Raw genomic sequence first — 72,089 nt, forward strand, 5'->3', positions numbered from 1 at the left:
CAACAAAATCATAAAGATTTTCTACTCTTTTGGCTCTGCAAAACCAAGGTGGGTGCACCTGAGGGAGAAACATATTTAAAACTTGATACTATTTCCACATTTCATTCATCCAATAACATTCTATTACAATACTCATCCCCTACATCAGATTGGTCATAATTCTTCTTAGATTTATAAGTAATTATGAGTAACAACAACTAACTATAACTCAAAGATTAAATGTAAATAAGTATAGACCAGCTATGATGTACTTCATACATTTAAAGTAAAAATTTATTTAAAGATTTTGCTTGATGCTGATCTATGTTCTCTTCACATGCAAATTGAAATTATTGTTCAGTGCCTTATCCATTGGGATTCAGAGTCTATCCAACTTCTTAACCTAATTGACTCTATTACAATCAATATCATCAACAATTTTCCCTAAAACCCATTCTTATGCATATCCTTATTACTGCCTAGAAATATCATCACATTCACTAAAGCATTTACTTAATCCATTGAATTAAAAGAAATACTGATATGATATACAACCTATCCTAGTTGCATTAAATTGAACAAGCTTTGCCCATGCAATCTCAAAATAACTAGTCAATAACAATGGAGACAAGATTCAAAGAGAAAAGATATGGTGACAGTTCATCTTTGTATTAATTCTCTTTGAAAATTATGTAACATTGAAATAGAACTCAAAAAAAATAAAGGCAAGACATAATGTTCTTGGAAAATTAATGTATTCTCAGATTTTTAGAGAAAATACATCACAAAACTTGTATCAAGGACTTGGAGTATCCTCCACCCTTTTTACAATTAAATTTCCAATCAAATTGGTATCATCAAGCTGAGAGGAGCTAGCTCTGGATCCTTTCCTCATTGACTAGATGACTAAGGCAACATGATCTTCACTAAATTTAGCACCTTTCAGCTCCTTTTTCATCTTTTCATTTGCATTCAGTTTCTTAGTAATAGAGTTAAAAATCATTGCATCAACAATGTCCTAGTTTGGGAGAATCAAGACCGCATATGATTTTATCATTTTCCTCCCCTTCTTAGGGGTCAAGCTCTTAAATTCTTGCATTATTTCCTCTTTTATTTGGTTATTTATGGAAGCCTCTTCCATCTCAGGATGCTCTATTTTCACCTTATTACATCTCTCTTCAAATAATCCAATATTTGACCTCCATGAAAACTAGTAGAAAGCCCTATATTTGACAAAGTTATCATCAAAATGAAACTTAGGACTGGCTTGTTGTACCATAGGGTCCAACTCCCTTCATCTATAGTCAGAAAAAATTAACTCAAGGCTTGACATGGGAGGTTCTTGAGGATTCCCCTCTTCTAATTCCACAGTAGTAATAAAGACTCCCCCTTGGGATTCCAATTGCTCCATTTGCTCCTTAGTGAGCCGTTCATCTCCTGTATGCAATGGGGACTAAGTGGGTGAGTACTCTTCTACTTGAGGCACTTGTTTCTCTTCTATCTTTTTCCTTTTGGGCATGGGCTCATCAGGTATCTCCTCCAAAACAACACTAGTTGACCCAATTATTTATTTTCTCTTGTCAATTGTAGGACTTTTATTATAAGTAACATTGTAGCTAGGTCTCCTTTGAATGACCAGTTTCCTTGATCCTACTGCAAGGGTAAAAGACAATATTCTCATGACCTCTTGGGCCTTATTAGGATAAGAATTAATAAAGAATAGTTTCTTTTCATTCATAGCCTCCATAATTTCAAGAAAAGTGATCATTAATTAATTTATTTTATTTGCCTCTATCTTTGCATCTTCTAGAGACTTATAATCCTTATGAAAACAATTAATAAATTCCAAAACCCTGAAGTAAACTCTCCATTTCTCCTTCTTCATCTCTTGTTCTTGAAGAGAAAATTCATTTCTCATTATATCCTCGAGGAAGTAGGGTTGATGCTTCTTGGCACCTATTTTGACCCTTTGTTTGAATATATCAAAGAATCCCTCACTATCATTGAAACAAACATGAGAAATAACCATTTTTTATTGATCTAAAAATTTATACAAAAATAACCAACCACCCTTGGTGATTATGAACTGGTAAGAAACTGTGCAAGATTGGAAAATTGAGCCTCTAGACTGACTAGTCAATTGTACTTCCTCTACCCCACCTATCTACCATAGCATTTCAGCTATTCCTACCTTCAAAGGCACTTGGTAAGGAAGTACACGGGGAGTCCCTTGGAATCCATACACTCTAAAAATTGTATACATAGGGTAGGGTATGATATCTGTCCAATTGTAGGACACCTTGAAACCAACAAGGTTGTCCATAAGCATGATAAAATCCAATAGTGCTTTAAGAATTCTGGGATTATCCCTTAATATCAGTTTTCTTAATCTGGATGTGAAGTACCTATCAAATCTCACAAAGCTAGCTTCTTCTGCATCCCAAGTCATATCTGCACTCCATAATTGGACTTACAGAGCTTCTCCCTCATATTGTCTGTTTAATACCATCTCTTTTTCAAAGTAAGTAACCCCTTTAAACAAGAACATATGCATCAATAAAGAATAATGGCCAAATGTTTTCTCAACTTTGCTCTTTGCAATTCCAATCAGACCTATGTGAATTTCCTTTGCTAAATAAGATGCAAAATCAAAGATGATATTCACACCAAAAGAAGAGATCTGTGTCATCATATACATGAACTTTATTGGGATAAAAATCTTGTTTATCTTTGCCAAAAACCCTACATAAAGTCATGTAAATGTCTATGGCCATAGTATTAAAAAATTGCTTCTTGAAAGGCTCTTTAGTTGATGCTATAACAAAGGTCAAATTGTTAATTGTAGCCAAGTGTCCTCTCAATGCACCTTGTCTGACTTGATCCTTTCTAGATAAATACTACTTGTCCAGTCCTTGAAAGTCAATGATCTTATGGTAATCTGTGATTGAATCCAACCCAAAAACCTCTCGAATCTCTTTTGGAGTAATTTTTATCAGACACTCCCCATACTCTCCTCACCATCTTGGTTACTTAGTCGTAATATAAGGCTATAGCTATGAGAAGGTTTTAATCCATGAAAATTCTAGGGACTACTAGCTTTCATAAATCAAAGTTCCAAATATTTTCATGGGGGGCAAAGAATTTCCTCTCTAAGAACCATTTCTTGAACAACTGGAGCCCTATTTTAGAGGTTATGGCATCTCTAGTCCAATTACCCTTGTTATACAAACCATATGCAATTCGGAGCCTAGGGTTTACATGACCTATCTTCTTAATCTGGCTAACTCATTTGTGGATTCACTTAATTGTTCAAAGAAATCATCATGGATATTCCTACTAACATATTCTATTTTCCCCAAGAAATCTTTCTTTGGAGGCATGTTTGATAAAAAAGAAGAATACCTAAATGCTTTGAATTAGTACACAGACTGAGATACTTACTTGGTTCTCTATTTTCTTCTTTTTGAATTCTATAGTAAATTGATGGTACAACAAATTCTTCATGATTTAATCCAGGTGGAAAATAGCTCTTCAATAGGTTCTTAGTTCTTAGAAAATTATAAATGCGTTTGCATGAAGAAAATCTTTGAATCTTGCACTATATCCCTAGTTTCACTTTGCATAGGGAGCATTAATTCTCATAAATAGATCATAGAGAAAATAGGGTGGAACCACCTTTCAATTTTGAAAACAAGCAGTCAATTTTTGAAAAATTTGATGATTGAGGGATAAAACCTTTAATAACTCAACTTCAACCCTCCAAGTTAGTGGTCAATCCAATTGAAACCTTCCATATAAGCCTTTTCTTTCATTGCTTGTGACTTACATTGAACCCACTTGTATCTTTGGACATGTGTCATTCTCTCACTATGTCGCCAAGGGTAAAAGTCAAGCAACTTTTGTTGGTGACATAGTGACCATCGTTGATGGTCCTCACATCAGACAGTAGAACTTTTATAATTATTTCATTGTACTCGATGTGGGCCCGTGACATTTCCTCTTGGTCACTATGTTTCCTAGGATAAAGTTCATGTAACTTCCCATAGTGACAAAGCGACCACCGTTGATCTTGAGGAGATCTGACAGTGTGGATCAAAATTATACTTCCTTCAGTACGAATCCTCCATGGCATCTAACATCTAGTCATCCTGACATGTTGATAAGGCTATTAATTACATGGAAATTACAACACCATCTTTGGGGGTTGGTCCTATAGTATTTTCTTTTGTAGGCGGTCATTATATTGCTAAGGGTAAAAACCTTATGATTTCCCATGGTGATAAAGCGACCACTGTTGATCATAGGAAGGTCTGACGGTGTGGGCCATTCACTTTAAAGCATTGTTCCTTTATTAACTAGGTACCACAGGTGAACATTACTTGGTCACTATGTTGTTAGGAATAAAAGCACGTGATTTCCTATAGCTATAAAGGAACCACCGTTGATCTTGAGGATATCTGATGGTGTGACATTTCCTTGATTTTTTAAAGTAGAAACATAAACTCATGAAAAAATAAAGATAAAAGCTTGGATTTTAAAAATTATATCGGGAACTTTAGAAATATTTAAACAATGCGAACAACCTTTTAAAAGGTTCCCATAAATAGAAAGGGGAAATTTAAAATGATTTCTCCTATGCATTTTAATTTGAAAAGGTATACAACCCAAAAGCTTTCTAGATTGACAATCAATGAAGCACAAATTAGGGTTATTCTAGGGTTAACAAAATTAAAAGTACCAAACCCTAATTCTCACAAAAGGAACTTGGAACACTCACTTAGAGATATATTCAGATAAACCTAAAGTGAAAACATGACCAACACAAGGTATGTAGTTTGCCAATTTAATTCCTTACATAACCAATTCTAGAAATTCTTAGAAAAGGGACATTCATAAAGTAAGCATTCTTAATTTTTAGATTCTTTTTTGAAAAGTGGGTATCTAGACGAGCCTTCAAAACCCATCTTGGTGAACCTATCTATTGTTAGAATTCTCTTTTGAAGAGACACCCAAAGGAAGATACCTTCTTTTAGAAGACATGCTAGATCCCAACATAGATTTAGAGGGATGTCAAACTTATCCCATTATTGAGAATTTATTATCTTTTTATACCCTAGTTTGAATTTATAATTTTCCTCTTTTTAGGCTCCCCAAATTAATTTATCTTTCCTATCATTATGATTTGTCTACCTACTTTTTAAAAATTAATTAAAATTTACTTCTCTTGTGATGAAAGTGGAGTTTTACCTAGGGATTTCTATTGCCATCCTACATACTAATTATTGTTAATTTTAATTTTATAATCACTTGCATTCTTATGCCATAGAGATGAAAGAGTATTTTTAATGTTTATAGGTAAATTTACACTATCTGGAGATGGGAGCCCATCCCATGAATCTTTCCAAAATAAACAATCCTGCCCTAAACTAATATCCCAAGTTAAGTTATTAGCTATTAATGGGTGACAATTCAACATAAAATTCCAAATTGGTGAACCTTTTGGAGAATTTTTAGTTTTGAACAAAGATAGAGGATTACTATTGTTTAAATATTTATGATATAAAATTTTATTTATAGATATCTAGCTTCATTAACATACATGATTCTTTATTAATTTGTACATAATGAGTTAATTCTTGGATTATGATAATACCATCTAGAATTGATCTATTAGGAACAAAACCTGTCCGTTCCTTTGAAATGAGCTTTGGAAGTACCTTTTTAAGTATGTTGGTTAGTGCTTTTGAAATAATTTTGTAGATTGTATTACATAAGGCTATGGGTCTAAAATCTCTTGGATCTATATGTTTTATTTTCTCTGGAATTAAAGCTAAGAATGTATTATTAATTTTGGTTAGAAGGGATCCAAAATTCCTATTCACCTTAATAACTTTCGAAAGGCCGTCTTCTAGGATATCCCAACATTAAAAAAAAAAAAAGGCTTGAAAGCCATCAAGGCCTAGAGATTTATCATTCATTTGAAAGAGGGGATGTTTAATTTCTTCTTTGGTAAATTTCCTATTTATTTTTTTATTATCTTTTATAGTTATTATTTTTGAAATAGAAACTAACATTTTGTTCTGAGCTTTTAAGTTTGATGATTCAAAATTATTAAGGAGATCTATATAATATACCACAAAGGTTTCTGCTATCTCATTTGGATTTTAAATAACCCAACCTGAATTATCCTTGATTTTTTTAATTCTATTAATATTTCTCCTATTAATAGTACTATTGTAAAAAAACTTTGTATTTCTATCTTCTTCTAACAATCGTGATTCTCTTGATTTTTGTTTCCAGAATATTTCTTATTTTGCTGGAATATTTTCCTATTTAGCTAGAAGTTATTTTTCTTTGATATAACTTACATTATCCATTCCTACCCTAATGATTTATTCATTTAAGTTTTCCAATTCTTTTTCATTCTCTATTTTTCTTTAAATATGTTATTAAAATGATCTTTTATTCCATTTATTTAATTTTTAGTTTTAATAACTTCAATTTGGCTATGAAAAAAAACAACCTTGATCCTTCAAATTTCTCTTCGTTCCACCATTGATATATATTATTTAGAAATTATTTATCTAGAAACCACACTATTTAACACTTAAATATTGGATTTCTTCATGGTTTTTGTGATTCACCTATTTCTAGTCTAACTAGATAGTGATCAGATCCCGCATTAGAGAGAAAGACTTTATTGAAAGGATGATTAAAAAATATTAAATTTCCTTTAAATATAAATTTGTCCAATATTTTTTCTATATTATAGAAGCCAACTCATCTATTATTCCATGTGAAGACTCTATTGTTGGAAATATTCAAGATAAGGTAGGTTACTGAGAGGGGAGGGGTGAAACAGTAACTTATAAAACTTTTATCCTATTCAACATTTTAACCATTCACCATTCATTCATCTGAACTACTGCATAATTAAAGGAACAAACATTCATTACACATGTACACAGAGATTTGGTGACCCAAAAACCTTCCAAATAGAAAGTAAAATTGGGGTGGGGATGATACCCAAAAAACTTCAATACTTTAGTATAAAGTTGGCTGGTTAAGGCTTACAATGATCACTTTTGGTGATCTACCCTGTTAGGAGCAAGTAGGACTGCTAGATCCACCTTGTTAGAGGATTTACAAACATACAATGAAGTATGCACTCTGTTAGGAGATTTACAAAAAGACTATTAGGTCCACCCTGTTAAAGGATTTATGAACTGATTCACCTATTAGGATGAAGCAGTGGATCTGCTTACAACTGTTTGCTGATAAGATCCTTTTTGCATTGATCACCTGATGTGATAGATATACCTTTTTTGCTTCTATGTTGACCTTGCTGTGTTTCTTTTATTCTGCTGCTGATTCGCTTTCACTTTTCTCAAAACATATCAAAATAACTTCTTCATATGCGAACATCACTCTTTTTTATACACACCATACCATTCTACAAATGATATCATATATTAAATATATACCATTCCAATATTTACAACTACAAGGTCGGCCAAAACACAAATGAACAAAACATTACTGAGTCAGCTAGATAGTAGAAAACTCTTCCTCAAGCTGACTCAGTGACCTTGTGATACTTGACATCCACTACATTACTCGGCATCGTCATGCACTTGATAGAAGTAGAGGTCCGGTTCATACTAGCCACATAACACTACTTGGAACTCAATAACCATTGGTGACTTAGTAGATATAGTGTTACTTGGTAGAAGCTAACTTCTTCGTTTACCTTACTGTGCTTGGTGAACACTGAGCCCTTTATTTACCTTCCTGTGTTCGGTGAACACTGAGTCCTTTATTTGCCTTCCTTTTCTTGGTGAACACTGAGTTCTTCATTTATGTTGCTTTGCTCAGTGAACACTGAGTTCTTCATTTACCTTGCTTTGCTCGATGAACACTGAGTTCTTCATTTACGTTGCTTTGCTCGGTGAACACTGAGTTCTTCATTTACCTTGCTTTGCTCAGTAAACACTGAGTTCTTCATTTACCTTGCTTTGCTTGGTGAACACTGTAGACTAAGTGATGAGCTCAGTAAGCATTCAGAACCAAATAAGTGTTTGCACTAATGAAAAATATATCATAATTCCAACAATCTCCCCCTTTGGCATTAGTGACAAAAACACTTATGAGCCAAAAATTATGTGCAAAATTTGACGTACTAATTTACATATATCTCCCCCATACAATATGCACATAGTATTTACAAGTATCTCTATCTTTACACAAGACTTCCTTTACTTACATATATATCTTTTCTCTTCTTTGGTACTCTATCTCCCCCTTTTTGACAATAATGCCAAAGTAAACAATATGTATTTACACAGAAACACCAAAATGAGAGATAAACTCAGAATGTACCTTGAGAATAAGAGCCAAAGTCTTATCCCAATTTTCTTGCAAAATTTTGCAGGTGGAGAGTGCTATCTGAACTTGAGCTGAAAGTTCAATCACATGATCTGCAACTGAAAAAATGTTGTCATGGATCAATGTTTTGGAGTAGGCAATGTGTTTCTGCATTGTGTCCATAATAGGAAGATTCATATTCTGAATGTCAATCAATGTAGATCTGATCCTTGCTTCCTCTCTCAACAATTCTGCCTACTTTTCTGAAAAAAATATGATTCTAAGATGATGGGATGAACTTGAATTGGGGTCAAGTTGCAGCATTTGGGCGCTGACCTTCATATCCTTATCAATTTTATTCAATTTTTCTTTGATCTCCTTGGTGTACTCGATAACATCACAAAGTTTGGAAAAAGGTGAAGTTACATTATTAAAATAATTTTCAAAATTGACCAAAATTGTGGACAATTCTACCTGTTTTACTGCAATGTGCTAAACAATGTGCTCAAGCACCTTATTATCAAATTTTCTTTCAGCCTTTTCAATCAATTTTTCTTGGCTAGAGGTATCCTCATTGAATTTATTTACAACCTCTTCTAACTAAATCAAAATGTGTTAAGTAGAATCTACTTCAACACCTATAGCTTCTGTAATTATATTCCTAGCATTCTCAATTATTCTGTACTCCTTATCCCTTTTAGACCTTAACTACTTCTGTGTAGCCTTCATCTCTATTAGTTGACTAGCATACCTCATCTCTTTAATGGTAGCATTTTCATAGTCAATTTTTGGAATCACTATCTCTGTGTCTAAGTCAATATCCTCAGGAATTTCTTTTCCAGTGAGCAGAAGTCTTAATGGTTGCTTTTGTTTGGCTTCTGTGATGACTGGTTTGACCTTGGGAACAAACACAATAGTGGAGATGGAAGAATTAGCAGTGAAAACTGGGATACTTGAGGATTGAGTGCCAATAGGAGTATTTACTAGATCAAAAACTGGAACACTTCTCAAAAATGATGATACACTCGGTAATGCAGTATCTGATCTAACTGGATTTGAAGTAGATGCAGATAATGCAGAAAAAATTGTAGAACAAGCTGGAATATTTATAATGGGAGGAGTAATTGGTGCACAAATTGGTGCTAATGTAGCTAACAAAATTGTGGAACTTACTGCTATACTGACTAAAGATGATGGAGCTGAGGAGGCTGGCTCGATAGCTGAAGGAGAGCGCTACAATTCAGTAGATGAAGTGGTAGATACTTCCATTGATGATACCTGGAGCTATGATGAGGCAAGTGCAGATGATAAATCTGATGTGGATGTTATCAAACCTGCTAAATTTGACTCCAACCTTAATGATGTGACAATTTTAGGTGGAGAGTGAGGAAGGGATGCAATGACTACTATTGTAATTTTTACTGGATCATCTTCCTCCTTATCTTCCTCTTCAGCTTCTTCCTCCTTGTCTTCTCCCATTAATGCATGTAGCTCACCTGGTGAAACTATGATAGATGGAGTGCCATCAATATCCTCACTATCACTGCTGCCATCATCCTTGATTTCCACTGGGTCTTCACTAGGCTTATGTAGATGATAGATATTTTTCCACATGTTTGTAGCATCATTTACAACATGCTCAATGTCTTTGATCAAAATTAAACATGTGTGAAATCTGATCATCATTTTGCCTTCATGGTTTTTCATTTCAGTTTTTACTTCTGCTCCAGTGAGACTTGGTTGAAGATTCTTTAGGGATTGCTCATATATATCTTTTACTATTTGGGTTGCTAACTCCCATCTCAGTTGCAATCTCTCCAATAGTTCCTTTGAGATTTGGGAGGCAAGCTAGTCTGGGGAGTATTTCCATTTACCCATCTTGCTTAGTACCAGTTCCTCCATCTGCATTTTCTCAACATCTGTTCTAGTTTCAAATTTCAATGCTTTGAAATTTGTGATGCCAACTCCTTCTTCCAATTGTTTGAGCCTTTCCTCAAATGTAGGTGCAGGCTTGACCAATATAGGTTCCTGCTTACCTTTTCTAGTCCTTCTAGTAAATACTGCAATAGGCTTCTTTTTAGGTTTGGTTTTTATTACCTTACCTTTCTTCTTCAAAGGTTCTTCTTCAGTTTCTTATTCTTCTTTTTCTTCTTCTCCTCCTTCTTCTTCATCATCTCCTTCATCCTCACCTTTTCCTTCTGTTAGCATAAGAGGGCCAGATGCAGTTTTCAATTTTGCTATCTTCCTCTTGCCTTTGCTTATGGCCTGTGGTAGCTTGATTTCAAGCTCAATTCTGGCTTTTTCTTCATTATAGGTTCCAAAAATTGGTTGCCTTGGGTCCATTGGCTCATTTACCAGTGCTTCTATGATGTCTCTAGCTTCATCAATATTTACCTCATAGGGAAGAGGTTTTACCCATGCAACTCGGGGTCTGATGCAGTTTTCAATTTTGCTATCTTCCTCTTACCTTTGCTTATGGCCTGTGGTAGCTTGATTTCAAGCTCAATTCTGGCTTTTGCTTCATTATAGGTTCCAAAAATTGGTTGCCTTGGGTCCACTAGCTCATTTACCAGTGCTTCTATGATGTCTCTAGCTTCATCAATATTTACCTCATAGGGAAGAGGTTTTACCCATGCAACTCGGGGTCTGATTTCCTGGATGTACACCTTATCATAGTCAACCATGAAGCATACATCATCTTTGTAATCTTCAACTAATTTTGGTGGAATCTAGAACCTTAGAGGGTATTTGTGATTGAGCTCCAATTGGGTCGAGTAATTTTGCAATGGCGGAAACAATCTTGAAATTGGGTGCTTTCCATTCTGTACTCTTTACTAACATCTCTGAACCTCTTTTCGCCTTACTGCTGCTGGTGCTTGCGGATGCCATAGTTGCTTGGTAAATATAAGAAAATCTTGAACAAATTCTTCGCTTGAAATTTGCTTGGAATCACTTGGGATTTACTCTAGATTTATTGGAAATCTTTTAGCTCTGAGTATTCTTAAGTCATGGTGAAAAATGAAATCAAATTCTGCCCTTTGTTGAGATAATGGGTGTTGCACACATTATATAATATTGTTATTTTATTATTTTATTTTATTATGTAATGTTGTACCTAGATGGACGTGCAACATGTAAAGATTCCCATAGAATATTCTTGATGAGTTGTATTGTAACATTGTAGTAATATTTCATGTAATTATTTAATATTGGGAAAAAGAATTAAATGCCCAATTATATTAAATGTGGGGTCAGTGGGTTAGGTAGCACATGGTTTTAGCACATGGTCTATGTAATACCACTTGGTGCTTTTGTGGGACTTGCTACTATATAAGTAGCCACAAGGGTAGTTATTGTAGGAAGAGAGAGTAAGAGTGAGAAAGATAAGAGTCAAGTGGGACAAGGCTTGACAGGTTAGCCAAGGGAGCATTTGTGAAGGTTGGAAGCATGGCATGGGATGTGTGGATTCATGCTTGTTCACATAGTTTGCTTGGTTGTGGCTATGGCCATGAAGGCTTCCATGGTTGTATGACAATGATATTTTTTGCTGAATAATACATGGTGATGGATGCTTTTGGAGGCTGGGTTTTTCCCTTAATGAGGGTTTCTCAGGGTATATCTTGTGTCACATTTTTTGTGGGTATGTTGTCTATTCTCTTGCATGTGGATTTTAATTCCGTATTTATTTTAGATCTATTATGGGTTATATGGAAATGATTATATTCTTTGTTGCCAAGTTTCCTTACAAGTGGTATCAGAACTATGGTTTTATTATTGTAACCCTAGATTGAATCCATGGGAATGCATGAGAGGATAAAGGAAAGGGCAAGATATATGAATGATTTATTGCAGATCTGAGGGTTTTGGATTTTCTATTATGATGGAATGTTAAAAGATTTGGGCATGTAAAATTGTTCGACAAAAAGATTTTTTGGATGTTTCATTTAAATGAGGGTTTTGGGGGGGGGGGGGGGGGGTAGCTTGCAGAAATGACCTCTTGGGTAAAAACAGACCTCACCATTGGATCTGGGTTGACATTTCCATAAATTTTGATATATAATATGCCCTAGTTTGGCCATGTTCAGAGAAAAGGCAAAAGTTTTTTGGTTTCAGCCCATGATGGTCGTCAAATTTAATCCCGTCGAAATTTTCGTCACTGAAAAAATAAAAAATGAAAAATCGTACTGAAAATTGTAAAAACACTATCTTAGTAAAACACCCATAACTTTCTCTCAGAATATCGGATTTCAGAGTTCTTATAGGCATTGGAAAGCTAATTTAGAGCACTACAACATGGTATAGGTTTTGTTCTATGATTTTGAGACGTTGTCAGGTTTTAAGAGCCCTAAAGTCAGATGTTATTTATTTTTAGCATAGATTAGGGCATAACTTGGGCATATGGAGTCAAATTTTGGACTTCGAATAGTCAATGGAAAGCTCTTGGAGAGCTCTACAAATTGGTTTAGATTTGGTGCAAGTTTGGTATGATTTATTTGTTGATATATTTATCTGAACAGTTTATGGTATATTTTGACTATTGTAACATTGTGAGTTTATGGCATTGGAGATTTAAGTTTTGATGTCATTGTATACTCAGTTCATATTTCAGATTGGTCTCATGATGATATGGTTATCAGTGTTTGGTTTGGATATGTATGATGACTTGTTGGATCTACAAGTTGTGCAGTATTGTAAGTGGTCTATACTTATAGGTTGCATTTATAGCTTGGTTATGGGTTGTCTTTGCCCATTGATCTTTCGTTATTGATGCATATTCAGATTGGTGGCTTGGATTTGGGTTGTCTATGCCCTAAGTCACATGATTTGCTAATTTTTCTTCATGTAGAAGGGATGAGATGCTATTACCAGATATAGTCACGGTGGAGGATTGTGGTTGACTATTTTATGCTGACAGATTGGACATATTGAGAGACAGATGCTCGGTTCATGGATGTGATCATGGTGCCATGGATTTTGGCATGACATGATTGGATATACAGGTACATCCTTGATGTTCATTAGCTTGGATTTCTGATTTGGTTATGGTGGTATATCTTCTTGGTTGAGGATCATGGTTATTTGGTTTCTTTTGAGGAGTTCATGATGTGCATTTTGAGTTCTTTGATGGTTTGATGCTTTGGTTGATTCTCATGGTTAGAGGATGGATTTTTCATCATGATGTCATGGATAGCTTGGATACATAGTTTAGTGGGAGCTTGTGATAGTGATGGGGTGACAATGCAGGATTAGTTCCTGGTTTGGTTTAGATCTTCAAGTAGGAGATGGATTTAATGATGCCATGGGAGACTTGGTACCACAGTTGAGTAGGAGTTGTTGGCATTGATATATTTATTGAGTGTTTGCAGATGTTAGAGGTTTGTCTTAGATCCTATTGTTGCAGAAGTATCTTTGACATTTGCATGGTGCACTTGTTATCTTCATGGTGTGTGAAGATGGTTAGATATTGAGGACTCATGGAGTTCTTGTTTTTTCTTCATGGTGTATGGAGATGGTTGCATCTTGAGGACTCACAAGGTTCTTGGTAGAGGTGTGGTTTATGCTTTTTATTTGGCATGTTATCCTTGGTATGAGGATGGTTTCATTATTATGTCATGGTATACTCTTGACACACATTTAGAGTTGTGACATGTTATAGTATGTTCATATGGAGCATGTTATCTCTTTGGTTGAGATGGTTTAGATCATGTTGTCATGTTTATGTTCTTGAGGCCATGGTTGGAACTTTGACATTGATCTTGGTTTAGTTTCTTTTTATTGAGTACACTGTTCATAAGATAGATACTTCATGATATTGCTATGTTGCATTTGGAGTTGGCATGGATTGTTGGTTATAGGTGCTCATGAATACTTAGAGACAGTGGTGATGCTGATTTCTCTTGGGTTAGAGAAGTATTTGTTGGGACGGTTGATGGTTTCAACAGGAAGTCTGAGGGGCAGTCACCTGATATGGACTTGAGAGGAGATTGTTCTTAGATGAGTCTTGGTTGGAGACTTGGGTATCTTGATGAGCATTCTCATTCCCCACTCTTGGTCTACTCAGTGGTTTGCTACTTGAGAGGTATAGCCCATTATTTCTCTCAGTTGCATTATATTTATGCTTGTCTTTCATGGATATGGATCTTGAGCTATGGTACATGAGTTAGTTCTGGAGGGTTCATTTGAGAGATGGTTAAGCATTGGTTATCTCCATGTGCATATGTTGTTATGCTGGTTGGGTTTGGGAGATGGTCTTAGATTGGGCATTTTCCTTGGATTAAGAATGGTTTATTGAGTTTGATCTTCTTGTGAGAGGTGTACATCCATGATTAGCTATATGGTATGGTTTGGGTGTTGTTGAGACTTCTTGTTGGGGTTTTATGGAGGAGATAATACTTGCACAATTTACATCTAGAGGTGTGTGTAGAAGGACATGATACAGGTTATAATTTGCATGATTTCTCTGGTCTTGGTTATCTTCTTGAATGTTCAATTTTGCCTACATTGGATTTGAGATTGGTTAGAGATTGTGATCACTAGTTTGTGCTCATGTTTGTCATGTGAGAAATGACATGGTTATTACTTTATCTCTTTCCTCTGTTGGTTGTGGAGAATTTGGGAGACTATTGGAGACTTGTTATGAGAGTTGTTCTTGCAGGATATTAGTTTATGTATTGTGGATGTCCTTGATACTACATGGATTCACTTCTTTGAGATGTGTTGAGTGGATTGGTTATAGATTTGACATTATCTTTTATAGTGGGAGCTTCTAGGTATATATGTGGTAGGTATTGCTCTTGAGGCTTGTGATTGCAGGTTATAGATTGGATATGTTGGTGATATGAGATTCACTTGTTATACCTTTGAGGTATGGATAGTTGGATGGGTTTGACACTTGTTGTGGGTGCTATTTCAGCTATGGATATTTTGACAACTACAGATACATGTGATTACCTTTGGATCAAGTTTTTTTGTGCTTGGAATTTTAGTTGGTACAGGATTTTATGATCTTCTAGTGCGATAGGTTGGGTGGCTTTATCTTTGGATGGCTTCTATGTATGTCCAATGGAAATGGCATAATAGGAGGTGAAATCATTCATGTTTGAGATGCTGGATACTTTGATTTTGTTGCGGGTACCAAGATGGAGCACTTGGTGTATTTTTGATCCATGATGGTGGATGTGCTAGGAGGGATTGTTCCCTTGTTCATTTATGTGGTTATGGATTGACCCTATGCAATGTATACAACAAGTGGAAGATTGTTGAGATAATGGGTGATGCACACATTGCATATTATTGTTATTTTATTATTTTATTTTATTATCTAATGTTGTACCTAGATGGACATGCAACATGTAAAGATTTCCATGGAATATTCTTGATGAGTTGTATTGTAACATTGTGATAATATTTCATGTAATTATTTAATATTGGGGAAAAGAATTAAATGCCCAATATTAAATGTGGGGTCAGTGGGTTAGGTAGCACATGGTTTTAGCACATGGTTTATGTAATACCACTTGGTGCTTTTGTGGGACTTGCTACTATATAAGCAGCCACAAGGGTAGTTGTTGTAGGAAGAGAGAGTAAGAGTGAGAAAGGCAAGAGTCAAGTGGGAGAAGGCTTGACAGGTTAGCCAAGGGAGCATTTGTGAAGGTTGGAAGCATGGCATGGGATGTGTGGATTCATGCTTGTTCACATAGTTTGCTCGGTTGTGGCTATGACCATGAAGACTTCCATGGTTGTATGGCAATGGTATTTTTTGCTGAATAATACATGGTGATGGATGCTTTTGGAGGCTGGGTTTTTCCCTCCCCAGGGTATATCTTGTGTCACATTTTTTGTGGGTATGTTGTCTATTCTCTTGCATGTGGATTTTAATTTCGTATTTATTTCAGATCTATTATGGGTTATGTGGAAACGGTTATACTAGGCACATACCAGACACTTATGCAGGTCGGGAAGGCACCGAGGAGATTTGAACCCATGACCAAGCCAAAACCAAGCTCTGATACCAATTATTGGGCCCATTTACCATTGTACCAAAATCCATGATTGTTAGTGAACATGGAATGCCACATAATTAACCACTTGTGGGCAGGGGAGCGCGTCGCATCACCCAACACCCTTTTGATGAAAATGCTGTCATTAATGCTCAATACAAAGGTAGATGAGATGACATAGTGCTTGCTAGTCTTTCATTGCTCTACTCAGTAAAAGCTTTGCAACTCGGTGATCAAATAAAATCTTTGATACTCCTGACCTAGCTCGGTAAGGTCTTTAACCAACCTTGCTCGATAAATGCAACACGATGAATGATAACTTTTCTTTGGTCCTTGAACTTGAAATACTGATTTGATCATTTGCACTCTTTCACTTTGGAACTACTTGAGATATGGCTTGATGATGCAGTTCTTGATTCTTCTTAAATCTAATTGGAAATGGTGGAGTCACCCATTTCTTGAGTGACATAACCATCATTTGAACTGTCTTGCTCGGTAGATTTAGGAATCCATTGTTGTCTCATCTGCTTCAGAATGTTATAACTTTAGCTTTCTTTTCATCTTCAATTCTTTCAGTATTCATGCAACTCTTAGCTATATGACCAAGTTCTATACATGTATAACATCTTACCGTTGTGTCTTTTTTCTTCAAGTGATGCCTTGAATAGTCTTTGCCAACATGTCCATATTCTCCACAATAATGACATCTACACCAAGTATTGTAGTCCCATCCAACGATTGACAAGTTGTTTAGCTAGATTGAATGATTTGGATTTACATTCAGATGCCTTGTGACCTTGTTTCTTGCATTTGTGACATTTGCCTTCAAATTTTGGTTTTTCTTTGCATTCATTAGCTTTGTGACCATGCTGATTGCAGTTGAAGCATTTGCCATTGAAGTTTCCTTTTCCATTACTCCAACATTTGTTTGATGTATGACCTATCTTTCCACAATGATTGCAAGTGGGTCTTTGATTCCCTTGGGCACCTTGTTTGGAGGATTCACCTTCTTCCTTATATCCAAGACTGGCTTTACCCTTTTGTCTATGAAGAATTTTCTCATGTTGTTGATTCAATTGGTTCATGTCTATTTGAGATTTCATCATTCTTTCATTGAGTTGCCTTTCAATGATCAAGTCATTTTCCAAACTTTCATTGATTTGTCTCTCAGATCTCAGATCACTTTGTAAGTTTGCATTGATTTGTCTTTCAGTGATTAAATCATTTCTCAAACTTTCATTCTTAGATATTAGATTCAAAATTTCTTCATTTGCATTAGATAGTTGACCTACAAGATCTTCATGTTGAAGGGATTGATTATTTCTTACCTCTAGGTCTTCATTTGCCTTGTTTCTCTGTTCCAAAGCTTTACATAGCCTGATGGATTAGATTTCTTGTTCTCTTTTAAGGTTCCTTACTTCTTCCTATAGAGAACCATTCTTAGCTAGGAGTTCCTTGATTTCTTCATAGCTTCATTTGAACTGCTTGATGGTAAAAGGTCTTCAATCTTTTCTTCAACATACTAATGATCATTCATTTGTCTTGCAAGTTCCTTCCTTCTTTTTAGAGATTGAGAAAGATGCTCCTTTGCTCCCTTGAGTTGAGCCATGGCCATTTCTAGATCTAGATTTCCGTTTTCAATAGATTTGTCAAGTCTGAATATCTCCATTGTCCTTGATCTTTGCTCAAGCTGTCAAACTTTATCTTGAGAACCACAAAGCTCTGATACCAATTGTTGGAAATATTCAAGATAAGGTAGGTTACTGAGAGGGGAGGGGTGAATCAGTAACTTATAAAATTTTTATCCTATTCAAAATTTTAACCATTCACCATTCATTCATCTAAACTACTGCATAACTGAAAGAAAAAACATTCATTGCACATGTACACAGAGATTTGGTGACCCAAAAACCTTCCAAATAGAAAGTAAAACTGGGGTGGGGATGATACCCACAAAACTTCAATACTGTAGTATAAAGTTGGCCAGTTAAGGCTTAAAATGATCACTTCTAGTGATCTGCCCTATTAGGAGCAAGTAGGACTGCTAGATCCACCTTGTTAGAGGATTTACAAACATATAGTGAAGTATGCACTCTATTAGGAGATTTACAAAAAGACTGTTAGGTCCACCCTATTAAAGGATTTATGAACTGATTCACCTATTAGGATGAAGTAGTGGATCTACTTACAACTGTTTGCTGATAAGATCCTTTTTGCATTGATCACTTGATGTGATAGATATACCTTTTCTGCTCCTATGTTGACCTTGCTGTGTTCCTTTTATTCTGCTGTTGATTCGCTTTCACTTTTCTCAAAATATATCAAAATACCTTCTTCATATGTGAACATCACTCGTTTTTATATACACCATACCATTCTACAAATGATATCATATATTACATATATACCATTCCAATATTTACAACTACAAGGTCGGCCAAAACACAAATGAACAAAACATTACTGAGTCAGCCAGATAGTAGAAAACTCGGGTTCCTCAAGCAGACTCGATGACCTTCTGATACTTGGCATCCACTACATTACTCGGCATCATCATGCACTCAGTAGAAGTAGAGGCCCGATTCTTACTAGCCACACAACACTACTTGGAACGCAGTAACCATTGGTGACTTGGTAGATATAGTGTTACTCGTTAGAAGCTAACTTCTTTGTTTACCTTGCTGTGCTTGGTGAACATTGAGTCCTTTATTTACCTTCCTGTGCTCTGTGAATACTGAGTCCTTTATTTACCTTCCTTTTCTCGGTGAACACTGAGTTCTTCATTTACCTTGCTTTGCTCGATGAACACTGAGTTCTTCATACACCTTGCTTTGCTCAGTGAACACTAAATTCTTCATTGTGTTTGCACTAATGAAAAATATATCATAATTCCAACATCTATTAGATGTTGGAATTTCAATAAGGTAATCTTTTGCGAACCATGCTTTGAAATCTAACATAACATGTTTAATGGTTGTGGATCCACTTGATTTTTATCATGTATCTTGAATTGCTTTAAAATCTTCCCCATCGTACACACTTTTTTGTGGATTTAACTCTAAATAATTGCTAATCTCATTTTGAATTTCTTTCTTATTCGTTGTTGGCATTGGCCTATACACATTAATAAGTAGGAATTGAAATTTTCTTTTGAATATTTTTTCTCGCCCCCCAATCCAGTTATCATTGGATATAAGAGGAGTGAAATCTACCCTCGTTGAGTCCCATATAATACCAATCCCAACTGATGCTCCTATTAAATCAACTAGTTTCATTTTCCAAAAACCCAATTTTCTTCTAAATTTTTCTCCTTCTTTATTAAGTTTTGATTCTTGGATTATTGTTATATCTAATTCAAATAATCTTACGTTGTGCTCGAGTAAGTACTTTTTGTTAGGGGCATTTAAGCCCTTAGCATTCCATGTTGTTATCTTCATGGCTCCATACGAACAAACTTCCCTTCACCACATTCAGAAGATTGTTAATATTTTTCTAGTTACCAGCCATGCCTGTTACTACTCTAAGTTTAGCTAAGGACATTTTCCCTCTTTTTTTGCATTGTTTTCCACATTTTGGATATTCTAAGCCTTGTAATTTTCTATGATAGCAAGGTTGTCTATATTTTTACTACAATTTTGCACTGTTATAGCAATAGATTCATCTTTCTCTTTATCTGAATATCCTTTTCCTAATTCTTTCTTGAGTTTGTTACTAATTCCTCGATCATCCTCATCCTTATCTCTTCCTAGTATTTTCTTAATTTGATTATTTACTCTATTTATTTTATCTAAATCTTTTTGAAATTCTTTTAATTCCTAGATCCCAAACTCCTTCAATTTTTGGAATTTTCCTGCTTTGTTCCTATCTAGATTATCAAGCCCCGTTTATCTAGTATTTCTTCCTGATTTATCAATTCAGATTCCCTTAAAAATGTCTCTACCTTAATAGGAATATATCTACAATCATCTTCTCTTTTCTCTTGGGAAGGTGAATTATATTTTATTTCCTTTCATTTTAAATTATTATACTCTTTTATTGTTACTATATCTGATTGTTTATCTTCCCCTATTCCTATCGAGGTGCCTAAGGCTATGCTTTTATCTAATATTGATTTACTCTTTTTCTTGGTATCTATTAAATTTTAGATTTCTATATTATCCTCTAAATCATCATCTTCAAATTTTTCCTTATTCATTTTCACAATTCTTTCAACTAACCACCTTTTTTCTTTCACCACTTCTTCACTTTCTTCATCATCTTCTTCATTGTTGAGAGCCTCAGGGACATCTTCTTCATATAAGTCCACTTCTTCCAAAGGAATAAGGAATTCAACTTGATCCTCTATATTTACTTTGTTCAATTTTTTTTTCTCCACTTCTTTTAATTGGTTCTCAACATCTTTTTTTCTAATTTCATTATTTTCAAGATTAAATATTTTTTTTCTCCTTTCACCCTTCTATTCCTTGCTAGTTACCAAGCATAGTTCCTTATTCAAGGAGATGTCTACCTCCTATTGACGTTCATAATAACTTATATAGCTTGTGATTCTTTTTTGATTTTTCCTTTTTGGATTTTCTATTTCTTGAGTTGTTGGGCTGATTTGTTTCTTTAACTCTTTTATATTTTATTTTGTTGTATCCACTTTATTGCTATTAGAAATCAATGAAATGATTTCATTCTTATCTATGCTTTGTCTATTATTTTCCTCCAAATTAACTACAATTTCATTTTCTACATTCTCTACTTTCTTAATTTTATCTTGTGGGTTGGGTGTTTTTTTTCTTATTGTGACTTCTTTCTTTTGCTTTGGCTCAATGTCCATATTGCTCAATTTTTTTTTGATCTTCTCAATCTATGCCTCTTCTTTTAAAATATTTGTGGTTACTCCTTCTGCTGGGTTGTTAGTTTCTTCCTATTTTTTAAGGCTCTCCTACCTAATATCTACCTCTTCCATTGGTCTTTCTTGTGAAATCAATATGGATTTTTTTTCTCGATATGATTGTTTCTAACTATGAACATATTTTAGAGATGGAGATGTGATATTTTTTTTCTATTTTTCTTACTATTCTTCTTTAAACCATTTCCCCTTTCTTGATTGGATTTTTGAAGATGCTCTCTATGTGCTTTGTCCTAGAGGATTAGTTGGTCACATAAATCACTTTGGATTAAAAATAGGTCATGGATTAATCTTCTATACAACTTCAAATTTTCTCTTATATCTTCTATGAATAAATTTTCCTTCTCACATATTTCACATTGTTGTAATCTAGTAATTATTTCCTTAATCCCAAAATTCTCCACCTTATTTATGTCATTTTCTTGTGATGAATTTCCTACATCCTTTGGTTGTTCCCTAATCTCTTAACACTCTTTCCTAATTTTTCTATTTTATTTGAACAACTTAGGGTTTTGGATGAGGTATCTCGTCCTTCCTCCATTATTTCCCCTTCCTCTATTTCCTCCAATGGATGATAATTTTTACTTACTAATTTCAGCCTCAGGGTACTTAAACTATTCTCACTTGCTATCCCTGATAGTACTCTAATACACTACTCCATGTTTAATTGAGATTAAGCCCTTATTTAGTTATTAATATTATTATTTTGATTGATAAAAGACAATTTCCCATTTTATTAATATCAAAATATTTAAAATGAACCCCGTTCAAGTGCAGGCACCATGGGAAAAGAATGAGGTAAAGAAAAACCCCATGTAATGCCCGAGAACGAAGTCTTGTATACATACAAGTGCCCAAATAAGGTGTGGACATTCCCTTTTTACAAAATTTAGAGTAAATTACAAGAAATTGTAGAGGACATGCCATCATACAATATTTTTTTATAGAACATAAAATGCATATAATAACAAATGAAGGGACAATCTAGAAGAATTTAGAAGGAAGTTGCCTTTCCATAAGCCTTACATCACTTGCCACAACAAAGAAAAAAGAACAAATTCCATTCTAGCATGAAAAAAATTGTTTAGAGAGAAATAAGCCCAAAAATTTTTAATGCAACTTTAGAACATCAACAAAGAAGGATAATTCTAAAAGAAAAAAAAATAGAATGAAGCCTGTACACATCGAAAAAATTACCCTTTAAGACATTAAATTCAAGGATTTAAATCTTGGCCCTTTTAGCTTTATGGGATAAATAGAACAAACTACTGGAGACCTAGGATACTAGTGAGGCTGAAATCAATACTGAAGCTCATTTAGGATATCTATAGTAGAAAGACACCCAACAACCAAGGTTAATGATAACTTAGTATAAACAAAATAAAATAAACCAGGGAGTTGAAGGAAATATCCTAATCACATTTCAGCATTTCTTAATAAAACCATCATAAAACAATGTAGACCATGGAAGAATGTAGCAACCTCAAAACATGCTTAAGTTTTAAAGGAAATATCAATAAGATAAAATCTTAAACCTTTAATGCAAGATCTAAAGAGTGTTAGAAATCACAATGCCAAGTTACGCCAATCATTAGAGATTATGTCATATATCTATAAACCATTCAAAGACAACATAGTTCATCAAACAGTCTAAGAATTAAAACATCAAAAAATGTTAAAGTTCTTTAAAAGATGGGAGAAGTAAGAACCCAAGTAACAACAAACTAAAGATAACTCCAAAAAGCACTAATGGATTCTATTCCATCCTAAAAGCCTCCCCAAGGTTGTTAATGGAAACCCTCAGGGAGCAGTCTTGCAAAATGTCTTCATCTATAAAGTACCATTCCAGCTAATCTTCTTCCAAAGGTTCAAAGATAGAAGAAAAATGAAGGAGAAAGAGGAAGTTTAGCTAATAAGTGTCTCCTTCCACCCAAAAAACCACCTGGATTCTCAGTGAAAATAATTGGGTAGGTAACCATTGGTTCTCCAAAGACAAAAAGCATATTATATTTTTCTACTAAGTGGATGGTAAGATCATCCCTAATGATCTGAACGACCATATCCAAGTCAGTCAATAAGTGTGCCTCAAATAGTTCCCTACACAAAGTGTAACGCCCCACCAAAGGGATCCAAAAGAATTAACCTAAATTTTTACTAAGTTTGCCAAACTTTTTTTTTTTAAAATCATGAAAGATAAACCATTCATATCAAACCCATAGTAGTAGAAGCAATAACATGTAATCATCTAAAAGCATACATAACAGGTTACATTCCTTAAGGGTCTTAAGATGTTGAGTCACATTTAATCTAACTAGTATTAAGTCTAACAACTACCACATCCATATGAAAGAATAATGAAAAGTCCAATGTCCATATATACATTTGTTCCAATTGTCTCTTGGCAATTAAATTCAAAATACTCAATCATCCATTATACATGACACAGGGTACAAAAGGCTTAAAAGAATATGCATGTGTGAAAATGAAGTACATCATCCTATTCTAATCCATGATGCAAGTGCAATAAAGTAAATGAAACCAAATTCCATACATGATACATCATCATAAAACACAACTAACTAAGTGCATGGTTCCTCCCAATTGTAAATAGCATCATTAGACCATTGTGGGTCCTAGCCATCCCTCTGTGCGTAACATCCCAAGTCACCAAAGAGATCATCAATGTTATCATAGTAGGGATGCCACTCCTAAAACATATTACATCATATGCATAAAGAAATCTAACATGCTACAACATATGCATAAAGAAATCTAACATGCAAGAATAAAGCATAAGATGATCCTACAAAGTAGATAACATCATCTATCACATGCTAATCATCAATATAAAGGAATTTACCAGTAAATAACATCCATCATAGGATCCAAGAATAGAATGAAGATAAATGCCAACAAAGAATGCTCCAGACACGGTGTCTACGGATAGATCTCAAATGGTAAGAGTGAAAAAGCACTACCACCTGACCATGTAGAACCTAAATGGTCCACTCCCACTGCATTGAGGAGATAATCTCAAGTCCCAAACAGGATATCAAATCACATAGCACAAATACTCTCTAAGTCCAAGAATCCTAAAAGTATGCTAACTCAAAGGTTCCAACACACAGAGGCACAACAAAGACACGTAGGAAACCTACTATGTAAGTAGGAAAGTGTCATCGCACGAATCATGCTAGAGTTACCCTGGTAGTCTCTCAATAGACCCTGGCCCCCTAGTGATCCCTATGCAGCCACTAGTATCCTCTCGTACTGACGAGGCATACTATGAAATGCAAGGTCGCAACCAAGCATTCTCTCTACTCCCATCCTAGTCTGTACTAGCACTCAAGGCATGGGTGAGAACATACAATTATCTTATTAGGTTCATTTTAATCCCTATTTAGTGTAATTTTTTAACTTATTAAAACAACTTACAATGAGTTACCCTGGTAGCCACTTAGGGCCTCAACCTCCATTACAAGCCACTTCCTGACACTACAAGTAGATAAACTACCCTAGGCTCATGGAATCACAAATCACAAAATCACCTCAATCCTATACAAGTGACTGGAAAAATACCAAAAGATAATTCACAATAAGAACATCAAATCTCCATGAGAAACTGAAAAAAATCCATTGATAATCATGACCACAATAGTTCTCTATTGGCAACTAAAAGCATCAATGATAATCACAATATCCATCGGTCCTCATCGAACAACTGTATAGTTTTCCAAAATAAATCTCAATATCCATATCAATGATAAATCACAACATCCATTGGTTCTCAATGAACAACCAAAAAGCATCTCAAAATAAATAATATTGATCAAAGACTCCAAAATGGTCGAGTCAAAACATGTCACAACATTACAACATCAAGAAATAAATCAACACTTCAGTTCCATCATGGCAACCGAAAATTAGTCCAAGGATAACTGATCGATGACTCAAAAATGGTTAAGTCAAGTGTCTCAAATACATACACCCCAGATTCACACAAGAAGACTGGAAAGCAATAACAACCAGTAAATACGAACATCTCATAGAGCATGCCATCACATTACCATGGTTAGGTTGAAAAAGATTGAGATCAAATAACATCAATATGCCATCACATTCACATAACTCCCAAGCCTCTGGTAGACGTCCTAACTGGTCAAAACTCTAGGACCACCCAAACCCCAAACATGGATAGCATAAAGAACAAGATACAAACACATATTTTAGTTTCCTTTCGCAATCACATGGTTAAGCCAAATATTAGGTTTCATTTTTTGTTTTCGTGTACATTTCAAGTGTATAAGATTCTTCATTTGGATAAAATATTGAGTATAAATGTCTTAGATCTATGTTGCTTTAGTTTTTAATTCATTCTATGCTTTGATAGATTATTTTTGTGAAGTTTAAGCACAAAGAACTCCTGGTTATGGAAAATGGGGGAATGATTGTCATTGAATAAAAAAGTCCCAGTACGGTGGCCATATCTCCCTAATGAACTATTGGATTGGGCAGAATTTGAAATATGTTGGAGAGGGCTAAGTTGCACTAAATCTGACTGGAGTGATTGAATAAATTTGGTCAAGGTAAAAAGTTATGAATATTTGAGTTGGGGTCTATGTCAGGGACATCGATAGGGCAGTTTGTGATGAATTTCCTTTATAAATAAAACTAGGGTTTCCTAATGTTTTCTTCACAACCAAATAAAAATTAACATACATATCTAGATTCCAATTTCAAGATTGAAGATTTATTCATGGAGTATATTCAGACACATATAATAGACACGATGAAGACAGGAAGAGAAAGAGTGCAAATGGAATATGCGAAAAACATGATTGCACTTGGATACTGATGCTAATTTGCTATGCCTCAGAAGTCCATAGAAAAAGCCCTTCCTTCTCCAGCATTCACCATTCCTTCAAGAATCAAACCAACTAAAATCCCCAAGTGATTAGAAGTGCTTGTAGAAGCATATGAGCATGTAGAAGCATATGAGCTTCTCGAATGCATGTAAGCTTGTCCAAACACACTAGGAGAGCCTCTATATAAAGGCCTCTAAGATGCATCTAGAATGTGTCTAGAAAGAACTAGGAGATAAGCATGAAAACTAAGCACGTAACTTCTACAACAAGAAGATAGACATGATGAGGTCTCTAGAATGTTGTAGACAACATGTGCTTAAATAATGTGCTAACCTCTAAGTGTAGACAACATGTGCATAATTAGAGTGCAAACTTCTGTGTTGTCAATGTGACAACTCGCAAGAGCTTACATACTCCTATAAATATTAAAATAATGCACATTAATTTATTTAATATTCGCTTGACTCCTTTTTAAATTAATTTATTAATTTTAAATCTCATGCACTCACTTTATTAAATCCACTTGTTTTATCTTAATATATTTGAATCACATGCACACATCATGCGATCTAGAGTCTTTTAATAGTTTTAATATCTTTTCCACTTTTAAATTTATTTTTGAAAATTTAATTGATAAAATATTTATTAACTTAAATAATAATATTATTTAGCATTTATTTAAAAATGAACTCTAAATATATTATTATTGAATTAAATAAATATTATCACATTCCAACTTTAAACTTATAACTTTTATTACCAAATTTAATTCTTTTTATTTAATTAATTTCCCAATTAATTAAATAAAATAAATATTAAAATATCGTAATAATTTTCCATTTAATTAAATCTTTTAATTAGACTTAATTAGTAGAAAATACCCCAAAGACTCATAAAGTAAAATACAAAAATCTATCATAGAAAAACACATACAAAATCAAACTAAGGGGTTAATATCATGAATTACGTCATCCAACGCATTCAGAGGGTACTTGACTTAGATTCTTGTCCTAATTTTCAATTAGGACAAATGGCTTAAAGGGTTGGGATTTGGACTTGAGAATTTATCTCCCCTCTCTTACCATTGAGATAATGTGATAGGGTACGCTCATCCTGGCAATTCAGGGAAGTTGATACCTGGTACTTGCAACCTACATAAAATCCACGCATGTACATACACAATATATACTAGGCTAAATAGGCAATGGTAGGAAGTGGTGCATCATGTAGATCTCGACTAGCAGGTGACTACGATTCCCTTAACCACATCAAAAATGCCGTACAAAAAGAAAACAAATACGCACATCATACACATGCAAGTATGGGGTAAGTATCCATAAGAAAACACATATGATAATAAATCATCTAACTATTCATCATCAATATCTGAAAACAGTAAATAATCATCATGCAAACATGAAATATAAATTACCAAGTAATCTCATCATATATCAACTGAATCTAAAACAATATATGATAATCTCAAAATAATGTTACTAATAATCATCAACATAAAACTAGCCCTAAAAGAGTTCGACAATGATAGTAAAAATGCGAACTAGGGATAGGCACTACACAAAGAGGCAATGAGATCATGGCCCATGTAGAAGTGCTAGGCTACTGCAATAAAAATGGACACAATATTTGAGTTAGACCATAATCTATTAGGGCTATTAATAAATTGATGCCCAAGACACCATAATACAACTTGCTAGATGACCCTATTTTTGACTTTAACAATTTGCATGATTCACTCAATTTTTATTAGTCTATCAAAAGCCATGAATCAAGAGAAGCATGAGAGCATAAATAGAGTATCTATTGAAAGGGATATGAGCAAAAAGTTCCATTCATCTGAATAAATAGGAAAAAATGACTCACCAACCTATTCCAATAAATGCCATCAAAATATTTGATATGATGGCAAAGAAAATCTACCACTAAGGACTACTTCACATGAGTGAAATAAAGAATGCTCCTCATGAAGATTGAAATTCTTGGAAGAGACACCAAGAAGAGGGGATTGGAGCTAGGAAATAAATGAGAGCCACCAAAAGAAAGGAACTTTAACTAAATAATAATGAATCTTAACTAACTAAAGTCAGAAAAATATTAATTATAGCCATAAAGTGCCAAAAAAAGAGGCAGGAGTTAGGGGAAGAGAATAATTTCTTCTAAACCATCCACCTCTTTATTAGCAAGTTTTTTTGTGAAGCCATTACCTTCCCTATAGACGTGATTAATAATTAGATGTTTAATTGGTTTAGTTATGTCAAGGGCTTTAGTTAAGAGAGTATTTAATCTCCAATCAGGCATAGATTGAGTCGTTAAAGACTTAACAACAATTTATAAATCTCCTTCTACTTCTACATGATTGTAATTTAATTTAGTACAAAGCCATATCCCTTCAATGAGGCCTTTAAGTTTTGCCTCATCATTGGAAGAAAAACCTATTGATTTTGAGCATTGAGCCAAAAGTTTCCCTTTATGATTGTGGATGCAACATCAAATCCTTGCAACACTGGGATTGCCCCTTGAGGCTCCATCAAAGTTTAGTTTAACCTAGTTTTCAGCTAGAAGAGTCCATTTATAAAGCGCTCATTTTTCTTTGGTATCTTCTCTAGATTTACCATAGAAAGATGGAAATTTGAGAGCAAGCCATTTAAGTCTAATTTTCTCATCCCATATTGTCATAGACTTGGATAAGCCATTAGAGTTTACAATTTTTCTATTAAGGGTTTCACTTATAAGAGCTTCAATTTTCAAGGTTAGTTGTTCCCAAGGCATTGTAGAGTCTTTAAAGATTATTCTATTTCTTTCCTTCCATGATAATTACTAGAGAATTATGGATGGTGATATGATCCAAAGGCCATGATAGATGCTATTAGGATACAATTGTGGCCAAGAGAGCATCAGAGACATAGTAGTTTTAGGGAAGGCCAATTTAAGGTTAAATTTATTAGAGAGCCAATACCACATTTCAGGTGAATAAGAGCATGGAAGAAGGATTTGATCCAAATCCTCCTCTACTTGATGTCATAGAGGACAACTTGGAGGTCCATCAAAACCAATTCTCCTAATTCTATCAATTGTCAAGATTCTTTTTTGAAGAGCCAACCATGAGAATGCCTTGACTTTAGGTAGGCATAGTGAATCCCAATATAATGAATAAGGTATTTCTACCTTGGGGTGGTATTTGAAATTAGTTAGATGGTTGTAACCATCCTTGGTATTATATTCTCCATTTTTGGATCCATCCCATATAATGGTATCATCGACCCTTGTAAAAGTAATGTTACGATGTTTCAAAATATTAGAAAGGATTGATTCCTCCTTTGGTGTGATATGGAAGATTGAGAATGACTTCTTCTTCCACCCTTGGGAAAACTCATTGTCCTTCTCTACATGGTCTATTAAATAGGGCCCCAATTTATCCTCCAAAATAGTTCTAGAAGAATGGAAAGCTCCAATCTTACTAATAATAGGACAACTTCCCCAAGAATTTGACCAAAATCTAATCTTATTGCATTTAAAAATTTTCCAAGTAACTTTGTTAAGAATAAGGGTTCTACAAGTTAGCATAAAGTTCCAAATATTGGAACTCTTTATGGGATTCTTCATCCTTAGGATGCTTAAAGGATCCTTGGACAAGAGGTATTTTTTATAAAGAGTTCTAGCCTATTTGAGATGGGGGTAGCGAATCATTTTCCATATTAGCTTAACCACTAAAGCAAGAGCTTGATTTTTTAGGTTCTTCATACCAAAGCCTTGTTCCTACTTGGGATGATAGAATTTGTCCCATGTTAATAAAGTAATTTTATTTTTATCTTCCAAACCCTGCTAAAGGCAATTCTTGAGGATTTGATTAAGGTTATCCCAATATCTAGCTAGTAGTTCCAACACAAAAATCTGGTAAATTGGTATACTAGATAGCACAAATTTAAGCATAGTAATCCTTCCAGCTAAGGATAGACACTTCCCTTTCCATGATTGAATCTAAGATCTGACTTTTCCCAAACAGATTTCCCAACTAGTTGATTTTTTTGGTCCTGTATATAAGAAGACACCTAAGTATTTGTAAGGGAAAGAACCTTTGGTAATATTAAGTATTTTACTAATGTTACTCAATAATTTTGGAAGTGTTGAAGAAAAAGGCCTATGATTTGGCTAAATTGATATCCTGCCCAGAAACTCTTTTGTAAGAATCGAGAACTTTTTAAACGAATTCTTCCTCCTTACAAATAGCTTCCCCAAATAACTATTAGCATGAATGTTGAAGATACTACATTGGGGGAGTATCCTAAGCATTGGAGAGTATTGATATGTTGCATTCATGACTATGTTGGTCATTGATGCCAACATAGCAGTGTTTCTATTAGAGACTAGAAGAATAACAGTCAGAGATCTTATGTTACATAGTAGTTGAGTAAGGGTTAAGTGATGCGTAGTTAAGGACATGTTCCTAAGAGTTTCTTGATGATGTGGTTAAGATGAAAAAGTTAGAATTGTAGATGTATCATAGTTGTGTTTGATTTACTATAATCAACATAGAAATAGAGCATCTATTTGGAAATTTCTGATGTTTGCATTATATCTTTTAGCCAAGATATAAAGAGGTGATGTATAGTTAACTAGTGACAAAGTATAGGCAAGTGATGACATCGTCAAGTGTGCAAGACCTAGAGTCACCATATAAAATTTTGTATAGACTGTGAGCCAACATTGCTATTGTTATTTTAATTAATTATATATCTTATTTTAATTAATTGGGAAATCTTTAAGGCTGGCTCAAGGAATTATTATGAAGATATGGTATAAAGGAAAGATGTTTTCCTTGATTGTAAGTGTATCAAGTATCTATTGTGCATTGTATTTATGAAGTGTGAAAAGGAGTAGAGTGTTGATTGAATGCATGTAAACTTGATCCAAGGGATTATTGGATGTGTAGTTCATGATCTAGTTTCAAGATTAAAATAAGTAGAAGTTTGGTTGATAGGAAAAAGATAGAGGAAGGAAGTACAATTCAATTCTATTATTCTACAAGGAATAACACAGAGATCATTTGGACAATGAGTTCATTGGTCTTGCCCTTGAAGCTATTTGGCCAGTGGGTTCAACTATATTCGACAACTTCTAACAAGGTTGGCACAACTCCTAACAAGGTTGGAATCTCCTAGTAGGGATTCAAAGTCTCCTAATAGGGACTTATATGTGTACTAAAAATATTCATAGACTCCTAACAAGGTCTATCCTCTAACAAGGAATATTTATATTAGTACATCATCTTGTGGGTACCATCCCCACTAGGGTTTTCCCTCTAATCAAGGGTTTCCCTAGTTAACACATCTAGTTTCATTGTGTATGAGTATTTTTTTGTGGTTTTAGTTTATATTAATCACATGGTTAGGTTTTTTTAAGATTGATAATTATGATAATAGTTGGATAAATGATTCACCCCCCTCAGTTATATCAGTGGACTATATATTCTAACAATTTGTATCAAAGCATTAGGTCTCTAAAGGATAAACTTAACATCTTTGGGAGATTGATGATGAATCTTTTTGAAAAGGATAGTCTTAGATTTGATGGGGTCAACTATGAAATTTGGAAGGAGAAGATGAAGACTCATCTGTTGTGGATGGGTTTGGGATATTGGATCTTGACAAAAGGAAAGAAGAAAATTATTGAAGAAACAAAATTAGAAGATTATAGTGAAGAAGAAAGAGATTTGTTCATGTGTAACATGAGTGAAAGATAAGCTCTATTATCAGCCATTCTAGAGAATGAATATAGTTAGGTAAAGTCACTTGAAACATCTCATGAAATTTGGAAAGCATTAGAATCTACTTTTGAAGGTGATGATCATGCTAAGAGAATGAGGTTACAAAATTGGATATGTGCATATCAAGATGCTAAGATGATGGAAGATGAATCTATAGAGGTTGTATTGGAAAAATATTAGAAATGGTTGCAAGAATTTGATCTCATTGTGAAACCAAAGATGATGATGAAATCATATGGAAGATCTTGAAAATTTTGACACCATCATTCAAACCTATAACTCAGATGATACAACTAGTGATGCCTTGCACTAAGGATTTCACCAAGGAAACATTACTTGGAAGATTAGAATCAACAGAAGCAGATCTAACACAATCTACTAAACTTGCAAGTTCAAACAACCTTTAGTGCCCTAAATATTCAACCTAATTTGACAAGGAGTGCAAGTACCCATGGAGATTTTTATGGCTACAACAAAGCTGATGAGGACATGAAGATTGAGGAAGGAATAATCCTTCTGGTGAGAAGAGAAAAAGATGGTAGTAAAATATTTAAATGTTGTACTTGTAATGAATTTTGTCATTATGCATCTAAATGTCCTAAAAGAGAGAAAAAGTATAAAAGAAAGTTTAATCCTAGCTAAAGAGATAGAGATAGAAATTGTTTGTATGCAAATGAAGATGAAGAATCTAATGAGAAAGGTCAAAGTGAAAGTGATGATGAATTAGGATTCCTTGGTAGAGAAATTAGAGAAAAAAGAGCTCTAATTACTCAAGTAGAAAAGAAATCTGATTGGATAATTGACAATGGTTGTTTAGATCGCATGACTGATGATATGAATAAGTTTTTTAAGTTCAAGAATCATGGTGGAGATATTGTTAGAGTTGGTAACGATGCAACCTATCACATAATAGGAATTGGGTCCATTACTCTTGATGGTAAAACTAACACTAATGATGTTTGTTTTGTTGATGGATTGAAGCATAACTTATTGGGTGTTGGATAGTTGGTGAATAAGGGTTATTAGTTGTAGTTTACTAAGAAGACATGCACTATCAAAGACATACATAGTAAGATGATAAGAATTGGCACTAGATCTAGAGGTAATGTATTTTAGTTGAATCCTACTGAGATGACATGTTTGGTAGCTAAAGTGGATAACAATTGGTTGTGGCATAGAAGATTCTATCACATAATCTTTGATAATATTGTGAAGGTTAGTAGTACATTTGCAGTGAGAGATCAGCCTAAGATTGTTAAGCCTACCAAAGTTGTATGCAAGGAATGCATTTTGGCTAAGTAGAGGAAAGTGTCTTTTCCTATCAAGAAGTTCTCTACTACAAAGAAATTGGAGATTGTTCACATAGATTTGAGAAGTCCTACTAGAACTAGAGGATTCTATGGTGAAAGGTATTTTATGATTTTTGTTGATGATTTCACTAGAATGATGTGGGTAGCATTTCTTAAAGATAAATTTGAAGCTTTTGAGAAGTTCAAGATATTTAAGAATAAAGTTGAGAATGAATTTGGTGTTAAGATTAAATGTTTGAGATCAGATAGAGGAGGAGAATTTACCTCTAGAGAATTTAACATATTCTACGAAGAAAATGGAATAAAAAGACAACTATTTGCACCTACAACACTTGAGAAAAATAGTATTTCTAAGAGACAAAATAAATCTATAACAGAAGAAACTAGAGTAATGCTATTTGAGAATGATGTTTCTAAGACATTTTGGAGAGAAGTAGTTAATACAACTATATATACTCTGAACAGAGTATAGATTAGAAAAGGTATGGACAAGACACCTTATGAGCTATGGTTTGGACATTCACCATCAGTCAAATATTTCAGAATATTTGGGAGAAAATTTTATATTAAGAGAGATGCCATTGGTAAGTTTGATCCAAGAAGCAATGAAGGTATATTTCTTGGATCCTCTTTAAAGAGTAAAACTTACAGATGCTTTAACTATAGAACTAAGACAATAGTTGAGTGCGCAAATCTAAGGATTGATGAGAAGTTTGGAACTAAAGAAAAGATGATAGATTATAATTCAGATGAAGAAGTGGATAACTTTAGAATTATTAGACAAAATTCTAAAGTTTTCTTTAAGACTAACAATGACTTGTAGACTAATGTGCATATTGTTGAACAAGGAGAAGAGTAGAGATTTGAACCTAGAGAAGAGATAAAATTTGAGATGTCAACTCCTACCCCTAATAGAAATTTGACAAGGAATCACCCTCCTATGTAGATAATTAGAAGTAAGGACAAAGGAGTAATGACAAGGAACAAAGTAAATGAGGAGATATGTCTGATATCTCAAGTTGAACCAAAGTGTACAGATGAAGCAATTAAGGATAATCATTGGATCCAAGCAATGAAGGAAGAATGGGATCAAATAATAAAGAATGACACATGGGAATTAGTTTCTATACCAAAGGACAAGAATATGAATGAATAAGGAGAAGTTGTGAGAAAAAAGGCCAAACTTATTTGTAAAGTTTATTCAAAACAAGAAGACATTAATTATGAGGAAACATATGCACCTGTAGCAAGAATGGAAGTAGTAAGGATGTTCCTAGCTCATGCAGTGAATAAAAAATTCAAGGTTTAAAAGATGGATGTTAAGTGTACATTTTTGAATGGATAACTAGAAGTGGAAGTCTATAGTGAGAAACCTAAAGGTTTTACTTTATTAGAAGACAAAGACATAGTATGTAGATTGAAGAAAGATCTTTATGGTTTGAAGCAAGAACCAAGAAATTGGTATGCAAGGTTGGACAATTACTTGGAAAAGCTTGGATTTTCTAAAGGTACTGCAGATAGTAACTTGTATCTAAAAGAAATTGAAGATGGTTTATTGATCATTGTAATATTTGTTGATGACATCATTTTTTGAGGAAATGGTGAAGCTAGTGACAAATTTGCTGAAGATATGAAGAATGAATTTGAAATGAGCATGATAGGAGAAATGAAGTTTCTCTTAGGATTGTAGATTACACAGAATAATGATGGTATCATCATCTCACAAACTAAGTACCTGAAAGACTTGTTGAAAATATTTGGTTTGGAAAGTTGCAAATCTATTGACACACCTATGATAACTAGTCATAAGTAATCTAGTAATTATGATACATCTGCAATAGAACATAAGAAGTATAGATCAATGATTGGGGGTTTTTAGTATTCAACTTACACAAGACCAAATATAGAAAATGTAGTTGGTATAGTAGCTAGATTTCAAGCCGATCCTAAAGAATATCATTTTGCACTAGTAAAGAAAATATTAAGATATTTGAAAGGGACATCTAACTATGGAATTTGGTATGATAGATCAAATGATTTCACTTTGTGCACATATAATGATGCTAATTGGGAAGGTAGTATGGATGAAAAAAAGAGCACTAGTGGTGGAGCATTCTTTCTTGGAGGAAGACTGGTTTCTTGGTTAAGCAAGAAGCAAGATTGTAGTTTGCATATACTATTGAGGAAGAGTATGTTGCAACAATGAACAACTATAATCAAGTTATGTGGATGAAGCAAATGTTGAAGGATACTATAATTAAAATTGAAGAACCTGATCATTTACTATGATAACACAATTATAGTATGTCTAGGAATCCTGTATTGTATGTTGATCTCAAATTAGTTTTGACAAGTGAGTGTCAACACACTTAAGTTATTTACTTAGTTCATGCCAAACAAGTAGTACATGCCGAGCATGACATGTATATTATAGAGCATGCCGAGTCACAATGAGTGCCTAGTCACTCATGTGTTGAGTCACTCAAGTGCAGAGCAGGTAGTGTATGCTGAGTGACACAAGAGCTGAGTAAGCAGTGCATGCTGAGTAACATAGATGACAACCACAAATCTTCACTATTGCAGTAATAAAGTATATCCAATGAAGGTTACAATGTTTGATCATGAAACATGATCTACCCTATGAAAGGTTTTCCCTGTTAAAGGCTTACAAAGACTATTAGGTCTTACCTTGTTAAAGGATTTCAACACCCTATTAGGTGTGCTTGGTAAAGGACTTCAACTCACAATTAAGTAACCACCTTGTTAGAGCATTTCAATACAGCCTCTTAGGACTACTTTGTTAAGAGATTTAACTAATTTACCTATTAGAATGTCTCAAAATTGATCCTATGGTTAGCACATTGATGCTTGATGATGGATCACTTCTATCATGTTGTGTACTTGATCATCCTTGATCAGATGACTCTCTATTGTTCACTGTTTCCTTCCTCTATTCTCCTTTAATTGATTCTACAATACAATTTAGATCACAATACCTTGGTCACCATGAATGTCCTAGTTTGCACATGCAAAAATCTCCTTAATTATTCATTCATTCCCTTTTTGTACATATGAAGTTTAGGGTTCATTCTCCTTAAGAAGACTTAGATAATTTAGGGTTAGGTATGAACCAATGGCCATGATTCATCCATATTGTTGCTTACGCCTTCCCTTTACCTAATTGGGTGCATTTAATGCATAGGGATTCCAACTTAAGATTTTTCCTTATCACCAAAATATCATAATTCAATCTTTAAGTTGGCTCAAAAATGGTTTACATAGTAGTTTTTGCCAATACAAACAACTATGACAAAACCATTTTACTCGACATCTGAAGTCCCTAATGCTCGGCACATACTGTGACTTTAATGTTGTCACTTGACATTCGAATGACTCAGCATGCACTTCTTTCTCAGCTCCTAAATCACTTATTATATACTCTCTACTTGGCACTTGAGTGACTTAGCACATGAGTGACTAGGCACTTACTATTTACTCAACATGCTCTAACTTACATATTGTGCTCAACATATGTTACTTTTTCAGCATGAACTAAGTAAATGACTTAAGTGTATAGACACTCACTAGTCAAAACCAATTTGAGATTAACAATAGTGACAAACAATGGTATATGTAGATGTAAATTCACCTAGTAATTAGGCTGCTAAGTGTCACCAATTTGAATGATATGAAAATTGGTAATAATTATTAAGAATGATATCTATTCCTCTAAAGTTATACATTTGATTTTTTAGATTCAATGACATATTTGGAATGGTATAAATAATATTCTATGCAATTTTTGGGAGATTTGGAATATCATATTTCTCTATCCAATATTTTAAAGTATCATAGTCTATTTCAAATGCCCTATATCTATCAACTTAGTGGTTTTCTCCTCTTATGATAATAACTAATGTTCAATTATTTCATAATGTGTTCATAAGGATGACTTAGATAGTTCATATTTATTCGTGTTGATATGTATTTATATTTTGAATTCTCCCTTATAGTACAAATATGGATAGTTAGTAGTTCTATTATTATTTTTTTCCTAGCTTTGTAAAATATTGATGGACAACTCTCTTTTTTATGATGTCCCTATATGGATCAAATAATGGTGTATTATGTAGTTCATCTAACAATTACTTTTAGAGCCAACTTATTGGGTGTTTTGGGAATTTGAAAAGGAATTAAATAAAAATTTAAAAATATTTTTGAATGTAGTAGTGAGAAATAAATATGTGTATTAAAAAATAAATATGTAAATAACACATTTAAAAAAGAAGACTAAGACGTGATTAGGAAGGCAAATTTGCGATTAAAGAAGACCAAGGAGTGAAATAATTTCCATCTAAGAGATGTATAGAAACTAAATCAGATTTAACAAAAGTAAACTAACCCTCACAAGAAAGTGTTGAAAATGATGACCTCATCCAACCGTAAAGTCAGAGAACATGGGAATAGAAAATACATTAATTAAAGCACGAATAGAAAATAATTTGATAACCTATCAGTTTATGATGTAATATTAGATATTATTAGATGTATTCAAGAAAAAAGAGATAGCATCAAGAGAAAAAAGAAATTAGCCAAAATTAGCCAAAAATTGCTAAGGGGAGAAAAAATTACATCATACGCAAGTGATAACAATGGGAAGGTTAAGCAGTCAACATCAGATCTACTAGGTGCGAGAAGAATTACATTTTTTTGCCCTTATTTTATTTTATTTTTAAAATTATATGTGCCAATAGATCAACCAAGAACAATGTAATTCCACTGTATTCCATAGACAAAATTGTGCTAGATTGAGAAGATTGAATATCCATATTTCTAGAATTAACATTTTGACAACAACACACCTAACAGATGACTGCAACAATCGCATTTCATCACGAACTAGTGGGAATTGAAAAATTAGATTTGTAGTCAAGAAACTTTCAAGACTTGTCTTTCCATTTTGAAAAATCATGGATGTTTATAGAATCATCATCTCACCCTGAAAATTATTCCAGAAGGACAATATTTATAGATATAGCTTATACTTGCAACATTGAACCCTAAGTTTTTCAATGCCTTCAATAGAAAATAGAGACAAATGAACTAAATATTATCGATTTACAACAAAATTTATCCACTTATACACCTTACCTTGTGCTCATAATCAAGAAAACTATTAAAATAAGAAAATATATCATATTTTCATATCAAACCCATCATATTATCCTCTATTATCTATATCAAAAGGAGTGAATTAATCTATCTCTATCATAATGAGCTATCTATCATAGAAGCAACAAATCTTATCTTCAAGAAGAAAAAATTTGTTTAATCTATTGGAAATTTAATATGGAAACTAAGATACCGAAGGGGGAGGGGGTGAATCAGGATCTATCAAACTTTAACTCTACAAACTTAACCATATTTCATAACTTCACCGTTAACCCTTATCTCAATTTAACCTTATACCAAATCAATCATTCACTACAATATACTATCATATCTAACATATAATAACATAAATAACACATATTAGTCATAACTCAACACGTGACACCAGATATGGTAATGCAGAAACCCCCCAAGGTGAAGGTAAAACTACAATAGGAATGACACCCACAAATATCTTCATTATTACAGCAATAAAGTGTGCATGTTAAGGCTACAATGTTTGATCACTTTTGGCGATCCACCCTATGAGGTGTCTTCCTTGTTAAGAGATTACAAGACTATTAGGAATACCATGATTAAATAATTTAACATCACAACTAAGTGAATACTTTGTTAGGAGATTCACAAAGGCCTATTTTTAAAATTAAAAGTGACCAAAACAAGGGGGTCGACCCATACAAGCAAAAGGCTCATAACTAGTAGATTACCAGCAGATAAAAGACTAACTAAACATCAACATAGTTCCAAATGTCTACAAAACCCAACAGTTTAAGAGTAACTAAGCTAAAACTAAATAGAGATAACTAGCAAACTACAAAAGTTCAACATAACCAAAATTGGCATAATAGGCCAACCCGAGTCTTAATTACAGCTGTATACTAGCAAAACCTTAACCAATAGTAAAACATAAAAAGTCTTGGATCCAAGGATCCCAGTAAACTAAAAAAACTTAATTTTCTTTTTTCCCCTTCCCTTTCAAATCCAGTAGGATCTAGGCCCAATCATCAGCAAGGAACTTGAAGAGCAACTTGTGGTCCTCCATATCCATACCTGTGTCCTTCTTTTCCTATGCCAGTAATTGAAGGGTGGTGGCCATAGCATGTGTGACTTTGAGGCAAAATTTGGAGAAGGTAAAAAATCCTTCCTCCAATTTTTTAACCCTCCTTTCCAATTTAGCATATCATTCCTCCAGTAGCTCGGTCCCTTCCTTAGTCTCTACTTCCACCTTTAATGCTTCCTCCTTAGCTTTCTGCACCTGGATATCATCCTACAAAACCCTTGGATTAGAGGAAACCTTTGAATTATGCTTAACTGGGGATGAAATAGTTATGGGGGAAGTGTCCATCTTGCTGCTTTCTTCACAAAAGGTAATGGGTTTGAGGGAAAAGCTGGCAAACACATGGGTGATCTCCATATTCATAGCATTACCAACAAACACTTGGGTTTCAGCATTATCCACTAAGTTATCCCTTGAGTTAAAACTTTTCTCCACCTTCTCCTTTCCATCATCCTTCTTGGAATTGGAATCATCTTCCTCCTACCTTCCTTCATTATTGTTTTTTGAACTATCTTCCTCAACCTCCTCAGCCAGATATCTGATGGATTTCTATTTGCACCTAGCCTGAGATTGTGTAAGCCTACTAGATCTCCTCCTAGCCTTACCCCTAGTCTCCTCCTTTGAATAATCTCCATCAAACTCAACCATTTTTTCAATTTTTATCTTCTTGTTTCCCTTTTGTTCCACTATTATATCAGGTTTTTTCTTTTTCTTTTTTTCCCTACTAGGGGAGGGTCGAGGGGTGTAAATTTTAGTGCCCATATTGGAGCTCGAGGATGAATTCTAGTGGTGGCACTAGTTATCCACCACCACCACCGTAGGGGGGCATAGGTCAAGGTGAAACTAATAGAGGCAAAAGATTAAACCTTGATGAATTATGGTAAAATTTAAACCTTTACTCCTTTTTTCTCTAACATCAGCAACCATATCCTCAAGAGAATGCATAAGATAAAAAGGGATAGAAATGAAATCCCTATTCTCAAAATGATTTAACAAAGGGAAATGATAGTAATAGTAGACATTGAACCTTTCCTCCAATGTCAAATACCTTATAAGGACCAAGCACACATCATCCCATGGGGTGGGTAGCTTGTCTCTTTTAAACCCTCCTCTGTAATGAATCAACTTCTCATCTTTTGCGAAGAAGCTATTCATATTGGCTTCATCAGTAAATTTCATAACCTTTCTCCATTTTTCCCCTTCATTGAGAGGATAGTCACCATGGTAATCACTTCCTCAATGACTTGGAAGGTGATTCCATTAATGGTGACCGTTCTATCGTTCTATCCATTAACAAACTGGAGCACATAGTTCTTGTCGTACCCCACTATCGACTGCATGTATGACAAAAAACCCCCTTCCTTCAGAAGTAACTAGGTGGCCATCCTATCTTTATAATTCTCAATTTTCATGGGTTCTAGCCTATTCAAGTCCTCATCAATCTCTATTTCACCAATTTCTGGCTCCCCTTCTTCAGGAATATGCATCTAAACTTTCTCAACTATAATCTCTCTGCAACTACTCTCCGCTAAACCCTTTAACAACAAGAAAATAAAATTTGCAAACCCATGCTTGATGAGCTCCAAAATCCCATGCAAGATTATTAAAGGATTCATGAATGTACAAAATCATAATTTTCACACCCTGATGTTTTTTGACTGCCTGATTAATGATATCTTTCGTACTTCTAATTGGGAAGTAATTTGAAACTCACAATGGGTTACCATAATTATGAAATGACATCTCTCTTAATTTGTAATCAGTCTGATTATTGTTTGTACAGCCACATCTTCCCTTTATTTCCAAAAATCCATTGTTAGATTTAGTGAATGTTATCACCATGTTGCCAAATTTGGCCCTACTTTTATAATTTATAGTCATCATCATATATTATTCCCACTTCTTTCCTTGATTATCAACAACTTAATATCTTTGTTGAGATCAGTCCAATTCCTCCAGCATGTGATTGTCATTGCATTAAACACCATGGTAGTGGCCATGTCTGCCACCTCATTACCTTCCCTGTAGATGTGCTGCAGGTGGACACTTTCCATTCTGTTCAAGACTTGCTTGATATCCATAATGGTGTTTTGAATATTCCAACCCGGTCTAGCCACTCCCTTAACCAAGTCAATGATTAATTTGGATTCCTGATCAAATTTTAACTCCTTAATTTGCATTTCCCTAGTTAGCTAAAGGCCACATAATACCACCATGGCCTCAGCTAAGTTATTGCTTCCATTTTCAACCTTTCCTGCATAAACCAACAACACATCACCATTCATGTCTCGCAACACTCCTCCTGACACTCCTATTCCTCCATTTGCAGCACCATTGAAGTTTAGTTTATATTGCACAAGGGTGGGAGGTCTCCATCTTGTCTGTTGTCTCATCTTAATTTTTGAGTTATCAAAGAGGAAAAAATTCTCATGACAACCCCATCTTTCAGCAACTAGCCTTCATGTCTAATTGGTTCCTCCTTTAGCATTTTACTTTTAGTCACTTTTAAATTTTCCTTCAACAATTTGTCCATTATTCCAAAAAGCACCTTCTCTAGTTTACTCTCCTCCCTAAGTAATCTATTATTTCTTTTTTTCCATATGTTCTAGCAAACATATGGTGGAACAATTTTCCATAGAAAAACTAACCTAGGGTGATAAAAGGGATAGCACCAATTCTCCACAAATTGTCCCAAATTATCTTTCATAACCCAATACAAGCCAAATATTTTCTAGACCTTAGTCCAAATCCCTAAAGAATACTGGCATTCTAAGAAAAGGTGAGAAATACTTTCTTCCTTTTCTTTACAAAGATAGTAGTGATTTGTTATATAAAAATCCCTTATTTTCAAGTTGTCCAAAATTAAGATTTTACCATGCTGAGCTATCCACCAAAAGAAATTACTTTTAGGAATAAGATTAGTAATCTATACCTTACACCAAAATGTTGGGCAAGGGTCCTTACCAAAAATGAATGTGTATGCTGATTTGATAGTGAAATTACCACTTGGAGTTAAGTCCCAAGCCGTAGTGTCCTCCTGAGGTAGTAAGGGGAGTGTCTATTCCTTTATCAACTCTTCCAATTCTTTAAGGAGAAGAATATCCTCTTGGAAGTAATCTTCCTTATAAAGCTTCTTCCACCTCCTCCCCTGATCAATATAGTCTCCAACTTTCCCCCCACATCTTCTTTAAGTAATTCCATTAATCTTTTGAATTTACTAAAGACTAGCAATTTCCCACCCATCCACCTATCTTCCCAAAATCTAATATTAAAACCATTGCCCACAATCCACCTCAAAACTTCTCTTAATAAACCTCTATTTCTAACAATATTCTACTAGATTTTTGAACCTCCTAGAAGGTCATTACTAAATAAATTCCACTTAAAGGAGGTATTAGACAAATATTTAGCTTTCATGATATTGCCCCAATCAATATTTTCTTCAGCTAGACTCCAAGCAATTTTCATAAGGAGAGCTTTGTTAAGGTCCCAAAGCCTTCTTACATCCAACCCCCCCTTAATCTTTGGTTTATACACGTCCTCCCAATTAACTAAACTCAATTTATTTTTCTCCTTTGTCCCTGACCAAAGGAAATTCCTTTTTATTCTCTCAATTTTCTCCACCATGTTTTGATTAATTTTGAAAATGGATAAGAAGTAAATAGGGATTCCCTAAAGAGGAGCAGGGAGAAGTTGTATTCTAGAAGTCATTAGTCACTTCCTTAGTAGTAAGTGGTAATCCAAGATAAATATTCGGGAGGCTAGCAGATTGGCATTCCAGAATGTTCCTTATCCTCCTTTGTAATGAGGCTTTAGTATTAAAGAAATAAATCTTACTCTTGTGGTAATTCAATCGCTGCCCTAAACATTCTTCATAATTGTGTAATATCATCTTCCAAGCTTCTACCTCCATTACTGAAGATTCTCCAAATAGGAAAGTATCATCAACAAACTGCTAAATGACCTTAGTTTCAATAGTAGTAGCAGGTTTAACCCCTTTGACATAGCCCACACTCACTAATTTATAGAATGACCTCCCTAATACTTCAACAACCATAATAAAGAGGTAGGGAGAAAGTGGATCACCCTATCTTAAACTTTTCTTCATAGCAAATTCACCCTAGGGGGAACCATTACGCAAGACAGAATATTGCACTGAACCAAACATCATCATGATCAAGTTTATAATCTTATTATTAAATCCCACTTTTTCTAGCACATCCTGAAGGAAGTCCCAATTGACCTTATCATAAGCTTTGGAAATATCCAATTTGAATGTCATCCCTAGTTTTCTATTTTTCTCCATAGAATGAATAATCTCATGTGTCGTTATAGCTGCATCCAATATCTGTCTTCTTGAAACAAATCCTTTCTGAGGGTTGCTAATTATTCTTTCCAAGAAAGGCTTAATTTTGTTCACAAAAACTTTGGCAAAGATCTTATAAATAGTATTACATAAGCTTATAGGTCTAAAATCAAGCAGGCTCAAAGAAGTAGGGATTTTAGGAACTAAAGTAATAAAGGTCTTGTTAATCCTCTTAGTAGCTTACTGGTTCTGAAAAAATCCCTAGTGGCCCAAATCACTTCCAATTTAACCACCTCCCAAAAATGTTGGAAAAATGCCAGAGGAAACACATTTAGGGCCGGAGCCTTATAAGCTTTCATGGAAAACACTGCACTTTTCACCTCCTCCTCAGTGATATTGCCAAGTATCTAGTTATTCTCCTCCACACCAAGTATTTGTGGGACTAAATTAATCAAGCTTCTTTTGATTACTAGGTTCCCTACAAAATTATCCTTAACAAAAGCTTTGTTGAAGTGTTCCACTACATGTCTTTTTACAAAGGCATGTTAAGACCACTCTGTTAAGAGATTTACATAGGCCTGTTAGGACCACTCTATTAAGAAATTTACCCTAAAACACTTTTTAAAAAGATATCAATGCCTGATCCTTTAGTTTTCACTAGAATGTTGATGGAAGATATCCTCTATTCAATATGATATCACCTCTCTATGATAGAACTACAATAACTCTTCTCAGAACTATTTACTGCACTCTTTGGTTGCTCTAGCTAATTTACCTTCAACTTTGCATGCTTCCAAACTCTCAAACACACACACAAATTAGGTCTAAGACCCTCCATAAATAGTTATCTGATGAAGCTTCTAGATCATAATGAATGATCTAGATTCATCACTTTTGCCTCTTAGTCCTTGTAATTTTCTGATTGGCTAGTCTCTCTAGATAGTGATTAATGATCCATAATTAAATGTGTAATTATCTCCATAAAAAACTTCTTGATTATAGAAATACATCTCCAAATCTATTAAAATGGTTTACATAATATCCTATGTCATTCCAAATAAATATGTCAAACTTTCTTACTCAACACTAGTGGCTTTTTGATACTCATCTGGATGTATATTTTGCATGTTGTTACTCAGCTTCAACTCTACTCAATAGATATTGTAATACTCAGTCTCTAATATATTTAGCATATGTATATACTTGGAAAATATACTATGTATTCACTAACTTAGCTAATACTAGAGTGCTTGGTGACCTCTAACTTTCTTGGCACTAAGTGCAGTATGTATGAGTCTTTATTATATTATTCGTCCTGTATAGGATGAATCGATCATAGTGATGACTGACCAATCATTCCTTGCGAATGAATAAGTATTTTTCACTAACTAAAAATACCATAATTTCCTTGAGAGTCAACATAATCAAGAGAAATCTAGGGCTTTGAATTTTTGTAGAGCACATTATGGTTCAATTTTGAAAGCATAGAGATTAGTTAAGTAGCACATAATTGTTCTATCATCATCACCATTTTCATATTGATCTTAAGTGATTCAAAAGAATACAAATATTGGAGAAGTGATTGCAAAATTCAAATTACCTACACATATGCCGACAACTAATCTATAATTATCTTAACAAATCATCGAGCACATATAGTGCAATTCAAAATCCTTCATTGTGATCTAAAGTTCATTAGTCAAGCTTGAGCTTCTTGGCATTCTTTATTGGCCAATGCCATGCTAGCTACCAATAGACACATATCATTCAATATTTGTAGGGAATGCTCTATCAAACATTCAAGCTTCAATAATCAAGGGTTATAAACTTCATTCTTTTTCCTTAGAACAAATTATTTGTTTTTCTTGATATCAAGTATTTTTCCTAGTTCTATTTAGTATTTTTTAAATTATTACTTGCAAATAATATAAGTTGTGTATTTATAGTTTTGGATTATTGAAATTGGTGATTAAAAATATGTAGGGTAAATAAATAGATATAAATTGAGGAATTTCTACAATCCCCTAAATTTAAAATATTTTGAATAATAATTAAAGTGATTTCTTAGGAGACCTTAGCAAATCTAATCATAAGTTCATTTTAGTAAGAAACCTTCTATAGACATTCAAGTATATATAGATTAGTATGTCTGACAATGATATAAGGAAAATTTTCCAATTTAATTTTAAGGCTTTGGAATAAAATTAGGCCAATAATAAAAGAAAAATGAGAAAAGAAATATGGCTTTGTTATCAACAGACTCTAACATGAATATTTCAACTTCATACTTTCTAAAAAACAAAGTATGAAGCTTGAGCTTCTTGGTATTCTTTATTGGCCAATGCCATGCTAGCTACCAATAGACACATATCATTCAATATTTGTAGGGAATGCTCTATCAAACATTCAAGCTTCAATAATCAAGGGTTATAAACTTCATTCTTTTTCCTTAGAACAAATTATTTGTTTTTCTTGATATCAAGTATTTTTCCTAGTTCTATTTAGTATTTTTTAAATTATTACTTGCAAATAATATAAGTTGTGTATTTATAGTTTTGGATTATTGAAATTGGTGATTAAAAATATGTAGGGTAAATAAATAGATATAAATTGAGGAATTTCTACAATCCCCTAAATTTAAAATATTTTGAATAATAATTAAAGTGATTTCTTAGGAGACCTTAGAAAATCTAATCATAAGTTCATTTAGTAAGAAACCTTCTATAGACATTCAAGTATATATAGATTAGTATATCTGACAATGATATAAGGAAATTTTTCCAATTTAATTTTAAGGCTTTGGAATAAAATTAGGCCAATAATAAAAGAAAAATGAGAAAAGAAATATGGCTTTGTTATCAACAGACTCTAACATGAATATTTCAACTTCGTACTTTCAAAAAAACAAAGTATGCAACTTTGATAGCCCTTCTAACATATAATATATATGACATCCTACAAAATACTTTGGAAACATCTTTGGCAAGGAAGGACAAAAGAAAGAACCAAATTCCAAATGATAACCATATTGGTAGATTGTGTAAAAACCTAGGGAAGGACCCCATTGAGAGACAAAAAGTACACTTTTCCAAAACCAAATACTCATGCAAAGAAGGATTGGCTTTTTATAGGATTTTGGGCCTCCACAAAATTCAAAAGGAGAAAAGGAAGATAGAATACATTGACCACAAGGATAAGGTATGATTCTAGGAAAATACTAATTACTCTCATAAAATAAAACAAAGCAAAGGGGAGTGGAACATAGTGACCAAAAGAATTTTTTTTATCAACAACCCTAAGGTTGCATCCTAGCCATATCTCTAAATCAAATAGGGTTTTTTTAGGAACTAATATTAAAGATAGTGCTAGGGAAATATCATATAGATGGTCCTTTCAAGAGCAACAAGAGTCATTCCCTACAACCCTTAAGAAGAGTAAAGTGGGAAAAATTTAAATTCCACCTCATAGAACACATGCTAAATTTTCAAATGAAGGTCATAAACCTAATATAAAACAACCATATAGTAGAGTAAGTGATACAACTAGGGAGAAGCCCCCAAATGATCATATACTAGAAAGATACCCCAAAGCTTGAAGAATAATAGCCAGAGTAAATGACCAACCAATGCCAACCCTAGCTAACAAAAAAAATTGTAAAAATATTCTCATTATTAGTAACAAGGATAGCAAGAGTAAATGGTTTGAATGTTAAGATCTAGGGCTTTTTTTCTTACTAGAATAATCCATAAATGAAGAGCCCAAATTTATCAAAATGGTTGAAAGACTTTTACGTGGAATAGGTTAGTATATCTTATTCATCTAATTGATTGGTATATATTCATTATAAAGAAAAAATAATTAGAGATCATATTCTTTCTAGCCCTATCTATTTTCAAAAAGGATATTGTGTTAAGTTTATTAAATGGACCCCAAACTTTATCGAACATAATGCTATAAATTTATGTGTACCTACTTGGGTAGAAATAAGAATATTACCATCAAAACTCATACATATCCAAATATTAAAATGTATTGGTTTGTGTATAAAAGACCTGATAGCTATTGAAGGTAATTATAAAAATACAAATGATATCAAACTCCTAATTAATATGGAACCAAACTTGCACGAATTCAAGTGAATTAAAATCATAACAAATAGATCAATCATATTAACTACTCAAAATATGAAGGGCATGTCCACAATATAATCATCTTCAATTCCAAAAAATATTATAAGACACCTAATTTTAAGTATAATGAAATAAATTCAATTTTAAATGAAGTTTTTCCTATGATCCCTAAAAAGAATAATAACTAGTGTGTGTAATATTATAACAACAAGCTCTGCAAAATGTGTCAAATGCAAAAATGTGAAAGATAGTGAGGAGGTCTAGGGTTTATCTCGTGAAGCCAAGGAAGATGGTTAGGTAACTACATTACCACTAGAATCCATTTGGCTCCTTAGGATAACCAAAATCCTCCCTTGTTGTGGATAGATAAGTATGCAAAAATGAAAGTTGTGATTTCTACAAGCAACTAATTTTTCGCTTTGGATCTAAGTCATCCTACTTCAATGAATGGAGCTAGGATTCCAATGATCACCATGGAAAAGTAGAAACCTCATATGCCTCTTCTCGTTAATCCTCTCAAATGACGTAGAATAGACCCTCATCTGAACCCTGAATAGATAAATCCATCAGATAATGGGAGAGAATAAGTGAGAAATAAAAAAATCTGGGTTATTTCCACCCACATTTTGGCAGTTGCATCTGAGATAATTCCATCCCACTGGAGTCGGAACAAATGATAATCATTAGTAATCCTTAATTGAATTACATGTGGAACTTATTCAATTCACAAGGTATTATTGCAAAAAGGAGTGGAATATATGTTATCCAATCTCACTTTTTTGTTTGCATGATCTCTATAAGAGGAGACCAAGTAAGTATCACTAACCTCCTTAATAATACTCTTTTTATTAAATGTAAAAATATAGAACTAAAAAATGAACTGTTATTTGGAAATTCATTTTTTCTAGCAAGGAAATATGATAAATTCCTTGGGTGGAAATCTAATTTCAATCCTCAAACCCTAAACTCTCAAATTATCCCAAAATGGGTTTCTTTCCAAAATTTTCCGATGGAACTTTTGGACAAAGGTATTCTTTGTAGGATTGGTGATTCCCTAGGGGGGTTTTAGAGGAGTATTGGGGGATTTTGTGACATCCTCAGAGGTCAAAATTTTGGTTGACATCAAATTAAATTAACATCTCTAAAACCCTTGAAGATCATCACAAATCATTCCATCTACTATCTGAAGCCTAAAATTTTTACAATCATTTCTGTAGGAAACTTGTGATGGGTCACATCTAAGGATAACCCTAAGGAACCACTCTTAAATATTAATTTATCAGGAAATTATTAGAAAAAAATTAGTCAAGTTGTCAAAACAACATATCCTCACATTGATCCTTCTCCTCAAACTTTGGCTCACACTAAACAACCTCTTGCCTAGGCCCTTTGAAAGGAGTCTATAAATCAGAGGCAAGAAAGTAACTTTCCAAAGGTTCCTCTCCCTCTCCCACCATTGAATATAAGAATATTTATTTTTAGAGATAACTCACCCCTTGATGGGGGGAGATAATACTATGTGCCTCTCATAGGGTTCTCTAGAGATTAGAGACCCATATAAGAAAATAGAAAAAGAAAAGATATTATATTTTCAAGGGAGCAAGCTACTAAGGATCTCCTTCAGTCATCCCTATTTTTTGAAATAGGAAAGAATAAGGGTCTTGATTTTGTACCAAGTATCTCTCCTTTACCTTTTAGCCCATGTTCTAGACATGTAGTCGTATCTTTTCTAGTAACAAGGGAAGAGGGGAGATTATCCTCATGTTGTATTGGCTCCTATAGTTCTAAGATGGGACAAGAGGAAAAAGAGGCTTTCTGCAATCGTTTGACTAAGAAACTTATTAATTTATTTATTGAGGAGGGAATTTGTGAAGGATTAACAACTAAGAAAGAAAAAATAATTAAAATTTTCCTAAAATTAGGGGGGGAAGGATATTCACATGAGGATCTTCATAATGATTTAATCAACATGGAAAATGAAGATAATATTAGAGGATTGGAACAATATCTGAAACCCAAAGAATCTCCAAATATCATTAGCTTTCCAAGGAAAGAGGAAGGAAATCCCTCAATGAACTAAGATCACAAGACAGAAAAGGTTTTGGTCAAACCAAACTCACTACACTATTTGATGAAGGGAAGGGGAAGATCCTTCCCATGGAATAATGAAGGTCATTACTTGGAATGTTAGGGGACTAAATGCCCCTAACAAACAACTCTTATTAAAGTATTGTCTTTCTCAACATAAACATGATATTATTATATTACAAGAAACCAAAATGAATAAAGAAGAGATAAACTCCTTATAAAGGAAGTTATGCTCAAAGAAAATATATGGGAACCCTGCCATCAAGGCCTCTTTGGCACTAATCTAGAACCCCAGAACAATCTCGGTTACCCCTATGGGGAAGAATAGATTCTTGATGTCAATTTTAAACAAAGTACACAATCTCCAATTCTCTCTCTTCAACATATATGCACCAACTCTAACTAATGAAAAAAGAGCCCTTTGATTAGAAGTGGATCAGTAGTTACAATTATCTACCTCCCCATGCATTTTTGAGAGAGATTTCAATGCCATTTTGTGCCCCTCAAAAAAAGGTGGGTATCTCTAGATAATCCAAACCATTGTGGACTTTAATAACTAGGTGCAAAGAGCATCCCTATTGGAAACAAAATTCAAACATAATTTTTTCTCTTGGAATAATAGAAGACAAGGCTTTTGCCAAATTGTAAAAAAACTTGACAAATTTCTTGTCTTTGGCAACCTCCCAAGAGAAGTCTATGTTTTTATTTCTGAGACTCTACCTTTCTCGGGCTTTGATCACTTCCTAAATCTCCTATCAATATACATGGAATAAACCCCTGATAAATCATTTCAAATTCAAATTGATGTGTTTCAAAGATGGATCCTTGATCCCAACCTTGGAAAACTAGTGGACCAATGTCAAAGTGGAAAGGTCCATATTATACAAGGTTGTATAGAAATTAAAAATTATTAAACAAAACCTTATCCAATGAAATAAATCCCACTTTGGTAATATTTTTAATTCCAAATGGGAGACTGAAGCTGGAATACAATCTACTAACAAAGAAGTTATGCAAAGAGGTATGGACGAAGCCCTTTATATAGAAGAAAATGATCTAAGACTTAAACTAGAAGACATCCTAGCTAAGGAAGAAGTGTATTGGAAAAAAATGTCTTGAGAAACTTGGTTGAGAGAAAGAGACAGAAATACAAAAAAATTTCACAACAATACTAAACAAAGAAGGGCTATAAATAGAATAACTACACTAAACAACAACAATAATAATAATACAGCATTGGAACATCCTTTAGACATTGCAAGGGAGTTTGTCTCCTTCTTTGAAGATATATTAAATAACTTGGAGGGTTCCCCATTGAACTCATAAAATGACTTGCTTGATAATGTACCTAAAATTATTAGTGATGATCAAAACAAAACTCTCCTTTAGAAATTTTCCAAGGAGGAGGTCACTGTAGCATTGTTCCAAATGGTCCCAGACAAATCTCTAGGAGTGGATGGATTTTTGGCATGTGTCTTTAAAAAATGTTGATACGTTATGGGAGAAGAAATCACCAAAGCTCTAGATAGCTTTAGAAACACTAGAGGGCTCCTTAAGGAGGTTAATCATACTTTCCTATTCCTGATTCCCAAAATTTATTCAACTAAAAGTTTCAAGGATTATGGGCCAATATCTCTATGTAATACACTCTATAAGATGTTGTCCAAAACTCTAGCTTATCAAATCACTTCTCTTCTCCTAAAGCTAATAAGTGAAGAACAAATGAGGTTTGTTCAAGGAAGATTAATCCATGATGGAATAAGTATTGCACAGGAGGTAATACATACATTTCATCTTAATAGAACCCCCAGTATGATGGTCAAGTTAGATACTAGTAAATCCTATGAAAAATCCGATACGAGATTCTTATGTTGGTGTCTTCAATCTTTTGATTTTTTTTTCAAAGTGTGGATAAATTTGATCTTTTAATGTATCTCAACTCCCAAGTTTTTAGTCATCATCAATGAAACTCTTGAAGGATTCTTCTCCTCATTTAGGGGACTTAGACAAGGAGATCCTATTTCTCCTTCCCTCTTCGTCGTCATGTTTGAGGCTTTAGGGAGAGCATTAAGTAACTTTTTACATTACCAATTCCTTAAAGGAATTTAGATTTCATATGATGTATAAGAAACCACACACCAATAATTTGTTAATGACACCATATTATTGTTAGAATTTATAGTCCACTAATATAATTGAGAGGGGGGGTGAATCAACTATCCAACTATTATCACAATTATCAACCTTAAAGAAACTTAACCATGTGAGTAGTATAAAATGAAACCACAAAAAGATACTCATACAAAATAACACCAGATATGTTAACTAGGGAAACCCTTGATCAAAAAGAAAACCCTAGTGGGGATGGTACCCACAAGATGATGTACTAATATTTAAATATTCCTTGTTAGAGGATGGACCTTGTTAGGAGTCTATGAATACATTGAGTACATATGAGACCCTATTAGGAGTCTATGAATACATTCAATACATATGAGCCCCTATTAGGAGACTTTGAATCCCTGTTAGGAGATTCCAACCTTATTAGGAGTTATGTCTGTAATCACCCAAAAATGGTCATCTAGAATATTGGCCCCCTTATCATCATTTTGGTTAATTTAATTAATCATTTACCTAGACCAAATTGTTATTAATCAATTAATTTGATTATAACCTATAGTTTGACTATGCTATGCTAAGTTCATTAATTTATGAAAAGAACATGTCCCATTTTAATCAAATAAAAGACCACATTCTTATAACCCACTTAAAGTGACAACATAAAGTCCTTTTTCTATTTTTCAAATTAAAAGAAAATGCTTTGTGACTTTTGTCTTATATGCGAAGTCAACTTCTATTTTATTGATTGACTTGCTTGTACACATGGATCACTCCTATTTTCGAACTCCATCATTGATCTTCCATCATCTTGACCTTGATCTCTACCATCCATACAACTTTAAAGGAGAGAGAGCTTCCCCCTCAAAGGATCCATCCACATTTTGAATATTTTTATGCTACAAGTTTTCTAACATGTTTCTTTGAAGCTTTATGGAGAACTTCCATTTTCATGTCTTCATTCTCTCATTTCATCACATTCTAGCTTAATATCATGTTTCATATTAGTTTAGTTTTTCTCTTACAATGATTTATCTCACATAGCTTAATTAAGTTGGTGGTAACACTCTCATCCTTGCTTAACATAGCTGCACTTTATGTTTCATACTAGTTTAGTCTACATTTGCATTGCATTATTGAGGCATCCTTTGTAGACATTTGCACTCTTGCATCTCGTCTCTAAAAGAACCTCCCACTACATGGTTTACTAGCAAGAAGAGCATTCCTAAGGCTCATCTGATAGTCATCATATTTGAATCATACTCTCTTGTACTATGTGGATAGGGAGCTCTGTGCCAACATCTAAGCATTCCAAACTCATGGAATCACTTGGATAGAATGGTTTAGAGTGTGACACATTTATAGAGTACATTTTTGGCACCCACAATGGACACCAAAAATGTACACTATAAATTTGTCATACCCTAAATCCTTCTATTTAAGTGATTCCATGAGTTCAAAATGCTTGGATTGTTGGATACAATTGGTTAATTGAGTGTTGTCTTTGATGTTACAAAAATGTCATATCAGTCATCAGACAGAGTCTACCGAGCTCAGAAGGTAAGCATAGTAGTTTATAGAGTCTACCGAGCATTGCTGTATATTACATTGTAAATATAGCTTCTATCAAGCTAACTTGGTTAACGAAGAAAGTTTAGTACTTACCGAGCTCACTCAGTGATCGAAGGAAGCTGTGATAGAGTGTTTATCGAGCTAGGAAGGTAAGTGAAGAAAAGTTAGTGTTTACTGAGCTGGGAAGGTAACCGAAGAAAAGTTAGTGTTTACCAAGCTAGGAAGGTAAGCAAAGGAAAGTCAATGTTTACTGAGTTCACTCGGTGTCCAAAGGGAATTTGGCAAAGACAGTTTCTACCGAGCTCACTCGGTCATCTATTACTTACCGAGTTCTCCCGGTGATTGAAGGGATGTCAGGGAGTTCGCTTTATTAATCGAGCTTAGTTGGTTAACATAGGGATTATTTTCTGAACAGTAGTAACCAAGCAGTGTCAGACAGTAAAAGGATTTGTTAGTTTGTAATTTTTTCTAGCTGACTATTGTATTTGTTTGATTATTGGTCAGTGATTAGAGCTGACTAAGATAATATGTAAGGTATATATGAAAGATCAAGTTGTGAATTCGTAAGATGTAAGAGTTTGGATGCATAAGAGTGCGAATGTATGGATATGGAATAAGTGAATATTGAACATATGAGCGAATGTTGAAGAAGTGTGATGAAGGATCAGATGCATTGAAGGAGCTGCAAAGTTGTATGTGATCAGTAAGGATCCAATCAAGCATAATAGAGATCTGCAATTTGCAAAGATAAGTTGCACATTATATCAGGTCACTTCATTGTTGCTTTCTAACCATTGTAACAGTGAACTCAAAATCTCTTAACAGAGTGGGTTTAACAACCCTATTGTAAATCCTCTAACAAGGTGACAGTTCAGTTGAATTGTTCTAAAGACCTCTAGCAAGGCCACTCCTAACAGGGTGATTAAATCCTCTAACAGGGTCACACCTAAGAGTGTGTTTTGTAACCTTTAACAGGGTTGGCTCCTAATAGGGCTCACTTCAGAAGAGTGAAAAATAGTAACTAGTTACATTGGTGGTTTTTCCCATATTGGGTTTCCACGTTAAATCTGGTGTCTCTAGTGTTCATGATTGCTGAATTGTTTTGGTTATCAGTTCTTAATAATTATTAGTATTTTTTGCAACTAAGATCAAGATTTTAGACATCTAAGGGACTGTGAAATGTTTTTGTGGTAACTGATTCACCCCCTCCCCCTCTCAGTTACTTCATTCTCATTTCCAACAATTGGTATCAGAGCTTTTGGTGCTTGCAGGAAAGGATTTCAAGGTTCTAAGCCAAAGATCAAGATGTCTTACAGAAGAGAAATTCCAAAACTTAATAGAGATAACTTCTTAGCATGGCAAGAATTGATGAAACTTCATCCAGCTACTGTTGGTGATACTGGACTGAAATACCTTGAAGAAAAATATGAAGAACCTTCTGGCACACTGTCAGTTAATGATATTGCTGAAAAGAAGACTCACAACAATATGATGATAGACATAGCATCTGCTCTTAGCTATGAAGAATTTGATGACATTAAGGACTGCAAAACTGCCTTTGACATGTGGAACAAGCTAAAGGAGATCTATGGAGGGGATGATAATGTGAGAAGAGAAAAAGCAGAAAGTCTAAGAGGACAATTTGATCAAATGAAGATGAGAGAGGATGAAAACATTTCAAAGTATGTTGAAAGAGTTAAAGCATGTGTAAGTGCAATCTAGGTAGCTGGAGGTGACATCAAAGGATAAATAGTTGTAAGCAAAGTTCTCAGAACCTTTCTTCCCATTTATGCAATTAGAGTCTCTGCAATACAAGAAAGAAGGTGTGAAGCAAATCGTAAGATAAATCTTGAGGCCATAGTCGGAAGACTAACTGCATTTGAACTAGATAGCTTTGACAACTATGTTCCAGCCTCCGAAAACATTTAATCAACATTTCAAGCCAAGCTCTCACTCAAAGAGAAAAGAAAAAAGAAGATAGAATCACAGTCAGAAAGTGAAAATGAATCAAGCCAAAGTTCAGACAGTGATCTCGAAGTGATTGAAGCTCTACTAGCCAGGAAATATTCTAGAGGCAGAGGAAAATACAAAGGTAAAGTTCCTCTAATCTATTCTTCTTGTGATGAAATTGGTCATATTGCAGCAAGATGCCCAAACAAGCAAAACAATGATGAAAAGAAAGATCAAAAATGGAATGGCAAGAAAGACTTTAAATCATCCAAGAACAAAGGTAAGAAATCATGTTTCATGGCTGAAAATTCTAAGGATTCTAATAATAGCGAGGATGAAATTGTTTATATTGCTGTTAAAGATAACTCTGATAGTGATGACAAAGATAAAATGGCTCTTATCTCTCATGTAAGTAAAAATGATACATGGATTATAGACAATGGTTGCTCACATCATATGACTGGTGATAAAACTAAGTTTGATCAATTTGAAGACTATGATGGTGGCAGTGTGAGCTTTGGTAATGATGAACCTCATTTCATAAAAGGAAGAGGAAGAATCTATCTATCCAAAGAACTCATATGTAATAATGCCTACTGGGTTGAAGGTCTCAAACATAATTTGCTAAGTGTGGCACAGTTACTAAATACTGGATTCAAGGTAGAATTCATGCATGGAAAGGCGAGACTATTGAATGAGCAAGGAAAACTGATAGGATCTGGCACTCAAACTAAAGGTAACTTGTTCTATCTAGAACTTGGTGAATGCTCATGTTTTATTGCTCAAATTGAAGAGAGTTGGTTATGGCATAAAAGGTTGTGTCATGTCAATTTTGATAATTTGGTAAAAATAAGCAAATTCAAGAAAGTAAGAGGCATTCCTAACATCAAGAAACCCGAGGTTGGTCTATGCAAGAATTGTTAGATTGGTAAAATGGGAAAAACTAGTTTTAAAGGTAAAAAATATCAGTCTGAAGATATATTAGAAATTGTGCATACTAATTTATGTGAACCCATTGGAATAGAAAGCTATACTGGAGAAAAGTTTTTCATTCTTTTTGTTGATGACTATTCAAGAATGATGACTGTCATGTATCTAAGGAATAAATCAGAAGCATTTGAGAAATTTAAATGGTATTTGGCAAGAGTTGAAAAAGAAATAGGGAAAAAGCTGAAATGTTTAAGGTCAGATAGAGGTGGTGAATTCATTTCACATGAATTCAATAACTTCTGCATTGAAAGAGGTATTAAAAGACAGGTTTCAGCACCAAGAACTCCAGAACAAAATGGAATAGCTGAAAGAAGAAACAGATCCATTATGGATTGTGCAAGAACCTTGATGATAGAAAAAACATTGCTATCAAATACTAGAAGGAAGCCATCAGCACTGCAGTTCATACCTTAAATCGAGTACAGTTGAAGAAGGATTCATTCAAGACTCCCTATGAATTGTGGTATGGCTACAAACCCAATGTAAGTTATCTGAAAATATTTGGAAGCAAATGTTATATTTTGAAAGAATCTAGAAAAGGAAAATTTGATGTAAAAGGTGATGAAGAAATATTTTTGAGTTATTCTTGCAAAAGCAAAGCATATAGATGTTTAAATCTATCCACTCACAAAGTCATAGAAAGTGCACATGTGAAAGTTGATGAGTTTGCAGGCAAATCAGAAGAAGAAAGCAAAAAGATACCTAAAGACTACAAGAGATTTGTTTACATTGAACCTAATACTATACCAAGTATACCATTCACTCAAGGATCTTCAACTCCTGAGTCTTTAGTAACCGAGTTGCAAATAGTTCAAACCGAGCCACAACAACATTCAAACACTACCGAGCAAGTGTCTAATGAGTCTAAAGCAACTGAGCTAGAACATCCTGAATATGAAATTGAAGCACAAGCAGATATCAATAAAACTATCTCAAGAGGTAAAGAACTTGTATTAGCTAAATATGTCAGAAGACATCATACACCAGATTAGATCATTGGAGACAAATATGAAGGAACCTTGGCAAGAAGTAAGTTGAAAACTACTTGTTTACTTGCTGATTTTGAACCTAGAAGTATTAAAGACGCATTGGCAAATGATAGTTGGATTGAGGCAATGAATGAGGAAATAGAACAGATAGAGAATAACAAGACATGGACTCTTGTACCCAGGCCTAAAGATAAGAATATATTTGGAACCAAGTGGGTATTCAGAAACAAGTTGACTGAAGATGGTAAGGTATCCAGAAAAAAAGCTAGATTGGTATGCAAAGGATACTCTCAAGAAGAAGGCATAGATTATGGGGAAACTTTTGCTCCTGTTGCAAGATTGGAAGGAGTCCAAACCTTACTTGCATATGCTGCTCACAAAGGATTCAAAGTTTATCAGATGGATGTCAAGTCAGCATTCCTCAATGGAATACTGGATAAAGAGGTTTACATTGAACAACCTAAAGGTTTTGTTGATCCAAAGAAAAGGAACATGGTCTGCAAATTACACAAGGCACTGTATGGTCTGAAACAAGCCCCTAGAGCATGGTATGAAAGATTGCATAACTATCTTATTCAGATTGGTTTTCAAAGAACTAATGATAATAGTAGCTTGTATATAAAGGAAGGATCAGATAATAAGATTGTCTTGGCAGAAATATTTGTAGATGATACTATTTTCACAGGGAATGATGATCTTTGCAAAGAATTTTTAGAATAAATGAACAAGGAATTTGAAATGTCTATGTTTGGAGAAATAAAATTCTTTGTTGGTCTTCAAATTCAACAAAATAAGAATGGCATCTTCATTACTCAATCAAAATACATCAAGGAGATATTGAAAAAGTTTGGTATGGAGGACTGCAAACCTGTTGGAACTCCTATGTGTACTGGATTGAAACTTACCAAAGATGATGAATCCAAAGAAGTAGACCAAACATTGTATAGATCTATGATTGGAAAGTTACAATATGTAGTTCATACCAGGCCAGATATTGCTCTTGCAGTTGGTATTGTTGCAAGATTTTCAGCAAAACCAAGAGACACTCACCTAATGGAAATCAAAAGAATAATGAGATATTTGAAAGGAACTGAAGATTATGGACTATGGTAAAAACTTGGAGGTAATTTGGATTTGAAAGTTTTTACTGATGCTAATTGGGTAGGGAATCTTGATGACAGAAAAAGCACAAGTGGAGGAGCATTCTTTCTTGGAAAGAGATTGGTTTCTTGGACAAGTAAAAAGCAGAATTGTACATCCCAATCTACAGCAGAGGTAGAGTATGTTGCTGCAGCAGTAAACTATTCCAACATTGTCTGGTTTAAGCAGTTATTACAAGGAATGAAGATGGAAATAAAAGAATGAGTTGTTATGTTCTGTGACAATACTAGTGCAATCAACATATCCAAGAATCCAATGATGCATTCCAAGACCAAGCACATAGCAATAAAATATCATTTTGTCAGAGAATTGGTGCAGGACAAGGAGATCAGACTGGAATATGTGCATACAAAGGAAAAAATTGCTGACATATTCACAAAGCCGTTACCTAAGTATACATTCTCGTATCTTAGAAGTAAGTTAGGGGTCACTCCCCTATCTGAAGTTTACTAAAATAAAGTTTTAAGTGATGCATCAACCTATGACAAGTTGAAAATCTATCAAGTTGATGCAGTAGAGTATTGAAGTCATTGCATATGAATCTGTACATAAGGTACACTGTAATCTAGTTGAGAAGTACTTTTGGCATACGAAAAGAGATTTTACTGTGTTGTATTGTCTTTGGCATGTGTTGTCAAAGAGGGAGAGTAAAACTGTAATACCTATTCTAAAATTTGTAAGCATTTGTAAAGGGAGAATAAAACTGTCATATCTTTCTGTTATACAATTCCTTCACAGAGGGAGATTACTAAAAGAGGGAGAAGTTTCTATCTAAGAAGGAGAAGTATTATGTTGACATATAGTGCTGCACTAAGAGAAAGACTTGTTTTCAAATTTCATTTTGCTATGACATGTTGTGTTGCCATCAATGCCAAAGAGGGAGATTGTTGGATAAAATTGGTTAATTGAGTGTTGTCTCTGATGTTACAAAAATGTCATATCAGTCATCAGACAGAGTCTACCGAGCTCAGAAGGTAAGCATAGTAGTTTACAGAGTCTACCAAGCATTGATGTATATTACATTGTAAAGATAGCTTCTACCAAGCTAACTTGGTTAACAAAGGAAGTTCAGTACTTACCGAGCTCACTCGGTGATCAAAGGAAACTGTGATAGAGTATTTACCGAGCTAGGAAGGTAAGCAAAGAAAAGTTAGTGTTTATCGAGCTAGGAAGGTAACCGAAGAAAAGTTAGTGTTTATCGAGCTGGGAAGGTAAGCAAAGGAAAGTCAGTGTTTATCGAGTTCACTCAGTGTCCAAAGGGAATTTGGCAAAGACATTTTCTACTGAGCTCACTCGATCATCTATACTTACTGAGTTCTCCCGGTGATTGAAGGGATGTCACGGAGTTTACTGTATTAACTGAGCTCAGTCGGTTAACACAGGAATTATTTTCTGCATAGTATTAACCAAGCAGTGTTGGCCAGTAAAGGGATTTTTTGGTTTGTAATTTTTTCTAGCCAACTATTGTATTTGTTTGATTATTGGTCAGTGATTAGAGCCAAATAAGATAATCTGTAAGGTATATATGAAAGATCAAGTTGTGAATTCGTAAGATTTAAGAGTTTGGATGCATAAGAGTGCAAATGTATGGATATGGAATAAGCGAATATTGAACATATGAGCAAATTTTGAAGAAGTGTGATGAAGGATCAGATGCATTGAAGGAGCTACAAAGTTGTATGTGATCAGTAAGGATCTAGTCAAGCATAACAGAGATCTACAATCAGCAAAGATAAGTTGCACATTATATCAGGTCACTTCATTGTTGCTTTCTAACCATTGTAACAGTGAACTCAAAATCTCTTAACAGAGTGGGTTTAATAGCCCTATTGTAAATCCTCTAACAAGGTGACAATTCAGTTGAATTGTTCTAAAGACCTCTAGCAAGGCCACTCCTAACAGGGTGATTAAATCCTCTAACAGGGTCACACCTAATAGTGTATTTTGTAACCTTTAACAGGGTTGGCTCCTAATAGGGCTCACTTCAGAAGAGTGAAAAATAGTAACTAGTTACATTGGTGGTTTTTCCCATATTGGGTTTCCACGTTAAATCTGGTGTCTCTAGTGTTCATGATTGCTAAATTGTTTTGGTTATCAGTTCTTAATAATTATTAGTATTTGCTACAACTAAGATCAAGATTTTAGACATCTAAGGGACTGTGAAATGTTTTTGTGGTAACTGATTCACCCCCTCCCCCTCTCAGTTACTTCATTCTCATTTCCAACATGGATATCAACTTAAAACTTCCTATCCACAGAGTGCAAGAGAGTATGATTCAAATATGAGGACTCTAAGATGAGCCTTCAAAATGCTCTTCTTACTAGTAAACCATGTAATGGGAGGTTCTCTTAGAGATGAGATTAAAGAATACAAATGTTTACAAAGGTTTCCTCAATAATAAAATGCAAATGTAGACTAAACTAGTATGAATATGCAAAATGTAGCTATATTAAGAAAGGATGAGAGTGTTACAATATCCAAACTAATTATGTTATGTGAGTTAAAATATTGTAACAAGAGAACTAAGCTACCATGCAAGAGGCTTCTAAATTAGTATGCAATGGTGATAATAGAATGAGACAAGGAATGAGAAGTTCTCTACAAAAGCTCCAAAGAAACTTGTTAGAAACTTGCAGCATAACAATATTCAAAAGGTGGATGGATCCTTTGAGGAGGAAAGCTTTCTCTCTTTTAGAGTTGTACAAATGGTAGAGATCAAGGTCTAGTTGATGAAAGAACAACTGTGGATTTTGAAAATAGGAGTGATGCATGTGCACAAGCAAGTCAACCAATAAAATAGAAGTTGACTTCCCATATAAGACAAAAGTCACAAAGCCTTTTCTTTTTAATTTAAAAAATAGAAATAGGACTTTATTTGTGCACTTTAAGTGGGTTACAATAATGGATTCTTTTATTTAATTAAAAGGGGGCATGTTATTTCAATCAAATAATGAACTTAGGATAGCATAGATAAACTATAGGTTATAATCAAATTAATTAATTATTAGAAATTTGGTCTAGGTAAATGATTAATTAAATTAGCCAAAATGTTGAGAAGGGGGCCAATAGTCTATATGACCATTTTTGGGTGATTAAATTTTCTCCTTTTTGACTAATGTGTGATGAGTCTAGGAACATATTATGTCAAAGAAAATAGAAGCCAAGTATGCAAAATAGATATAGATATCTGATTCTGAAGAACATAATGCAGAAACAGATAGCAAATCCTGAATGTAGAGCCTGATAGTTGTAGTACTAAACACTAGGAAAAAGATGATGTCAGAATTCAAGAAGAATGTTAACACCTAGCAAAGAAAATAGATTGAGAGAAAATGAAAAGAGCAAACATATGCTCCTAGGAAATAGATAGTTTTAGCAAGCAATGATAGAGTATTTCTGCACCCTCGGGATCAAAATCAAAATGAGGTAAGGGGATGTAGAAATGAGTGAGATGTGAGAAAATTGAGATATAGAAATGTCTAAGATGACATATAGTTGATTAGAGCTGAAAAGTGACTATTAAGGAACGATAGAATGCCCTTGTTTAACCAGAGTTTAAGCATGAAGAATAAAGCATGAAAAATTAGGTCAAATCAAATATAAAGGTGATTTTAGACATGAAAAGATGAATTGAAGTAGATATGAAGAATAGAAATGATGAAGACATGAAGAAATGAAGAAGCCCCAATGAATATTCAAAGATTAGACATAAAAAGGTCAATAACTACTCAGAAGAAGGTAGAATTTTGAAATGCAATTTTGATTATCAAGATAAACTCAAATTTTGATTTCAATCCTAAAAATGGATCTAGTACATCAAAATTAGTTAGGCATGAAATTTTATATAGATGTGATGATAGGATTGAAACTTAAAGGCAAAGTGAAAGATCAAGAAGATGAAAAGACATGATCCAAAAGAAAGCAAAGAAATATATGAAAGCAATTAGCTGATATGTCCAAGAAAAGATGAAGAGAGAGGTCTCTGCATATGCAAGAATGCAAAACTATGCTAGAGCATGAAACTATAATGCAAGCTAATATGTAAAGTGGTTTACCAGTAAGAAACACATAACATTTAGACTCTAATTTCATCCTTGAGCATTTATTAAGGATATCATGAGATCATACAACCATCACTAGTATAATTGTTAAGATATGAAATGCTTGATATCAGATAGGTATGTGGAAATCAAATCTAAGCATCAAAGACATGTAAGTCAAGATGGCTATGCAATTAGATTTCCTAAGTTTATTGTAGCAAGATTACACCTATATCAAGACATAAATGTAAGGATAAACCCTAGTGTGGTCTTGCAAAAATAGCCAAGGATGATACATTTGTGAGTCAACGTGTCAAATACAACAAGCATGAATGCTCAAAAATACCTTAGACAAACAAAATATATCCACAAGCAAAAATCAAAAAAACATGCCCCATGCGCCTAGTCTTCTAGTCAATGACATCCTTGAAAGACTATTATGGAGGGAACATGTAGCAAAGAAATTGTCATAGATAGCACACAAAGAAAATAAAGATCAGCATAGCTCAGTCATTTAAGTGTTTAAATGCATGTGTGTAAATCACTTGGCCATTTCTTCAAGACTTGATTCTGACAGTGAGAAATATCATGACATCAAAGACTACAGGTAAACTATCTAAAAAGTTTTGAGAAACACTTGGTGTCAAGTTGGGGGAAAGTTTTGACAAACACTATTTTGTGAGCTATCAAAGAAACCCTAATGCACAAGGAAACCTGAAATAGGCTAAGCAACTATGCCCTTGAGATGAAGACAAGAAACAATCCCAAGCTAAGAAATGTGTTGTGAAGTGGGTGATTGAGACTAATAGACATAGGTGCAAGGGTCTCAAGTAGCACTTGTTTCTAGGTTTTCACCACTTGACATAATTTTTCACAACTTTTTTCAAATTTTTTTGTATTTTTGTATTTTTTTTATTTTTTTGGTGATACATCAAAGTGCCTAGTGCTAGGTTTTCACTAGGATGATCATTTTTTTAGGACATTTTCTTATCTTTAGGATTTTTTCAAGATCATAAATATGTACAAGATAGCTAAGTTGCAAGCCTCTAAGCATAGAATTTCTTCAAATATAGGACATTGATAGGCTCTACAAGTTTTTTTCCTTTGGGAGTAGACAGATGATAAGTACCAAACCCAAATACTATTGTGATAATGTACGAGCCTAACCAATTAGGTTCAAACTTTCCCTTCTTCTCTCTATGCTGCTGATTTTTTGGGTTTCCCTTAAGCACAAGTTCACCTACTTGAAACTAATGCGGGTGAACTTTCTTGTTATATTGAGTTGACATGCACTTCTAGAAAGCCCTCATGTGATCAAAAGTAGCCTTGTAGCATTCATCAAGAGTCTCTAGTTCCTGTACTCGCATAGCTCTATGGTCTTCATTAGTTATCAACCCATGTAAGGAGACTCTTGAGGAGGGGATCTCAACTTCTAATGGGAGGATAGCCTCAGAGCCATAAACTAGAGAAAAGAGTGTGGCCCCTGTAGGAGTTGGTAGTTCTATAGGCCCAAAGTGCTAGATTTATCTGTACGTACCAATCTTTCTCAAACTTGTGAACCATGCAGTGTAAGATCTTTAGCAATATTTTGTTGGAGGCCTCTGCTTGGCTATTCCCTTGAGGGTAGTACATATAGGACCAATTTTGTTTGATTCAAAATTTCTTGCACCATTGTTTGAGGCCCTTGATCTTGAATTGTCCTACATTATTAGTAATAATGGAGGAAGGAATACCATAATGACAAATGATGTGGTTCAGTATAAATAGGGCAACATGTTTACCTATAGCAATAGATAGTGGTACAGATTCAACCCATTTGGTGAAATACTTGGTTGTTGTAATGATGAACTTGTGACCACTAGATGAACTTGGATGAATTTTTCCTACCAAGTCAAAGGCTCATTGTTGAAATGGACAATATGTCACAAAGGGAATCAACTCATGTCCAGGAGTATGAATTAAGTAGCCTTGAAGTTGACATTTCTGATAGGACTTAGCATAATGAATGGCATCAACTTTCATGGTTGGCTAGTAATAACCTAACCTAATTAGTTACTAAACAAGTCCAAGGCCATTAGAATGTGCCCCACAAATGTCATCGTGGACTTTAGTGAGTATCTTTTAAGACTCTTCTAGATCTAAACACCTAAGCAAAATTCTATCTAGACTCTTCCTATACAAGTCACCAGAGACCAAAGTGTAATGTGAAGCATTACAGAGGAGTTGGAATTTTTGGTTGCATGTGAGAGTTTCAAGAATAACCTAATCACATAGGTAAGAGAATGATGCAGGAGCATCTAGAGGTCTAAGGGCAATCGTGTGTCACCCAAAAAAATGTACTTAGACTTAGTTTCTGTTTCATGTGTTTTCATTTTTGGACGCCCATTTGGGTCAAATAAAGGTTCCAACTCTCACAGATCCACTATCAGTGTGCTAGAAAATCTTGAAAAAAATAGGAGCATGTAATTGGGCCATCATTTTGGTGAACTAAGAGGTGTGAATTGGCCAGATGAATGTAATTATGATTTAGAGCATTCCAGAAAAAGAATTAGGTCAGCAGGCCCCATGGTTTGAAAGTTATTACAATTTTTTGGGTTTTGGAGACCTTTTAAGAATGCTTCAAAGTTAGGTTAGGGGAATTAAATGACCTCAAAAAGGGCCAAAAAATGGGGGACAAGCAAAGCTTGTCCATAGGGCTATAGAGCGCTTTGAGAGCTTTTCAAAAATATAAACGATTCGTCAATCGGAGCTACGGTTCAAAAGTTATGCCTCCTAAAAGTTTGGTTACCATTTTTGGATTCTTCTAGATTTGCACCAACTTCTAACGCAGCTTCTGGAACCTTCTATTTGGTTGATGGATGCCTACTAGCACTTCTTAGAATGTACTCCTAGTCCTTAACCCTTTGGGGTCTATTTAAGGAGATTCCTAGCATTGTAAAAGGCAGTTCGAAGTGGAGTTTGAGAGGAGGTACTAAAAGGAGAAATTATCTCCACATTTCTGCTATTGTAAGCCCTTAGGGCATGTTTTGAAATTTATTTTCTCTGTACTAAATGTAGTAGCTTATTTTTTGGTTAATACAATTTTCTTTTTTTGTTGTGTCCATTCTGTTCTTGGGTTGTGTCCCCATCAAGTGGTATTAGAGCCAGATTTTCCTGAGTGTGTAGACAAAGCGCCGATCGTGAGGCAGTTTTCACCAGGACTGTATGGTTGTGGGTTTGAGTTAAGAAGATGCCTCCATGAAGAAAGCACGGAAAAAGGGCTAGAGCTATTAATCCTGAGGAGGTTAGAGCCCTCCAAAGGTAGGTACAAGCATTGCAGGAGGAGCTCCGTAGAGGAGCAACTGTGGTCGTAAGTGATGAAAGTGAAGATGACAACGAAGAAGATGAAGTTGGACTAGAAGGGGAATTTGACAGGGAAGTTCTGAATCATGCAGAGGAAAGGCTTTTTAGGGCCATTACTAAGTTTGGGAAAAGACCCACAATTGAAGTGGGTGTATTTTCAGGAAATCTGAAACCAGATGAGTTGATTGATTGGATCAATGAACTGGAAGAATACTTTGAGTATGAGGATATCAAGGACCCAGATAGGGTTAAGTTTGCAAAGGCCAAACTGAAAGGCCATGCCAAAATTTGGTGGCAAGAGGTTCAATTGGAAAGAAATAGAAGAGGAAAGGAGAAGATCACAAGATGGGATCGCATGGTGGACAAATTGAAGAAGCAGTTCATTCCTGTGGATTACGAGCTTGATTTGTTTAAGAAGATGCATGGGTTAAAGCAAGTAGGAGGATTAGTCCAAGAATATACAGAGGAATTTTATCGACTCTTGATTAGAGCAGGGCATGCTGAAGCAAATAAGGAGAAGGTTTCTCGTTATATCAGTGGATTGCGACCTAGCATCCAAGAGGAATTAAGTCTGGTAAGAATGACCAGCATTGAAGAGGCATACCAGTTTTCCCTACAAGTTGAAGAGAAGTTGAATAAAAGGTTTGAAGGAAGGCAAAGAGGGCATGTTCAAGGAGGAAGGGGAAGTGGTAGATCATTTGGAGGCTGCAATGAAACCCAAAAGAAAAATGAAGATGTGGGTACTAGCAGGAACCAGAGGAATGAGGGTTTCAACCGCTCCCATGATCAAGGCTTTGGAAATTAGAGAGGAAGAGGTAGAGGACATGGACAAGGAAGAGGAGGCTTCCGTGGTACCTATTTCTATTGCAATGAAGAAGGTCATTGTGCCTTTGAATGCCCTCAATGACAAGCAAGGACAAATAGGAGAGCTGAGGGCCAAGCTAGGGTTGCTCATGTGGATGAAGATGCACAATCATCACATCTAGAGGATGCAGAAAGAGGAGAGACCTTGGTAAATGAAAGAGTCCTACTAAGTGGTGAGATTGAACTAGGACAATGAAGGAGTTTTTTTCATACCAGATGCAAGTGTGAAGATAAATTTTGTGACGTGATCGTTGATGGTGGTAGCATTGATAAATTGGTATCAGAAGAGATGGTCTCTAAGCTGAAGCTCAAGAGGGAGAAACATCCCCAGCCTTATTGGATTGCTTGGGTAAAAGATGATCATAAGGTCCTAGTGAGTGAACAATGTTTAGTGAAATTCAAAATTGGGAGTTACCATGATGAAGTTCTCTGTGATGTTATTTCGATGGATGTTTGCCATCTATTGTTGGGTAGACCATAGCAGTTTGATAGACATGCAGTACATGATGGACATGAAAACACATACTCACTGACAAAGAATGGAGTTTGCCACAAATTGAAGCCCATGAAAAAGGAAGGTGAAAAGGTATGTAGCAGTACTAGGATTTGTTTTGTTGATGGAAGGATGTTTTTAGATGGCATAAAGCATCAGCATATGAGCTATGCTTTGATTCCTAGGAAAGATAAAGAAGGTAGTAGTGAAATGCCACTTGAAGTTTCAGATTTACTAGGTGAGTTTGGAGATATTATCTCTGATAATGTTCTAGATGGATTACCACCAGTAAGGCAAATCAGTCATCAGATAGATCTGATTCCAGGAGCTAGTTTGCCTAACAAGGCTTCTCACAAGATGACTCCTACTAAAATAGAGGAGCTAAATAGACAGGTTCAGGAGTTGTTGAGGAAGGGCTTGATTTGAGAGAGCTTGAGTCCATGTGTAGTACCTATAGTACTCACACCAAAGAAGGATGGAGAGTGGAGGATGTGTACAGATTCTCAAGCTATAAATAGGATCACCATCAAGTACCGATTTCCTTTGCCAAGGATGGATGATCTTATGGACTGCTTGAGTGGAGCTTAGTACTTTACAAAGATAGATCTGAAGAGTGGTTATCACCAGATATGGATTTGAGAAGGAGATGAGTGGAAAATAGCCTTCAAGACCAAGGAGGGTCTTTATGAGTGGTTAGTCATGCCCTTTGGATTGACGAACGCCCCCAAGCACCTTCATGTGGCTCATAAATGAGGTACTTAAGAAGTTCTTGGGAAAATTTGTTATTGTCTATTTAGATGATATTTTAATTTTCAGCAAGATTTTGGAAGAACATTTATTGCATATTCATAGTGTCCTTGAAAGGCTAAGGGAAGAGAAACTGTTAATTAATCTAAAGAAGTGTATCTTTGCAAAAAGGGAGTTAGTCTATTTGGGGTTTGTTATATCACCTGAAGGTCTCAAAATGGATCTAGAGAAGGTAAAAGCCATCTTGGAATTGCCTATTCCAAGGTCTACTACTGAGGTAAAATCATTTCATGGTATGGTTAGTTTTTACAAGAAGTTTATTAAGAATTTTAGTGGCATACGTGCACCCCTAACTGATACAATAAGAGGGGATAGAAAAGAGTTCAAATGGACTGCAACAGCTGCGAGAAGTTTTGAATTACTAAAGAAGAAGGTGACAAAACAATCTGTGTTGGCACTTCCAAATTTTAGAAAGGTTTTTCAGGTGGATTGTGATGCCATTGGCAGCACTATTGGGGCTGTATTAAGCCAAGAAGGTAAGCCTATTGCATATTTTAGTGAAAAATTGAATGATGCAAAGAAGAAGTATTCTGTTTATGATCAAGAGTTCTATGCAATAGTTCAGGCCTTAAAGAAATGGAGGCATTATTTATTGCCAAAGGAATTTGTTTTGTATACTGATCATCAAGCATTACAGTACCTAAATAGCCAAGGTAAATTGAATCAGAGGCATATGAAGTGGGTAGAGTTCTTGCAGAGCTATACATTTGTGTTGAAGCATAGAAGTGGAAAATCTAACAGGGTTGCAGATGCACTAAGTAGGAGACAGTTGTTGCTTACAGTAATGCAGGTTGAAGTAGTTGGGTTTGATAAACTCAAGAATTTGTACCCCAAGGATCCTAATTTTGCTGAAGCATGGAAAGCTTATAAAGACCCTATTGCTATAGATAGAACCAAGTGGTTAGACTATTTGATTCAGGATGGCATGTTGTTCAAGGGTAGTCAATTGTGCATTCCAAGGAGTTCCATGAGGGAAAATTTGATTAAGGAGAAACATAGTGGAGGGATGGAATGACATTTTGGTTGAGATAAGACCATTTCCATTCTTAGACAATATTATTTTTGGCCTCAAATTTCACCGGATGTGAAGAAGTTTGTACAGAGTTGTCAGGTTTGTCAAGTTGCCAAGGGGTTTAGTCACAATACTAGCCTATATCAGCCATTTCCTATTTCATCAAGGCCATGGGAGGACATAAGTATGGATTTTGTTCTTGGATTGCCAAGGACACAAAGGGGTAATGATTCGGTGTTCGTGGTGGTTGATAGGTTCTCCAAAATGGCACATTTCATTCCATGCCACAAAACTCATGATGTTGTCCATATTGTAGACTTGTTTTTCAAAGAGGTGGTAAGACTGCATGGTTTTCCAAGGAGCATAGTTTCTAACAGAGATACTAAATTTGTGGGGTATTTCTGGAGGACATTATGAAAAAAGTTGAGAACAGACTTGAAATTCAGTTCCATGCATCACCCACAAACTGATGGCCAAACATAAGTGGTAAATAGAAGTCTATGCAATTTGCTGAGATGTTTAGTTGGAGATAAGCCCAAGGGATGGGATTTGATTCTACCACAAGCAGAGTTTGCTTCCAATAACTCTATAAATAGGAGTACTAGAAAATCACCATTCCAAATTGTATATGGGAATAGCCCAAGGACTGCACCAGAATTGAGTAAGATAGAGCAAGGGGAGAGGACAAGTGCTGAAGCAGAAGAATTTGCTAAACATATCAAGCGTCTACATGAGGAGGTTCAGGCACACATTACCAAGATGAATCAAGAGTATAAAGGTAGGGCTGATCAAAGGAGAAGACATAAGGAATTCCAAGTAGGGGATCTAGTCATGGTACACTTACGAAAAGAAAGATTTCTAGCCGGTACTTGCAACAAGCTGAAAATGAAGAAATTTGGCCCCTGCAAAATTTTGAAGAAACATGACTCAGGAAATGCATATGAAGTGGAGTTTCCAGATGGTATTCACATTTCTCTCATTTTCAACATTGTAGATTTAATAGAGTATCATGATGATGGTGCAGATGAGGAGCTAGTGTTAGAGCCATGTCCAATTCCTGCTTCTAAGAAGGAGGAGATAGAAGACATTCTAGATCATCGTGTGGGTAGGAGTACCAGAAACAGGTAGTATGAAGAGTATTTGGTCAAATGGAAGGGACGACCGATCAAGGACTCAACTTGGATTTCAGCAGCTGAGGTTTCCCATTTGAGATTTCCTCTACCATTCATAAAGTGACACAGTCACTTTTCAATCTACCTTGGGTGTCTGATGTAGGAGCATCCAGAGGTATAAGGGCAATCTTGTGTCACCCCAAAAAATGTACTTAGACTTAATTTCTATTTCATGTGTTTTCATTTTTGGACGCCCATTTGGGTCAAATAAAGGTTCCAACTCTCACAGATCCACTATCAGTGTGCTAGAAAATCTTGAAAAAATAGGAGCATGTAATTGGGCCATCATTTTGGTGAACCAGGAGGTGTGAATTGGCCAGATGAATTTAATTATGATTTAGAGCATTCCATAAAAAGAATCAGGTCAAAAGGCCCCACGGTTTGAAAGTTATTGTAGTTTTTCGAGTTTTGGAGACCTCCTAAGAATGCTTCAAAGTCAGGTTTGGGGCATTAAATGACCTCAAAACAAGCCAAAAAATGGGGGACGAGCAAAGCTGTCCATAGGGCTATAGAGCGCTTCGAGAGCTTTCTAAAAATGTAAATGGTTTGTCAATTGGAGTTACGGTTCAAAAGTTATGCCTCTCAGAAGTTCGGTTACCGTTTTTGGATTCTTCTAGATTTGCACCGACTTCTAACACAACTTTTGGAACCTTCTATTTGGTCAGTGAATGCCTACTAGCACTTTCTAGAATTTACTCCTAGTCCTTAACCCTTCGGGGTCTATTTAAGGAGATTCCTACCATTGTAAAAGACAGTTCAGAGTGGAGTTTGAGAGGAGGTACTAAAAGGAGAAATTATCTCCACATTTCTGCTATTGTAAGCCCTTAGGGCATGTTTTGAAGTTTATTTTCTCTATACTAAATGTAGTATCTTGTTTTTCAGTTAATACAATTTCCCTTTTCTATTGTGTCCATTCTGTTCTTGGGTTGTGTCCCCATCAGAGAAGATAGCCACATAGTAGGAGGAATCATGACCTACAATAGTGCAGATCACCTAGTTATCTGAGGAGTCATAGGTTGGATGATGTAATTCTTGCACCAGGAACTCAAATCATGATTAATGTTCTTGTAGTTGGAGGATAGATGCTAGATTGGCCATAGCATCAAAAGCTTGGTCTAGGAGTTTACTAGAATGTCACAAAAGTGAAATAGTTCCTGAGAGCGTCTATCAACTTCTTGTAAGGTATCAACTTGTCATCCTTTGTTTGATATTCATTGTTCACTTAGTTTATAACAAGTTGAGAATCTCCATAGATGTGAAATTCAGTGATTCTCATTCAAGAGCCATTTTGATCCCATTTTTTAATGCCTCATATTTTGCAATATTTCTTGTGCAAGGGAATAAATGTTTGTAGGATTTTGGGATCATATAACCATGAGGGGAAATAAAGAAACACCTGCTCCTACCCCATTCTATGTATGAGAACTATCAAAGAAAATTTTCCAAGTTCTCTTAATGATGTACATAATTGAGGCATCTGGAAACTCAATTTGCATGGGTTTTGTATCCTCTAGTGGAAAATCAGCTAACTAGTCAGCTATGGCCTGCCCCTTGATAGCTTTATGTTTGATGTACTGAATGTCAAATTTGGAAAGAATCATCATCCATTTAGCTAGATGATTGGTAAG

The sequence above is a fragment of the Cupressus sempervirens genome, chromosome 9, assembly GCF_028749045.1.
Source record: "Cupressus sempervirens isolate cs-2001-9-10 chromosome 9, ASM2874904v1, whole genome shotgun sequence".
Classification (NCBI taxonomy): Eukaryota; Viridiplantae; Streptophyta; class Pinopsida; order Cupressales; family Cupressaceae; genus Cupressus; species Cupressus sempervirens.